General features: G+C 48.2%; 2 protein-coding genes across 2 annotated transcripts; one reads left to right on the forward strand and one right to left on the reverse strand.

The window, feature by feature from the left end:
• Window positions 1-12,756: 12,756 nt before the first annotated feature.
• Window positions 12,757-49,825, forward strand: DTX4 (deltex E3 ubiquitin ligase 4). Its single transcript, XM_047691722.1, has 9 exons — window positions 12,757-12,999; window positions 21,097-21,820; window positions 28,704-28,765; window positions 29,307-29,468; window positions 31,464-31,525; window positions 32,306-32,458; window positions 36,003-36,164; window positions 42,075-42,164; window positions 46,314-49,825. The coding sequence occupies exons 1-9, from the start codon at window positions 12,789-12,791 to the stop codon at window positions 46,545-46,547; spliced, it is 1,860 nt and encodes a 619-aa protein (XP_047547678.1). The 5' UTR covers window positions 12,757-12,788; the 3' UTR covers window positions 46,548-49,825.
• A 1,486-nt stretch (window positions 49,826-51,311) lies between these two features.
• On the reverse strand, window positions 51,312-55,038 carry MPEG1 (macrophage expressed 1). The gene has a single exon (XM_047691721.1). It carries the CDS (start codon window positions 54,666-54,668, stop codon window positions 52,515-52,517), a length of 2,154 nt encoding a protein of 717 aa, XP_047547677.1. The 5' UTR covers window positions 54,669-55,038; the 3' UTR covers window positions 51,312-52,514.
• Window positions 55,039-71,007: the final 15,969 nt, after the last annotated feature.

Consider the following 71,007-nt stretch of genomic DNA (forward strand, 5'->3'; position numbering starts at 1 on the left):
CTTCCGGGCCCCAGCCCAGTGCAGAATCTTTTGGATTCACCTCTCCCTCACGTCTCACTCAGCAGGACCCACTTTGTCACGCATTTGCCGAGCCCCTAGTTCTCTCCAGTTCCTTCCTGGCCTCCATTCCACCCGTGGACTCTGCCCACGGTGCTCCCTGCAACTAGCTTTGGGACAACTAAAACATTAAATGTTCACTTGGTCAACCCCAAACCACCAGCAGCTGCTCAAAACCAAAAATAAAAGCAGGTAGTGACTTTCCACTCCCTCCTCACCCCTGTTACCCTCCTTCCTCTCTACCAAAACCTCAGCTGCTTTTGGAGAAAGACAACTAGAGATGAAGCTAAGATCACCCTGTCCCCAAGGGGGACCAAAGGCCATATACATTTGTGTCAATACAGGAGGGAGGACCCAAACTTATGGCCAAATCACCAAACTACCTTGTCCCAGAAGAGGAAAAGCTTCAGGAGAACAGGAGTGTTGGAAAGGACTGAGGGATGGAGCGGAGGCAGCTTGTGCAGGGGCGGAAAGGGGTCCCTGGGCCTTGGTGCTCACCATACACCCAGTGGTACACAGAGGGGAACTAGCTCTGGGGCTTCGGTGAGGACCCTGGAGCGAGAGGACAAAGAAGGGAAAGAGACTGACAACTGTGTTCTCTCCTCCCCTGCCCACCCTTCCCGCCCTCCATAACCTGACCCCACTACCCAGAAAGTCCCTTGACTTGCATTGCCCTTGAATGGGAAGAAAGCAGTCTGAATCAAGTAGTGGGGTTTAGGCAAGATTGAGGTGGGGGAGGAAATCCGAAGTGATCCTGTGGCTGGTTGCTTTGGGGGATTCAATGATCCCTGCTGTGTTTTAGCCCAGTACTCCCCTAATGCCACGGGATTCTCCTGTTAAGGAACCGCTTCATGTTGGACATGTAGCTTGTCCGCAAACCATTTCCCTGCCCCCCCGCCCCCGCGACGATTCCAGTAAAAATAATACAGAATTTCCAAAGAAGAAAGAGGAAATCCCAGTTTGGGCTGTGGAAGGCCAGTGGAGCGCCGAGAGAGGCCATTTCTTGGTACAACGTCGCCACCTGCTGGATACAGCCAGTAGCGCACCTTCTAAACAAAGGCAGCCGTTGACCTGTTGGTAAGCCTTCTTGAAATTGACCTCCGGACCTCAGGAGGTCTCTTCCACCAGACTCGGACTCTCATTCACTGACAAAGGAAGGATCCAAAGGGGTTGGCAGTCAAATACAAACGTACACCCAGGCACCCAAGAGATAAATTCTTGAATCTTGTGTACCTTCCTATGAAGAGGGAGGTACACTGCCTCTTTGGTTTCTGAAGGCAGCAAATTCCATACCTGCCTATACCTCTTTAGCCTGTTTACAAGGGTGACAGATAGGCTACTGGCCTTAACGTGAAGCTCAGGTTAGAGAAAGGTTCTGTGGACCTTTGCTATGGTGAAAAAAACAAAACAGTGCTGTTTCTTGGATGGTGCAAACTCATCTAACATACGATATCACAAGTGTCAGATGAGGACAAAGATACCATGTGGAGTTGATGATAAACCCAAGTGGGAGAATCACAATACAGACTCCTGGGGTTTTGCAGCAAGATCACATCATTTGCAGTGGAGAATTGTATGCCTTTTGCTTAGCAACTCCTGGTGTGCTACTGGGCCCTGTTAAAAGTGGAACATGTCTCAAGACATCAAGTGACCACGCATCCAGAACTGTCCATTATGTTGTGAGTTCCTTTAGATTTCCCAAGCCATAATGTCAGGTGTGGCCAAAAACGTTCTCTTGTAAGATCAAAGTGGTACACCCAGGATGTATGAGCAGGACAAAAGATCACAAGTCAGTTGCATGGGCAATGTGGAAAGCATCCCTACAAAGAGATCTACATCCCAATACCTGGACCCTGTAAATATGTTAAATTACATGGTAAAGGGCAAATGTGGGGCATCTCTAATTGGCCATGTTAGCTTCTGAGCTCCCTGTTGGCCAAACCTGTCACAGGGCACAAGTTCGGGAAGTCACCAAGACCACCTTTAGGTTCAGTAATTTTGTAAAAGATCCATAGAAGTCAGAAAACTGTTATGTTCATGGTTATGGTTTATTACAGTAAAAAATACCAATTAAAACCAGCAGAGGATATAAGAACATATTATGAGCAACTATATTTCAGCAAATTTGACAGTCTGGAAGAAATATATGCATTCCTAGAGACATATAAACTACCACAGCTGAACCAGGATGAAATAGAAAACCTGAACAGACCCATAACCAGTAAGGAGATTGAAACAGTCATCAAAAATCTCCAAACGGGTGCCTGGGTGGCTCAGTGGGTTAAGCCGCTGCCTTTGGCTCAGGTCATGATCCCAGGTCCTGGGTTCGAGCCCCACATCGGGCTTTCTGCTCGGCAGGGAGCCTGCTTCCTCCTCTCTCTCTGCCTGCCTCTCTGCCTACTTGTGATTTCTCTCTGTCAAATAAATAAATAAAATCTTTAAAAAAAAAAAATCTCCAAACAAACAAGAGCTCAGGGCCAGATGGCTTCCCAGGGGAATTCTACCAAACATTTAAAGGATAATTAATTCCTATTCTCCTAAAACTGTTCCAAAAAATATAAATGGAAGGAAAACTTCCAAACTCATTTTATGAGGCCAGCATTACCTTGATCCCAAAACCAGACAAGGATCCCATCAAAAATAAGAATTATAGATCAATTTCCTTGATGAACACAGATGCAAAAATTCTCACCAAAATACTCACCAATAGGATCCAACAATACATTAAAAGGATTACTCACCACGACCAAGTGGGATTTATTCCTGGCCTACAAGGTTGGTTCGACATCCGCAAATCAATCAGTGTGATACAATACATTAAAAAAAGAAAGAAAAAGAACCATATGATACTCTCAATAGATGCTGAAAAAGCATTTGACAAAATATAGCATCCTTTCCTAATCAAAACTCTTCAAAGTGTAGGAATAGAAGGTACATACCTCAATATCATCAAAGCCATTGATGAAAAACCCACTGCGAATATCATTCTCAATGGATTAAAAACTGAGAGCTTTTCTGCTAAGGTCAGGAACACAACAGGGATGTCCATTATCACCGATGCTATGCAACATAGTACTAAAAGTCCTAGCCTTAGCAATCAGACAACAAAAAGAAAATAAAGGCATCCAAATCGGCAAAGAAGAAGTCAAACTATCACTCTTTGCAGATGATATGATACTATATGTGGAAAACTCAAAAGACTCCACTCCAAAACTGCTAGAACTTGTACAGGAATTCTGAAAAGTGTCAGGATATAAAATCAATGAACAGAAATCAGTTGCATTTCTATACACCAACAACAAGACAGAAGAAAGAGAAATTAAGGAGTCCATCCCATTTACAATTGCACCCAAAACCATAAGATACCTGCGAATAAACCTAACCAAAAAGGGAAAGAATCTATACTCAGAAAACTATAAAGTACTCATGAAAGAAATTGAGGAAGACACAAAGAAATGGAAAAATGTTCCATGCTCCTGGATTGGAAGAACAAATATTGTAAAAGTGTCTACGCTACCTAAAGCAATCTACACATTTAATGCAATCCCTATCAAAATCCCATCCATTTTTTTCAAAGAAATGGAACAAATAATCCTAAAATGTATATGGAACCAGAAAAGACCTCGTATAGCCAGAGGAATGTTGAAAAAGAAAGCCAAAGTTGGTGGCATCACAATTCCAGACTTCAAGCTCTACTGCAAAGCTGTCATCATCAAGACAGTATGGTACTGGCACAAAAACAGACACGTAGATCAATAAAACAGAATAGAGAGCCCAGAAATACACCCTCAACTCTATGGTTAACTAATCTTCAACAAAGCAGGAAAGAATGTCCAATGGAAAAAAGACAGCCTCTTCAACAAATGGTGTTGGGAAAATTGGACAGCCACATGCAGAAAAATGAAAGTGGACCATTTCCTTACACCACACGCAAAAATAGACTCAAAACGGATGAAGGATCTCAGTGTGAGAAAGGAATCCATCAAAATCCTTGAGGAGAACACAGGCAGCAACCTCTTCGACCTCAGCTGCACCAACTTCTTCCTAGGAACATCACCAAAGGCAAGGGAAGCAAGGGCAAAAATGAACTATTGGGACTTCAGCAAGATCAAAAGCTTTTGCACAGCAAAGGAAACAGTTAACAAAACCAAAAGACAACTGACAGAATGGGAGAAGATACTCACAAACAACATTTCAGATAACGGGCTAGTATCCAAAATCTATGAAGAACTTATCAAACTCAACACCCAAAGAATAAATAATCCAATCAAGAAATGGGCAGAGGACATGAACAGACATTTCTGCAAAGAAGACATCCAGATGGCCAACAGACACATGAAAAAGTGCTCCACATCACTCGGCATCAGGGAAATACAAATCAAAACTACAATGAGATACCCCCTCACACCAGTTAGAATAGCTAAAATTAACAAGTCAGGAAATGACAGATGCTGATGAAGATGTGGAGAAAGGGGAACCCTCCTACACTGTTGACGGGAATGCAAGCTGGTGCAACCACTCTGGAAAACAGCATGGAGGTTCCTCAAAAAGGTGAAAATAGAGCTACCCTACAACCCAGCAATCACACTGCTGGGTATTTACCCTAAAGATACAAATTTAGTGATCCGAAGGGGCACGTGCACCTGAATGTTTAGCAGCAATGTCCACAATAGCCAAACTATGGAAAGAACCTAGATGTCCATCAGCAGATGGATGGATAAAGAAGATGTGGTATGTATATACAATGGAATACTATGCAGCCATCAAAAGAAATGAAATCTTGCCATTTGCAATGACGTGGATGGAACTAGAGGGTATTATGCTGAGCAAAATAAGTCAATCAAAGAAAGACAACTATCATATGATCTCCCTGATATGAGGAAGCTGAAGGCAACGTGGGGTGTTGGGGGTAGGAAAAGAATAAATGAAACAAGATGGGATCAGGAGGGACACAAACCATAAGAGACTCTTAATGTCACAAAACAAACAGGGTTGCCGGGGGGAGGGGTGTAGGGAGAGGGTGGTGGGGATATGGACATGGGGGAGTGCTGTGAAGTGTGTAAACCTGGCAATTCACAGACCTGGACCTCTGGGGCTAATAATACATTATATGTTAATAAAAAATAAAAAATTAATTAAAAAAAAAAAACAGCAGAGGAGTGAGATTTATTCCAGGCATGCAAGGCTGGCTCAACCTTAAAAAATGAACTGATGTAGCTTATTGATATAATGACATCATCAGGGTAAAGAAGAAAAATATAATCCTATCAATACATTCAGAAAAAGCATTTGACGAATTACAATAGTAATAGTGGGGAACCTCCTCAGGTTGATAAAGAACATCTTCAAAAACCTACAGCTAACATACTTCGTGGTGAGAAACTTGATGCTTCACTGCTAAGATCGGAAACAAGGCAAGGAAGGATATCTGCTCTCACCTCTTCAGCATCATACCAGAAGTCCTACCTAATGCATTTTGACAAGAAAAAGATGCAAAAGTGATACTAATTGGAAAGAAAGAAATAAAATTATCTTTATTCACAGATGACATGATTATCTATGTACTAAGTATAAAATCCCAAAGAATCAACAAAAACAAAATTTCTGGAGCTAATAAGCAATGATAACAAGGTTGCAAGACACACAGTTACTATACGGAAGTCAGTTGCTTTCTTACCCATCAGCAATGATTTGAATTTGAAATTAAATTTGAAATTAAAACATAATGCATATTAGTGTACTAATAAAACAGAGAATTCTACCAAACTTTTAAAGAAGAATTAACACCAATATACATAAATTTTCCAGAAAGTAGAAGAGGGTGGAATGCTTCATTTTATAAAGCTGATATTACATCCGTATCAAAGCCATACAAAGACAGTAGAGAGAAGGAGTGAACTACAAACAAGTATCTTTCATAGTACCTCCAAAGCCTCAAAATATTAACAGTTAGAATCCAGCAATATATTAAAAGCATTACTCACCAAGACGAAGTGGAGTTCATTTCAAGGATATAAATCTGGGTTAACATTTGAAAACCAATCAATGCAATCTCCCATATTAACAGACCAAGGAAGAAAAATCACATGAACATATCAATCAATGCAGAAAAAAGATCTGATAAAACTCAATAAATGTTCGTGACCAAAAAAAATGCTTAGAAAAATAGGAATAGAGGAGAATTTCTTCAATTTGATAGAGAATATTTGAAATAAACATCTAGTGGGGTGTCTGGGTGGCTCAGTTTGTGATCTTATGGTTGTAAGATCGAGACCCGCATCAGACTTGACACTGGGAGTGGAGTCTGTTTAAGACTTTCTCTCTCCCTCTGCCCCCCTCCACTTAAAAAAAAAAAAAGAAAAGAAAAGAAAAGAAAAAAGAAAAAAAAAGAACTACAGCTGATATCATATTTAACAATGGAAGACTAAATGCTATGATCAGAAACAAGGCGCAAGAGTGCCCATTCTCACCACTGTATTCAACACAGCACTGGAAATTAGAATTATAATATGGTAAGAAAGGGAGGGGGTATGGAGAGGGTGGTTGGGTTGACATTGGGGAGGGTATGTGCTATGGTGAGTGCTGTGAAGTGTGTAAGCCTGATGATTCACAGACCTGTACCTGTTGGGCAAATAATACATTATATAGTACTAAAAGAATTAAAATTTTAAAAAAAGAAAGGAGGAAATAAAATAGTCCCATTTCCAGAAATGTGGAAAATTCCAAGGAATCCGCAAAAGAACTCCTAGACCTACAGCTGGACTCATAAGGTCACAAGAAACCAGGTAAATGTACAAAAATCCATTGTATTTCTACATAGCAACATACACATGGACAACAAAATGAAAACTATAATGCCACTTACATGCACACCCCCAAAAACAAAATACTTGGGCATAAGTTTAACAAAACAGGTACTGCACATGTGTGATAAGAGCTACAACACACTAATAAAACAAATCAAAGATCTAACTAAAGAAGCATATTGCGTTCCTGGGTTTGACAACTCAGCATAGCAAAATGATGTCAGTTCTCCCCAGATTGATGTACAGCTTCAGTGCAATTCCTTGAAAAATCCCAGCACATATATTTGCATATAGACAAGATTATTTTTTTATACAGAAATTAAAAGAACTAGAATAAGTAAAACAATTCTGGAAGAGAAGAATGTAGTGGGAGGAACCAGTCTTTATATATTGAGTATATAAAATATACCCAATTGATAACAAGACATCACACAGTTTATTCACCAGCACTCTGTGGCACTGGTGTAAAGAGAGACACACAGATCTGTGGAACAGAACAGAGAAAGCAGAAACAGAGCCACATAATAGGTCCATAAACATGTCCAAACAGATATTTGAGAAAGATAGGGAAGCAATTGAGAGAAGGGAGGATAGCTTTTTCAACAAATGGTACTGAAATAGTTCAACATCCATAGGCAGAAAAAAGAAAGAAAAAAAGAAAGGAAGAGAGGGAGGGAGGGAGAGAAGGAGGAGGGGAGGGAAGGAAGGAGGGAGGGAACAAGGGAGGGAGGGAGAGAAGGAGGAGGGGAGGGAAGGAAGGAGGGAGGGAGCAAGGAAGGAGGGAGAAAAGGGAGGAAGGAGGAAAGGAAGGAAGGGAGTAAGGAAGGGATGAGAAAGAAGGAAGGGAGGAAGGAAGGAGGAAAGCGGAAAGAAAGAAGAAAGGAAGGAAGGAACTATAAATTCAAGCTAATCATCATTCTCATACAAATATTAACTCAAAATGAATCATAGATTTTAAGCATAAATTATAAAACCACAAAAGCTTCCAGAATATACTCAAATCCTAGGACCAGCCAAAGAATTCCTAGGATTGACACAGAAAACAGAAACCATAGAAGGAAAATTTGATAAGTTGGACTTCATCAAAATTAAAAATGTTTGCTTTGTGAAAGACCCTGCAGAAAGGGTGAAAAGACAAGCTTCAGACCAAGAGAAAATATTTACAAACCACATATCCACCAGAGGGTTATTAACTAGATATACAAAGAACTTTCAGGCTTCAACAACAACAAAAAAATTAACGGCAAAAGGCATGAACAAACATTTCATTAAAAAGGACATATAGATGCCAAAAAAAACCCTAAACTTATGACTTTGCAATTGTATTCCTGAGCATTTATCACAAAGAAATAGAAACTTTATGTTCATGCAAAAACTGGTAAATGAACATTCATAGTAGCTTTATTCATAATAGCCCAAACTATTATGTCTTGCAGTGGGTGAGCAATATAGTGCATTTATTCTATGGAAAACTATTTGGCAATAAAAAGGAACAAACCCTTGATATACACAATGATCTGGATGAATCTTTAGAGAATTATGCTGAATAGGAAAAACTAGTCCCCAAAGGTTACATAGTCTGTGATTCCATTTACATAATGTTCCTGAAATGACAAAATTACAGATTTGGGAATACATTAGTGATTGCTAGAGGTTAAGGACAGCATGATAGGGGGAGGACTGGTTGTAGCAATAAAAGGGCCAAATAGTGGATCACTGTGCTAATAGAAATGTGTATTGGGGCACCTGGGTGGCTCAGCGGGTTAAAGCCTCTGCCTTTGGCTCAGGTTATGATCCCAGGACCTGGGATCCAGCCCCACATCAGGCTCTCTGCTCAGCAGGGAGCCTGCTTCCCTTCCTCTCTCTGCCTGCCTCTCTGCCTGCCTGTGATCTCTGTCTGTCAAATAAATAAATAAAATCTTTAAAAAAATGTGTATTGTGTACACTTATATACAAAGTATATATTTTCTATATGTTGTATAATATGATACAGTGATATTGTATCAATAAAGGAGCAGAATTATGACTATTTTGTATCATGACAGAGTCGATATCAGTAGTGATATGGTGTAATACTTTTTAAAGAGATGTTATTATTTTTTAGTAATCTCTATACCCAACATGGGGCTTGAACTTAAAACCCCGAGACCAAGTCAAATGTTCTACAGACTGAGTCAGCCAGGCACCCCATGTAGGATACTTTTCTAAGTATAGGTTTGTAAGATGTTACCGTTGGATAATATAGGGGGAAAGCATGGGATTGTCTGAATTCTTACAATGACATGTGAATCTACAATTATTTAAAAACAAAAAAAAACTTAAAGAAAAGGCAATGCAACTTCTGCCTGGTTCTTTCTGTTGGGTCCTACTCATTTGGAACCTAACCTCCATGCTGTGTAGAAGCCAACTGGCAACATAGGCCATGAGTAGGTGGTTGCGTGGATAGGTGTAGCTGAAGTCCCAGATGACAGCCAGAATCAAGCGCTGGATGTGAATGAACAAGCCTGCACGTGATTCCAGCCCTCAGCCTCCATCCAGCTGTCCTGAGCTCCGCGCAGAGCAGAGACTAGCTGTCCTCATTCAGCCCTCACCAAATTACAGATTCACGTGCAAAATAAATGCTTGTTGCTGCTTTCAGTCCTTCATTTTAGGATGTCTGATAAGAGCAATAGGTAACTGGAAAAAATGAACATTCCACAGAAAAAAAGAATGCCTTGTTCATTGAAACTTAGTATTAAGGGATGACGGTACTTTTTGCGGTATCATCGGATTATACCTTTGAACTATTCAGACTGGTTTCTTTCCAGTTCCGTCTCAGTGAGTGAGGTTTTGTTATAGCGGCCATATTCCAAACTACAAACTCGGGGCCTCACTTGGTTAAAGATTAGTATGCCGCTTGGGAACAGGAGGGATTTGGGGAGACATATTTTGGATACTAAAATAGAATGTCTGAGGTTTTCGAGGGTTTATGGTACAGATTATTTGAAATTAGACTGTGTTGGGGGATCTGAGAAATGTATAAATGAATACATTACTTTTATTGTTGACACATAATTATAAATTATGATTGCCAAGTGGGTTGTTATAAATTATAAATCATCACACCTTATCAAAAATACACATTTTACAACTGTAATTGAAGGCTAATGTCAACTTTATATTCACTTGCTCTTACAAACGAATCAGGCTATATACAAACCCTCTTTTGTCTCATCAGGCAGTTTTGTTCTGTTGCAATACACTGGCAGATACAAGACCAGACACAGAACCATGCTGGACATAAGTAAAAGCCAGCTTCCTCCTACCTCCTAGTCATCTTTCAAATGGCTGGTCTAACGTGTTCACAGACCTCTCACCTGGTTTAGGTGTTTTCTGCTTGAGAATTTCTGGTTGAGCTGGTCAGGCGTCCTTTCTTCCTGGGACTTCCAGCATTCCCTTAAAACAGTACTTACAGTTCTGGATCTATACTTACCCAGACCACCAGAAAGTTTCCCAAGTCTTCATACTCCTGGTCTTATGATTGGAAATAAAAATAGCTCAATAAAGCTTCAGATGACCTTTTCTTTACTCTGACATTTGTTCTTCCAGAATCCCCCATCCTCATGATCTGCCTTCCCTTCTTTCACATGGAGGCTCCTTCACATTGTGAAGGTAACATACCTTGTTTTTTACCACACTACCTCCTTGTCATAGATGGAATAGGCATTTTGGGGGGGGGAATGGGGGGGGAGTCCAGATAAGTTTTGAATACCAATTTCCCGTCTGGCTAAATATGTAACCTAGAACAAATTGCTTTAATTCCCTAAGTCTCATAATTAGTAAAATAGAAATAATAATAGTAGAAATAATAATGGTAGGATAAATGATCTCCTTTACTCCTTTCCCCTTTGACCTTCAAACCCTGAAATGTGCTGTTTTAATGAAGGTGTTGATTGAATCGGATTGGGAGGGTGGCCTTTGGGAGAGACTAACTGGAATCTCTAGAAGTCATGCTAGGGATCCTTTTGGGTAAAGGCACCATTAGGAACATGGCTCCCAGGTAGCCTCCATCCTAGCGCTTTTTGGAGGCTGGAAAGAGATTTCTTTCTTTCTTTCTTTTCTTCTGTTTCTTTCTCTCTCTCTTTCTTTCTTTCTTTCTTTCTTTCCTTCTTTTCTAAAGACTTTATTTATTTGACAGACAGCGAGAGAGGAAACTCAAGCAGGGAGAATGGGAGAGGGAGAAGCAGGCTTCCCGCTGAGCAGGGACCCTGATGTGGGGCTCCATCCCAGGTCCCCGAGATCATGGCCCAAGCCAAGGGCAGAGGTCCAACGACTGAGCCACCCAGGAGCTGCAAGAAGCACATTTCTGATATTTTTCTTTTGTTTTGTATTTAGAACCCTGTGAGGGGCGAGGCGAGGGCAGAGGGATGAAGATACGGGTAATACTAATGATAGAAGAAAGGATGGCTGTGGGAAAGCAGATCTTCCACAACAAAAAAGTTTATGATACTATGAGAGGAAACGAGTATTTCAAAGAGATTCATAATCCCAGTCCCGAACACATACACTGTTTTTATTTTTCTCTATCTTATCCTGGATCATCTTCATCATGTAAATTCATGTGAAGTCTGCGTTCTCTGGCAAAATTAACACGAAATCCTGATGCTCATCTGCCCTTCTAGATTATTTTCCATGTTAACTAGTGACAGCGAAAATAGCCAAGCCTGGCTTGTCCCTGTCCTAGTGTCTCATTATTTCCTTCAAAGAAACCCTGCGGAATAAATCGATGTAGCCTGTACTTTCTGGATTATAGTAGCATCGAAGCAGGCCGGAAAAATACACATTTGCGCCCCACATGGACGACATAAACCCATCATCCATCAAATTGCTGCATCCCTTTGCACTGGGTCTGGCGAGCAGAGGTGAGTCCAGCCATAGTGTGTGGCCTTTGGGCCGCACGCGTCGCCTTGGGCCAGCAGGGGGCGTGTGAGCTCCGGGGCAGCGGCCTGGCAGTCAGGGGCGTGGCTCCGCATCCTTGACGGACAGCTAAGGATGCGGGCGAGGATGAGGTAATAGGAGCCCAGCAAGGAGGGCGTGGGGGTGCGGGCGCGTGTGTGCGAGTGTGTGAGTGTGAGTGCGTGCGCTAGCCGGAGACACCGTGTCTCGGAGCTGGTGCTGCGGACACCGATCACGATGAATTAAAAAAAGAAAGAAAGAAAATTCCATTTCTGGGAGGGAGGCTGCAAAGCGGTGGCGGGCGACAGCTGCGGTCCCGGGGCCGCGTCATGGCCTGTCGCTTTGGGGCGCCTGGGGACGGGGGAAACCCCCGCAGGCGCGGGTTTGCCTTAGCGCCCCGCTCGGGAGGGGCGCTTCATTCTGGAGGCGACTGAGCAGAGCCGCAGGGAGGGGGAGCTCTCGGCGAGTCGGCTACAGCGTCCGCGCGGCCAGAGGGTGGGCAGGGAGGGGCGGGCGGGGAGGGGAGCCCGGCGTGCCTTTCCGAGCGCGAGCGCGCGGCGAGATCCCACCCCGGCGTCTGCAGAGCCCGAGGCGCAACTGGTGCGAGGGCTCGGGGCTCGCCTCCCCGGCAGCCCAGCTCCGGCCGCGCGCCCGCCCGGGCTTTGCAAGGCGGGGGTCCGTCTGCGGAAAGCCGGGCATTTGCATGAAGCCGCTGGACCCCACGGAGCAGCGGCGGCAGCGGCGGACCCCGGCGGCGGCGGCGGCGCGCGGTCGGAGCCGGGCGGCCCGGGTGTCCGGGCCCCGGTGGATGCGCGGCTGGGGAGCGGCCCATGGGCCGGAGCTGAGGCTGCCCGGGGCGGCGGGGCGCGGCGCTGGGGGCGCGGCCGAGGCCCGCGGGCGGCGGCGCAGGAGGAAGCGGAGGAGGACCTGCGCGCGGGGCCCGGGAGACAGGCAGAGCAGCGCCGCCGCCGCCGCACCCCGGGGCTCGCCATGCTCCTGGCCTCGGCCGTGGTGGTCTGGGAATGGCTGAACGAGCACGGCCGCTGGCGTCCCTACAGCCCGGCCGTGAGCCACCACATCGAGGCGGTGGTCCGCGCCGGGCCCCGCGCGGGGGGCAGCGTGGTGCTGGGCCAGGTGGACAGCCGTCTCGCGCCCTACATCATCGACCTGCAGTCCATGAACCAGTTCCGCCAGGACACGGGTGAGCCGGCGCCCCTGCCCCACCCGCGCCCACCTCCCCTCCCTGCCCTGGGATCTTCCGCCTCAAGAGCCCCCGGGACCCACCCAGTCCTCAACTCCGCGCAGTGTGTCGCCGGGAGGTGGTTTTGGAGGGGGCGCTTTACTCCCCACCATCCTCTTACAATCCCCCTGCAATAAATGTCCCTGCACGTACTATCAGGGTTCTCGTTATGCAGAGGGAGCCTCAAGCGAGCCCCTAAGTGACACCTTTCCGCGCCCCCTTTTAAGCGCTCGCTGGCCCCAAGTTCTCCCATGTAGAAATTCGAGGGCCGGCCCAGCCCGCAAGCCATCCCAGCCGCTGGGAAAGGCTTCCTGCTCTCATCCTCACACCTTGGCTGACCCTGCTTTGCCTTAGACACCCTTGGGACTGACACACGTCCCCCTCGTCACCCACCTTACTGCCTCTGCCCCTTCTGTGTGGGATGCCTTCCCACAGCTGGGTCCCGGGGGTGGGACCCGCGGGAGGGAAGAAGGGGTTCCCCGGAGGCATTGGCGGTGCCCTAGCATGGGAAGGGTGGTCGCCCTGGGAGGGTCGCCGGGAGCTGGGGGATTCCGGGGCATGGAAGGCCCTGGATGCGGTGGCATTGGCCGTTGCCGCCTCTGCACTGCAAGTGCTGAAGCAACAGGCCTGAGCAGATGGGGAGAGAAGGGGGAGGGACGCGGCTCCGGAATGCCTGGCTGGGAAGCCGCTCCCTTTGTCCGTGTAGGAGGAGGAGGAGGAGGTGGATTCCTAAGGAGAAAGGGTCCCCAAGCTTCGTCCTGAAACTGCCCCCTCTGAGGGACACTCTGGTCTCCCAGAGCACTAACCCCCTATCTTTTCATGTGAATCCAGTTGCCACTGTGGCCGCCACAATCCCACTTGCTTGCTGACTAGCCTTTCCAGGTCAGAGCAAAGCGGAAAGCCTGCAGGGAGGAGGTCAGGGGGATGGCTCCGTGGCAGGACCGAGCAGCTGGTCTTCACTCAGCTCAGGGTGTCCAGGCTTCAGAGGACCTGGGACAAGTCTGCCTTTCTAGGATTCTCTTTACAAGGGTGGGAGACTTTCTGGAATTCTGGCTGGGCTTTCCCAAGAGTGTGACCCCAGAGCCTGCAGAAGCAGGTGTGCTGGGGAGGGGCTAAGCAGGATGACCCGGGGAGTCCCAGAGGATCAGAGAACAGCTGCCTGAGCCGGGCATCCCAGCCGCCTTGGAAAGCCCCCACATCCTGTGTGCTAATTAGGATTGTCATGGGAAAGGGGCGTCTTTCCACCCACATGTCCCCATCTTTAGTCATAACTCCAATAGCCTTTTTGCCAGGGACTTTGCAGATACTGGCCAGCTGAGTAAAGCTTTCTGGGGGGAAAGGATTCCAGAAGTCTTAGCATCTGGAGGGGCTTAAACCCTGGTGAGAAAGGGAGGGAGGTGGGGCTGAGAGCGCCTGGGGGGAGGAGGGAATGGGGAGGAATGTAGGGAGAGTCAGAAAGAGGATTAAGTGTGGCGGAGGGGGAGGGGGAGGACGTAATTGGGCAATTGGGGTAAAGGTTGTGGAGGTGAGGTTGGAGGCAGAGGATTGGGGGTGAGGGGTGGTGATGGTTTGTTGAGCCCCGGAGGAGGGACCAGGGAGGACTAGCAGTTAAGACACCTGACGGGGCATTCCGGTCCTGCTCGGAATAAACAGGCAGGAAGGTGTTAGCTTTTCTGTTTCAGGCTGAATCTCTGCAGCATAGGGAGAAACACCCTGGTGACAAAAAGGTCCCAGTCCCTGTCCCACATTTGGGAGGGAGTGAAGTTTAATCATTGTTTTGGGGTGTCTAAGATGGGGAAGAAGGACGACCTTTTGACAGAGGTGAAGGCACAGAGAGCGTGGGGTTGAAGCAATATTCCCCCCCCCTTACCCCCAGATCTGACCACCCTTCCCTGGGGACAGGCTGACCACGGCCTCGTGTCCCCTCAGACTGGAGGCTGGAGGCAGAGAGCTAGCCCTGCATCATTTTAAAGACTGCCAGCGGGGCCTGTTTTATATTCGAGTCCGTCTTAGAGGTGCACGACTCAGACTGCTTTGGATTCCATCCGCTCATTCTAGTGGTCGGTGGGTGAGCGGGTACTGAGCGCCTCGCTCCTAGTGCCAGGCCCTGCGCTGGGTGCCGGAGGCGCTGGGCTGAATTCCCAGGAATGCCGGGCTGTCAAGGAGCTTGTCAAAGCAGAATAGAATCTCTGGGTTTCTGGGCTCGGAGCCCCCTCCTCTCCCTTCTCTGCCAGCAGACGCAGAGCTCCTCTCAATATAGCTCATTGATGAGGCCATGACAGGGTAGGAACTTTATCCTGCCGGCGCCCAGGCAACCTCAGCCAAGCCCTAGCAATGTTTAATTAAATTACCCGCCATCCCCAAGCCACAGTTTGAAGCTGGGAACCAGAAACATCCCCACAAACAAAGGAGAACTGGAAGTCCCCTGCCTAGAGGCGAGTCCTCTCTCTTTTTTTTGCCTCCTCTATGTGGGGACATTTCCTGACACGGGGCTCCCGTTTCTTCAGAAGTTGCCTGCCCTGCTGGGAGGGAGGCCTCAGACTCTGGGCTCCCCGGGCTCCAGCCGTGCCCACCCTGTCTCCAGGGAGATGACTGGGCGGTCACAGACACCCTCTGCCGCCTTTGTTTGCCCTGGGCCCTTACTCCCCTCACCGTGTCTGGGTTTGAGGTTATTTGCACTTGGTGCTGGTCTCCGCGAGTGTTTTGGGCTAAGGAATCTGGAGAAGGGAGGAGATGGACGGTGGAGGGGATGATCTTGGCTGCTCCTAGAGCCTTGGTTGGGTCCTGTCCATCTGTGGTCATTTATCTTGACTAGACTCGCCTTTTCTGTCACAGGACAGTGACCGGAGTGCTGTCCTTCAGAATCCGTGCCCCCTGTATTGTCAGTACCTCTGACGTTCACCACCTTCAGGGCTCCAGCCCCAGGACATGGGGAGCCCCAGGCTGGGGGTGGGGAGACGGGACTCAGGCTCTCATGGCAGACTCATTGGCTTCCTGTGTGACCTTGGACAAGTCCCTTAGTTGCTCAGGCCTCGTTTTTCTCTGTGGAATTAAGCGCAGCCTTAAGAATCCTCTGGGTCCTGTCCTGTCATCATGCCAGGGGACTGCGTTTGGCCTCTGCACCAGTCAGGACGCTGCTTAGAAGTGACCTGGTCCAAGGCAGGGTCCTTTCCAGCTCCAAGTTTTCTCTGCAACTTTTGCCTCTTCTGGGTCTTTAATATGGTGAGAAAGGTCAGATGGAGAGAGATGAACAGTTTTGACAGAAGCTAATGTTTGGGTCCCCACAAGACCCTCTGCCCTGTGTGAGCACTGGAGAGGAGGACGCGAGTGTCACGAGGGCCATGTGGCTGTGACAGTGTGGGGGAGGCTGCAGGCCCATTGCACGCATTGTCATTTAGTCCTCACAGCGATCTTAGGCCGGACCTACTGTCCCCATTTTACAGGCAGGGAAACAACTTGGAAGAGATTATGTCATTCCCCCTTGTACAGCTAGTCAAAGGCAGAGCTGAGATGCCAAATCAAGTGTCCCACGCTCTCCTCTGTCATCGGTAAACAGTTCTGGAGCACCTACTTCGTGCAGGCATGTGGGATAGCCCAGTAGCCGGACATCTGGGGCTTTGCCCTCGTGGGACATTCCAGCGGGGCTGAGGGGCGCTTTGGAGGGGCCCAGAATTTCTCTGGCACAGGGATGCACAGATGTAAAGTGCCCTTGAGACAGGGTCATATCTGGAAGGTGTTTCCCCCAATTCCCAGGAGCCAAAACAACTCAGGTGCTTTGGAATGCAGGTGTCTGAGTTGTCACGAAAAACGGAGTTTCTTTCTCTTTCTCCCCACCTAGTTTATGACCATTCATTATTTCTATCCCATTAGAGGCTTTTTCTTTGGGTCACTGCACCCAAAGACTAAGTGGATTCCTCAGATCTTCTAGTTCATGGTCCTGCGTTTAGAGGAGGCCAGGACTAGCCCATTCCAGATTACGGAGGCCTCTGACAATAGAGAACGGAAACCCCACAGTGGCATTCTTTTGTCCCACAACTTTGGTTCTGAGGTCTGCCTTCTGTCTCTGACCCTCTGGGGCTGAATGAACTCAGCACCTTTCCCTCCAAAATCCAGCTCTTCCCCTTGACTCTTGACACCCCTCTGCCTGCAGATGGTGCCACCGTTTTATCACCTGCCCATTGTCAAGAACTCAGGATTCTTTAACTCTTGTTCAGAGCCTTGTTTAGGTGCCCAGTGTGTCGAAGCACATGGACCTTGTGGCCCAGCTGCTGAAATTCTTGTGCGTGATGAAAATCCAGGGTGGCTGTTCCCATGCAGATTCCCAGGCCCCAGAGGGGCCAATGATTCCTCATAGTGGCCGGTGGGAACTCTAGAAGGTGTTGCTAATCAGCTCCCCAGGAGATTCGGAAGCAGGTGATCCTGGAATCTGTCTCCGAAAGCATTCAGCTACTCAAGGTCAAGTCCTACCCGCTTCTTCTCCCTAGGGTCCCTCCAGTCTGTCACTTCCTTTTCATGTTCACTGCTAGGACCCTCATTACTTCTCACGTGGAACTCATGAACAGAGCAGCTCTGGTCCCATCACTTCTGTGTCACAGATATCACTGGCCCCTCAGTGCCTACAGATAAAACCCAGCATCCCAGCCTGGCCTTCCAGACCGTCTCTGCTTTGGCTGTAACACATCTTTCCAGGTTTCTCTTCTTCTCTGCCTTCTATTCCCCCCTGACTCCTGACAAACAGATGTCTTTTTATCTTCATGTATTCCCTTAGGGTTCTCTGACACCCCCTCCCCCAAGTAGTCACAAAGCCCCTTCTACTGAGATGCCATTTTCGCCTGTTGAAATTCTCCTTCTCGTGCAAGCCTTGCGGTCCTTGTCATCCATTTCTTTGAAATGTTCTCCCACCCGTCATTCTTTCTTTATTCAGTCAGTATTTATGGAGCTCCTCGGACATGTCAGGCACCAGGGAGACAGCCATGAGCAGACACCTGATACTCACCCTGCAGGACTGGGGGTCCAGTGGAGAGAGACTGACATTCACCAAATTAATCCCACCAAGAAATGTGTGACTGCACATCAGAATAAATGCTGTAAAGAAAAAAAAATAAATAAGAGTGGGAATCTGATCTGGTGAGGGCAGCCCGGAGAAGTTTCCTTGAGGAAATGAGCAAACTATGAAGGATGAGCACAAAAAGGATGCCAGAGGGTTTGGGGAAGGAACCAGCCTTGTGGAAAGGCCCCAGAGGAGAAGCATGGGGGTAGGGAGAGTGGAGAAGAGGCCACTGTTGCACCAACATAGGCACAGGTCTTGGGGCATGAGGTGGCCCGCAGACACGGGGCTGGGAGGGTCATGTCCTGTGACTAAGGGGAGGTCGCGGAAAGGGGTTTTAGCACGAAAGGGATGTGGGTGAATTCTCTCAGCCCCCATGCCTTTTGTGGGCACCCTTCTTCTGGCACATTCTGCTTCATAAATAGTGATGCGCACACTTGTCTAGTTTTAGATTGTAAGCTATTTGAGTAGTGCCCGAAATCCGCAGAGCAGTCGGTGGGTTGAGTAGCAGCGTGGGATAAATGATTAAATGCCCAAGTAGCCAGAAGTCTTCCGTCAATCATAGCACGTTTACTGAGTCCTTCTGAGAGCCAGGCAGCGCCCTAGGCGCTAGAGCTTAGGTCTGGATGGTGGTGTCTCTGCCTTCGCTTAAGGTCCCCCTTATGAAGAATGCCGAGGCCGGCACAGGCACACATAGGGCAGGGGCAGGCATCCACAGATAAGTACCCCAGACCTCCTGGGGGGCAGGGGGCCTGGACTGGGAGAACATTTCAGGAAACTGTTGGCAAATGGCATAGGACCCGAATGAGGGCAACTTCATTAGGTAAAAATGGCAAAGGAGGGCATCTCGAGGGCGGGGGGCCAGGAAATAGTAGGCAAGGGAATGCAGGAGGATAAGAGGAGTAGAGGAAAAGTCAAGCATGGGGGAGCTAAAGCTGGGGGAGCCACAGCTAGCTTCCAGAAGTTCTGTGGCAGCTCTCCAGCATCTCTGAGGTTGGTCCCACTGTTTAAAAATGCCTCTTAAGTACACTGGGGAGCACTGGACAAGTGCATTGCCCCTGCCGCCCTGGAAAGAATATAAAACAGGGTCATTTAAGCTCTCTAAACTTAATCTCCTCATTTCTAAAAGGTGTTTCTTAGGATTGCCATGAAGATCATATGGGATGAGTTAGGAGCCTTCTAAATAATAAAGATTGTATAAGGAGTTACCTATAATCTCTCTCTTTCACACACACAAACACACACCCCACATCCTCTGAACTCAACTTTCCCTATGCTGTCTCCATCTGCATAGACATATAATAGAAAATAAATTACAATGATAATCAACCAACTGTTATTGAGCTCTTGCCCTGTGGCAGGTGTTATTTTAGTGCCTTATATTCAGTCCTTCCTTTAATCTGCAAATCCACCCTTTGAAGTAGCTACCCTGGCCCAAGCGAAGGAGGAAACTGAGGCTTAATCACACAGCTGGAAGGGACAGAGCCTCCGCTGTTGGACCCAAAGCTTGTGCTCTTTGTTCCCCAGTGAGCTGGCTACTTAGGAAGGAAATGGAGGCAGACCAGGGAACTCTTGCCCACCCCCCTTCTTCCTCCTCTCTTCCTCCCATCCCGTACCCGCCCCCCCCACCACCACCACAGTTCCCCCAGCAGAAGTCCTAGTGCTGAATAGGGAATTGTTTTGCTTCTCCCTCTGGCCTCTGAATGTTGATGTTTTGGGTCATTAAGGGGCTCAGAGTTGGGGTGGGGGGCGGGTTATGACCCTGGCAAAGGCCTGAATAGCCATTGTTCCTTTTCTTCCCCCCTTGAATGGAATTCTGTCCCCAGTCTTGGTGTCTCCCTCTGGGATGGAGGAGGGGGTGGGTCAGAGGCCAGCAAGGGGAGCCTTTTCCCACCACTTTGATGGCTAGAGCCTAAGCTGACAGATGCAAGATTCAAGCACCCTTGGGGTCCTCCCAGGCCGCCTCACCCTGCCTTGACCCAGGCATCTTCAGCCTTGATGTTGATACCCATGAAATGAGCCCTGACTGGGTGTAAGTCTGAATCCAAGTGTGGGGTGGGTGAGGGAGAAGGAGGCAAGACTTACAGGCTAAGTTTCCCTCCAGTCCTGCAGGCTCATTTCTGCTGTACTCCTTCTCTGCACCAGTGCTGGCCCTCCTTCCCTGCCCCCTCCCCCAGTGAGACTGAAAATGAAAATAATCCTATCTTTAGGAGGGTTTGGGCTTTTTGAAAGAAAGATGTTAGAGAAATAGAAAATTATTACGATCATCACTACTGATTTGGTATACGAGTTAAATCTCCTAAGTGTAAGAGAGTTCTCTCAACCTGATTTTCTTTTTTTGTTTTTACTACACCCTTAAAGGGATAGGGAGCATGCTCTAGCTCCACGGGCTGCTTGGCAGCCTTCCTGGAGGCAGAGGCTTCTTCCTCTGGCCTGTAGGCTTCTGTGACCCTTTTGTTCTTTCCCTTCATAGCCCTCGAGGCAGGGACATTTAGAGGCTAGGGGAGAAGTGGTTCCATATTTATGAGCCCCTACTATGTTGTCAAGGGCTTTAGGTGCCGCAGTGCAGGTGCAGGAGAGATCTAGAACCTGGCAAATACATATTCGTTGAATGAATTAAGTGGGTCACATTTAATTTTCACAAAAATTCTGCAAAGGACTTATTGTTTCTCAGGGGAGGAAAGGAGGTTGGGGAGTTCTACACATACACTCATACGCTCAGAAGTGAATCAGTCTGGCTGTAGACCCAAGGTCTCGGAACTGCAAATGGGCAGGGGCTCTTTCAGGTATCCCCCTGGGCCCCACACCCTTCACGTTGTCACCAAGATGCTCCCACCCCTGCAAGTACACACTCCTCGTGCAGGAAGGTGTCTCACCCAAAGCTGCTAAGCCAGTTGGCAGCCTAGGGCCTGGCCCCACAACAGGACCGATTCCTCTTTGCCTCTGAAGGTAACACAATCCGGTTTCAGTCCTGGCTGACCCTGACCCTGTCCTCCATCCCACTCTGGCAGGGACGCTCCGCCCGGTTCGCCGCAACTACTACGATCCGTCCTCTGCCCCCGGCAAGGGCGTGGTGTGGGAGTGGGAGAATGACAACGGTTCTTGGACGCCCTATGACATGGAAGTGGGCATCACCATCCAGCACGCCTATGAGAAGCAGCACCCCTGGATCGACCTCACTTCCATCGGCTTTAGCTACGTCATTGACTTCAGCACCATGGGCCAGATCAACCGGCAGACCCAGCGCCAACGCCGCGTCCGTCGGCGCCTGGATCTCATCTACCCGATGGTCACCGGCACCTTGCCGAAGGCCCAGTCCTGGCCCGCCAGCCCCGTGTCGGCCGCCTCGCCCGCGGCCCCGCCCTGCTCCTGCCCGCAGTGCGTCCTGGTGATGAGCGTCAAGGCCGCCGTGGCCAATGGGAGCACCGGTCCGCTGCAGCCCCCAGCCGCCCGCAAGAACATGCTCCCATCTGGAGCCGTCAAGCTGCCCCCACCACCGGGCCCTGGGGCCAAGCCACTGGACAGCACGGGCACCGTCCGAGGCCCGATGAAGACTGTCCCATCGCAGGCGATCCGGCGACAGGCCTCCAGCACGCCCGCAGGGGTGACCGTGGGTTCTCCCGCCAGTCCCCCCGGAGCCAACGCCAAGACCGGAAGGGTGGCCCTGGCGACCTTAAATCGGACCAACCTGCAGCGACTGGCCATTGCCCAGTCCCGGGTGCTGATCGCCTCTGGGTAGGTACTCCCAGGGCTGTCTCCCAGCATTTACTCATAACGGGCATCGACCCGACTGACCCAGGCCAGAGGTGAGAGAAGGTCTGCCAAGACTTAAGCTCTCTGTGATCTTGTCCTGACCCTCTGGTTGCCTTTGCGGGTGGAAGGCGAGGCCCTGTGGTGGCTGAAGGTGGGATCCGTCTGGGGTCTCTCTGTGTTCCTCTGGGGCCATCATATCTGGCTTCTAATTGAGACTTGGCACAGCTATGGGATTCAGGACAGATCCTTAACATCCCAGAGTCCTGCAAAGGCTGGTGCTAATCTCTGCATTAGGCTGGCTGCTGAGAGCGCAAGGGTAGGCACACCATGCCCTGACCGGCAATACTAAATGAGCTCCCACCAGAATCTGGTCTGGGGGCTTTATCACCTCATTTAATCCTTACAGTGAATCTTTGAAGTAGGCATTTTTTTTTTTTAGATTTTTATTTATTTATTTGACAGAGATTACAAGTAGGCAGAGAGGCAGGCAGAGAGAGAGAGGAGGAAGCAGGCTCCCCGCTGAGCAGAGAGTCCGATGTGGGGCTCGATCCCAGGACTCTGAGACCACGACCCGAGCCGAAGGCAGAGGCCTTAACCCACTGAGCCACCCAGGCGCCCCTGAAGTAGGCATTTTGATCCATTTCACCCATGAAGAAACCAGAGGTTCCCTTGCTCAAAGGCACAGAGCGTTCATTAGCTGAGACCAGGATTTAAGCTTCGGGGAGTCTGACAGTCAGAGACCTCCTGTTCTTTTTTTTTTTTTCCCCAAAGATCTTATTTATTTATTTGAAAGAGATCACAAGTAGGCAGAGAGGCAGGCAGAGAGAGAGAGGAGGAAGCAGGCTCCCTGCTGAGCAGAGAGCCCAATGGGGGGCTCTATCCCAAGACCCTGGGATCATGCCCTGAGCCAAAGGCAGAGGCTTAACCCACTGAGCCACCCAGGCGCCCGGAGCCCTCCTGCTGCTTCTCTGTCAAGCTCACCCCACAGTGCCCAGCCTACAGTAGGCACCAAATGCAGTTAGCCCCTTTCCTCAGAAACTGGAGGGCTCACTCCAGATTGGAAATAATAGTACATCTTTGGCAAGTACTTCCTATGTGTGCCAGGCACTTTCCGTGCGTTGCCTTAGTACTTCCTGGGGGAGGCTTAGTACTTCCTGGGGCAGGCTTAGTACTTCCTGGGGCAGGTTGGTGTTGTGTGGGCTCTGTGATCCTCTTGGTCTTCTGATCTTCAAATGGGAGACACCCAGGTCCATGTGGTGCTCACGGCCTTTGCCTGCCAGCCCCTGGTTTCTGGTGAGATGGGCCTCTCACACCGGCCCGCTCTTCCCTTTTTCAAGAAGGACTGCGCCCTGCGTGTGACCCCTGAGCCCCAGACGGGCATGGGGGTTTGCAGTGAGGTTGAACACCAGAGTGCAAACCTCAGGCTGCGCAGAGGAGGCTGTCTGCACACAGAGGTTCAGCAGCGGGAGGAAAGAGGAGGAGGGGGGCTGCAGAAGGAGATGCCCAGCCCTCACTCTGGCCCCTGAACGAAGCCACAGTCTCTGCAAGCTCCAGTTTCCTCGTGCATGGGATGGGGATGGTCGGGCTCGCCTTGCCTGCCTCATGGAGACACTGTGGAAGCCTCCACGAAGGGAGATCATCCCGTGAGAGTTTATCAGGTGTGCTTGCCAGTGTTATCTCAAACCCTGGCCCCGAGCGCCAAGAGTCAGGCCTGGGGCCCCAGCTCAGAATTAACTTTCCAAGGAGGGCCATACGGCTCAGGTGACCTAGAGTGGGGGTTGGAGCCCCGGGTTTTAGTCCCCTCGTCCTCTGTCCTTTTGGCCAAAGCTCAGCTCCTCGTTGTATGTGAAGGCCTTTCGTGAATGGTCAGGTGCTGGTCAGGCGCACAGGATTTTCCTACGGCTACTTCTGAGCTGACAGTATTTGGGAGAGGGCCCCTAAATCACACCATGGCTCGCTTTCTTCCCCAGGTCAGCCAGCAGCATCCTGAGGGCCCCTGACAGAACTCCGGGGTAACTATTTGAGTGGCAGAGGGAGGCTCTTGTAGTGGACGAGAAACACAGCCTCCTCCAGAGCCTGACCGCCGGGGGCGGGAACCCAAGTTCCTTGGTCTGTAACTTGGTGCAAGTTACCCTCCCTCGGTCTTCAGTTTATTCATCTGCGATATGGGAGAGTAATAGTACCTCCCTTCTCCAAGCTGTCACAAGACTTCAATGAAATACTCAATGTCTAGGTGGGGCACAGTGCGTGGCCCATAGGAAGCGTCTGGTCCGGATTCGCTGCCCTTGTTCACACGTATCTATCGAAGGTCGTTGTTGAAGTCAGAGCTGAGCAGAGCCAAATGTCCCACCTCATTTCTGGAGCCCATGGCAAATACCAAGTAACCCCACACCGTAACCGAGCCAAAGGACCCCCAGATCACTTTAAATCTCACCCAGGGAACTGGCCGCTCTTTATCTCTCTGCTTTATTCCCCTTGCCTGCCAGTGGAATTGGAGCGAGAGAATGGAGAGGAGGTCCGGGCAGAGCCTTTTCAAAAGGGCTATAGAAACCAGCTTTTCTCTCCGCTCTGTTTTCCTGAGAGGGGAGGCCCCGCCCTACCCCTCTATCTCCCAGCCCTTTCCTTTTTCCACCTCTTACCACCACCCTCACCCCCCACCACCATCTTGTCCTCCAGTCTTTCTTGGCCATTTAATTAGCGTGCTTACTCCCTTTGTGCAGCACTGCCGTCGACCTTCTGTCATGGAATGGCCCCTTCCCCTCCTCTCCCTGTCCGTGAGCTCTTCAAGCAACTTTCCCACGGAAAAGAGGAAGACCAGGGAGGGCGGGAGAGGTGGGCTGAAGAGAAGGGTTTGCGGGGAACAAAAGACCCTGTGAATTATTCAGAGACACAAGCAGGGGGTTTCTAAAGAGAAGAGGGGGGGCTGCGGCGTGGGGGGCAGGAGTCGCCCTTCTGGCCCTCTCCTCCAGAATTGAGGCTTCTCTATCTCTGGCGAGACTTTGGTTGCTGGAGAGACAAGACCACTGTCCGGCCTGAGGATTCCTGGGTCGGCTCACAACTCACACACCCCCCCTCAAAACACTACTTCTCACCATGGTATCTGCAGAGCTTTTCTCCTGCCATCAGCCCCCTCCTTCTGCCACCTTGCCAGCTCTTCTCTTTTCTTAGTTTTGTGCTTGAGAGACAGAAATGGAAATTGAGAACAGCCCAGCGGAATGGGGGAGGGTGTCTTCAGATGGTTAGGCCAGACAGCACTGGCTGAGCGGAGTTGCCTGAAGGGTGTGAGATGCATGCCTGTTGCTGGGTCTCTGATTTCTGGAAGGAGGGCTCAGGCATAGACAGCTGGGGCCCCAGCAGGGTGTGACCGGTGGGGATGACATGGACCACCTCCATGGTTTCCATTTTAACCAGTCACCACCGTGGGGGAGGTCTTATCAGCTGCGGTCAACTCAAGGATTCGAAGCATTGCCTGCCTCTCAACTTCACACTGTACCCTCCATGTCCTCCAGAATCTCAGAAGACTGGAGGATTTCAGCAGGAAAAGGCTTTATGGAGCCCAACTTCCTCTTATAGTTGGGAAACCAATATGTAAATAACCACCCAATTTGCACAGGGTTTGCCTGTTTACAGAGTATTTGACCTAGATCCTCACAGGGACCCCATGGACGGAGAGGTAGGGTGCCCTGTTTTTGGGTGTGGTGACTCGGACGTGGTCAGGAAAGTGCAAGGAGGCTGTGTGACTCTCCCAAGGGCCAAAGCCACTGTGCCAAGCTGGACGAGAACGCAGGTTTCCTAACCTCGACTCAGGGCCCCTCCACGGTTCCCTTCTGCATTCCGTAAGCAGATACACCCCTCCTCCAGTTGGCTTCCACCATCCAGAGCCACCTGACACATCGTCCCTTTCCTGGAATGGCAGGGGCACCGCCTCTCCCACAGTACTGCCCGGAGTCCGGGGTCCTCAGGTGGACCCTCCCTCTCTTCAGGCCTGGCCCCCTCCCCGGGTCCTTGGGCTGCCCAGGGTGTGTGCTCTGGGGATTGGACTCCTTCCTGGCTAACCAGATTGGGTGTGGAAACCTGCCAGTCCAGTTTGTGGGAACAAAGGTGGCTTTTGTCACCCAGATCACAGCTACTTATCAGCTGGAGAGGGGGGCCTTGGAGCTGGAAGGGGGAAGGCAGGTGTGGGGCTGGACTGGGAGCGCTGCCCCCTGGTGGGGAGCTGGGGAATGGGCACAGGCCGCGGGCCCTTCCCTCCAGGTCTCCAGGCCCGCCCAGGGGATGCCAGTCTGCCCAGGTGGGGGAACCAGGGCTTAGGCAGCGGCCTTGCTCTTAAGCACTGAGGCAGGGAATCCTCAAGTCCCCCCCACCCCCACCCCGCCCCCAACATCTGCTAACTCCAGACGCTCACAGGGTCATGGGTAAGGTGATCGAGGCTCAGAAAAAAACCGAGGGAGGTCATGAGGAGCTACTGGCAGGGTTGCGACTCAAACCTGGTTTTCCTGCGTCTTGTCCACCCTACCTTGCCTGGCTCTGTGGGGCAGGTCATGGAGTCCAAAAGCAAGGCTGGGCCTCTTTTCCTGGCTGACTTTCCTTTGTGTTGAATTCAGCCTTCCCCTCCCCCTACATGGGTTTGTTTTATCCTGGGGGAAGAGTAGCCTGTTGAGACACAAACACTCCCACTCTGTTCTTTCACATCCTTCTCACAGCCCCAGCACACATGTCACGGTCCCAGGAAGGGACAGGGGCCACTGGAAGACTCAGCCGGGGAAGCACCCATCTCTGCAGGCTTGTGGGGGACAGACAGACCCTCTGCTCAGCCCCGTGCCGACTCCTCTGTCTTAGTCGTGGGTTTATTCCCTATGCTCTCTGCGCTCCCATGTTCTCTGTCTGCGCTGTGGGGTGATAGAAGGTTCGCACAGACCCAAGACACAGCAGGGTGATTGGCTCCAACAGGGGGCTCTGGAGCCAGACTTCCTGGGTGTGAACACACATCTGTGTGGCGTCCACCAAGCTTGATTAAGCTCTCTGTGCCTCAGCCTCCTTGCCTAATAAAATGAGGCCGATAATCATAGCACCTCTTGCGTAGGTTGTCGGAAGTCTTGGATGGATTTATACACAGTGAGCCGTTACGACTGTGACAGGTACCAGGTGGGCTCTGTGCCTGCCTGCCATGACCACCCAAGGGTGAAGGGCCACAGGCTGCCTTGCTCATGGCTGCACCCCCAGGCTCCAGCAGAACGTCCCACATGAAGTAGGGCTCATTATGAATGGGCAAACAAGCAAATAATAAACAATATAAAGACACAAGGGAACATGGCCTTCCCCTTCCTGTTTTCCCAGCACAACCCTGCCCCCACAGCAGAACTGCTGGCTCCTGGGCTCCTCTGTGACCCAGGCCATGTGTCTCCCAGCCCACTTTCCTCTCCGAGCCCAGCTGTAGAAGCCTGGGTGGCGATGGGGGGGGGAAGGGGTGGGATGACGCAATACCCGGCCCCCCGTGTCCCATATTTCTCTACTTGGCATCGTGGGAGGCCTCGCCTTTCCCAGGCAGCTGTGCGGAATCCTCTCAGCCTGGCTCTGGTTTCTGGGGAGAAGGACAGAAAGAGGAGGAGGCTTTGCTTGATATTTAGATTTCTCAGGGAAAAGGAGGGGTGACAGCTGTTGGAGCAGTGGCTTCCCAGAGTTGGGCTGCATCCTGTTAGCCAAAGCTAGTGAGAATGCAGGTTCCTGGGCCCCGCCGGTGGGAGTTCTGATTCAGGCCTGGGGCTCTGTCTTTTTAACAGCTTCTTAGGTGACTCTAATGTGTGCCCGGGTTTAAACTTGCTGCTTTATTTATCATTCAGTCAACCAATACTCACTGATTGCCTGCTAGTGTTAGGCTCTGAATGAAACAAAGATATTTGCTCTCACAGAGCTTTGATTCTGGAAGGGGAGGTAGTAAGACAACAACTTATTTTTAAAAAAAATCCCAAGTTCCACGAAAAAAGAAAACAGAGCAAGATAAGAGGGATTGAGGTGGGATGGGAGGAGTGAGTCACAGTATTAAATGAGATGGTCTTAGATATAAAAAAAAATTTTTTTTTAAAGATTTTATTTATTTATTTGAGAGAGAGTGAGAGAGAGCATGAGCGAGGAGAAGGTCAGAGAGAGAAGCAGACTCCCTGTGGAGCTGGGAGCCCGATGCGGGACTCGATCCTGGGACTCCAGGATCATGACCTGAGCCGAAGGCAGTCGTCCAACCAACTGAGCCACCCAGGCGTCCCTTTAAAAATTTTTTTTAAAGATTTCATTTATTTACTTGACAGGTAGAGATCACAAGTAGGCAGAGAGGCAGGCAGAGAGAGAGGAGGAAGCAGGCTCCCTGCCGAGCAGAGAGCCCGATGTGGGGCTCGATCCCAGGACCCTGGGATCATGACTAGAGCCGAAGGCAGAGGCTTTAAACCACTGAGCCACCCAGGAGCCCTGAGATGGTCTTAGATTTTAAAAAGGTAACACTTCTGGTGATGCCTGGCTCAGTCAGATGAGCATCTGATTCTTGATTTTGGCTCAGGTCATGATCTCAGGGTCCTGGAATCGAGTCCCACGTCGGACTCCACACTTTAGCGGGGAGTCTGCTTGAGATTCTCCGTCTCCCTCTCCCTCTGTCCCTCCCCCCCCACAAATAAATCAATAGAATCTTTAACAAATAAATAAATAAAGGTAACCCTTTTGTTTGTGGTGCTAAGAACGGACTCTGCCTTGAATAGGGATACGTAGTTTCAGTATAAAAGGGGAACCCCCCTCAGTGGGTGAATTTGGGGGGTTTGAACACTGACCCATTTTTTCCGGCTTGTCAAGACCATAATGTACCCGCTCTTGTCTCCCACAGGGTCCCCACCGTCCCGGTGAAAAACCTAAATGGGACCAGTCCTGTGAACCCTGCCTTGGCAGGTAAGAGAGACCCTGGGCTGCCCTTGTTCAGGGCAGAAAAAGGAAGCAGGAACGTCGGTAGAGGGCATTTATAAAAGAGAAAGAATTAAAGTGAATAAGGGTTTTAGGAGTGAGGCCGGCAGGGCAGGAAGAGTGTGGGGAGAACCGATTGTTAAAAGCAACGCATGGGGGCGCCTGGGTGGCTCAGTGGGTTAAGCCTCTGCCTTCGGCTCAGGTCATGATCTCAGGGTCCTGGGATCGAGCCCCGCATCGGGCTCTCTGCTCGGCGGGGAGCCTGCTTCCTCCTCTCTCTGCCTGCCTCTCTGCCTACTTGTGATCGCTCTCTGCCAAATAACTAAATAAAATCTTTAAAAAAAAAAAAAAAAAAAAAGCAACGCATGCTGTTGAAGGTGAGTGAGTGCATATATTTCCAGGGAAAACTTGGAGGAAGGGGAGGTGGAAAAAAAGTGAGTTCTGAGAACTTTGCTGGGAAGCAGAGTGTAGGCTTGTGGGGATGCTGGGAGCTAACTCTGCCGTCCTTCCTCACGCGCTGCCCTTCCAGGAATCACTGGGATTCTCATGAGCGCTGCGGGGCTGCCTGTGTGTCTCACCAGGCCCCCGAAGCTGGTCCTCCACCCACCCCCGGTGAGCAAGAGTGAAATCAAATCCATCCCAGGGGTTTCCAACACGAGCCGCAAGACGACCAAAAAGCAAGCCAAGAAAGGTATTGGCCTCCTTATCGTGTGGGGTGTGGGAGCCAAAGGTTTGGGCCCCAGCCGTGGCTCGGCCACCGTCACTGAAGGTCACACCCATGGCTTTACCCTCTGTGCCTTCGTTTCTGCCTCTGCTAAGTGGGCCCAACTGGTACCCGTCCCAACGACTGTACCCAAAGTGGGCTGTGTACGAATCAGATGGAGACGCTTTAATAGGATAAAAATGCAGCACAGAAAGAGAGAAACATAAAACCACAAGATGTGACACAGGAAAATCGCCCTGGCCCTGGCACCCAAACAGACTGGGTTCAAACCCCGACTTTGCCACTTTGAGTCGTGTGGCCACAGAGAGCCTGTTTTCATACCTTTATGATGGGGTGACAGTGCTCAGAACCAGTTTGGGGGAAGGTGTGGGACAGATTGCATCCATGCCAGCCAGGGACGAACCACCGTCCTGTGTCCCTTTAGAGCCCCTAGATCTGTGCAAACCGTCCTTCAGGGCCTCCCTCCTGCTGGTGTGCAATCCCACCAATAGCGGGACCTGTACTTACACTCGCACCAAAGGACCCCGTCCCAGCTCCGTGGCTGGTCTTTTCGACTGCGGTACTGGCTGTTACAAGTTTTGACCATCACCCCAAGCCCCCAGCTGGCAACCTTGTTTCGAAGTTTCAGTGGGATTTCACCTACATTGTAACTTGGCCCAGGGCCCAGCAGGTAATGAGCTCTTGGTTAATAGAAGCTTAATTCTATAGAAGCAGGATGGTGGGAAGGAAGGGCCTGCATCCCGGCTTTTGACAGTCGCACGATCCTCTTCCTCAAACCCTTGTCCTACTTCCCTGCTCCATCAAAAGTTCTCTACTTAAATGGACTCGATTGCCTTGTTCATCGTCTGATAGGAAATGACAGGAGTTCACAGTGCCATGGTCCTCCTGTGATTTTTTTTTTAAAGATTTTTTTTTTTTAATTTATTGGACAGAGAGAGACACAGCTAGAGAGGGATCACAAGCAGGGGGGATGGGAGAGGGAGAAGCAGGCTCCCCGCCGAGCAGGGAGCCCGATGCGGGGCCCGATCCCAGGACCCCGGGGATCATGACCTAAGCCGAATGTAGACACTTAACAACTGAGCCACGCAGGCGCCCCTCCTCCTGTGATTATTAATAGTGCACGTTGGACCCTTTGCTGGAAAGGTGCTAAAGGACTCTGGGTCCATTCGCTCACCGGATTGTCAAAGCAACCCTCTGAGCTGGTGCTGTTGTTTTTTCCTGTTTTAGAGGGGAGAAAACAGAAGCTCAGAGCGGCTCCGACAGGTAGGTGCCCAGGGAGGCAAGGACCCTTTTGAAGGCGTGTCATCCTGCCTCCTAGTCCCGTCCCCAGAGAAACCTCCAGAATCACGGGAAGCTGGCAGGATGCTTGCCCACTGCCGGGCTCTCTCTGCTGGCAGCCGCAGCACTGCCAGCGGCCAGGGAACAGCATCCCGAAGCTGCGGGCTTCCCTTCCTGCTTTCCCATGAAAATAACGTGACTCTGACACCACATTATAGATCGAGACGGTACTTAGCACGTTGTGAAAGGAGAAAGTGATAAGCCTACTGCATGTTTTTTTTTTTTTTTTTTTTAACATGTAACAGTTTACACAGTGCCTTCGGCTGTCTTCTCACCACATCGCTGGGGGCCTGCCCAGGCTCTGATTATATGGAAGAGAAACCCACTCAAATAACCGATCTCAGGCAAAACCCGGGTTTGTTGAAAATAGGCCCCTGGGGATGTCAGGGAAAAGACTGCAGGAGGTAAGGACAGGCAGGAACACCTCCCACCACCTCAGACATCCCCGGTCTCTCTCTCCTCCATCTGCTGATTCCCTTTCAGGGTCTTACACCAGATTATTGCAGAATGAGCTCCTGCTTGGCTCCTGGCTGACAGCCCCTGTCTGGCAAACCCCTCTTGACAGGGCTGTTTGATTCCTTATCTCTGTCTTGGTGGCCCACCAACCATCCTGTCTCCCCACAGGTAAAACCCCGGAAGAAGTGTTGAAGAAGTACTTGCAGAAAGTCCGGTATCCCCCCGATGAGGTGAGTGCAGGGGGAGCAGGGCGGGGCTCACCCGCCAGCATTTCCCCTGCCAGAGTTTTCCTCAGGATGCGGTGGGAGCAGCTGACTGGCTGCGTGACCGGCTGTGTCCTGACGGGCACAGAGCCGCTCAGAGCTGACCCAGGGCTCCCAGGTTGGTGGTCCGGGGCTGCAGTCGTCCACTGACCCTCCCCCACCCCCTGACCCCGCTCAGTAAAGAGCTGATTGATTGAGTCTAAGCTACCTTTCCATTAATAGCCTGAATATAAGACGAACGGTATGATAAGCTATGGGAGCCGACTTTTCAGTGGGTTTGATGTAGATTGGTGGTTCTCATCCAGAGGGGATTTTTCTTGTCTGGGGGGAGGGGGAATGCTTGTGGGCACAGACCAAGGATACTGAACACCCAGCGGTGTCCAGGACAGTCCGTTCAAGGAAGAATGCTCCAACCCCAAATGCCAATAACACCAAAGTTGAGAAATCCTCTTGTGGATTTATTTAAATACAATTCCTCTGCAAACATTCAGCTTTAAAGCGGTCTATGGGCAAGAGTCTGTTTCCTCCTATAGTTTTGGGGGTGAGCCCTGGACCGACGCCAGCAATTATTGGAAGAATTGTTCTGTCGTGTAAAGTGAGATAAGGCTGTATTTAGATTCCCAAAAGCACGTTCGTCTATACCTAGAAGAGCAGCGGGGACAGCTGCTGGACCTCATGGTGAGGTGCTCCGGCTTCCAGGCCGGTGAGAGCTGATGGTCTCTCTGCCCTGTCCCCTCCCACCCTCAGGACTGCACCATCTGCATGGAGCGCCTCACAGCCCCCTCAGGCTACAAGGGCCTACAGCCAACGGTCAAGCCTGAGCTGGTGGGCAAGCTGTCCAGATGCGGCCATATCTACCACATCTACTGCCTGGTCGCCATGTACAACAATGGCAACAAGGTTAGCACCGGCCCGTGGGGCACCTGCCACCTCCCCTGCTGGGCCCCTTTGGGGTTGCGCCCAGGTGGTCAGCGGAGGCAGGGGTGTCTCGGCTGTTCTCAGCAGCATTAGGCCTCCACGAAATGATAACCTGTCTTAGGCAACTGCCCCCAGTCTCTACACTGGGTGTGATGGTCTGAGAGGTGTAGACTTCCAGTCCCTGAAGGTTCTTGGGGTTGGGGAGAGGGAAATGGGAGGGGTGGTGGAGGAGGGGAGGTGTCCATGGTACACTACCAGTGTAGACGGATTTCCCGAAATTACCCGTCCTTCTCCAGGGCTAGTGATTTTCAGTTACAATTCATTTTCTATGGACAATTTCAAAACACCCTCAATTGCCCCTTCAGAGGCATTAGGGACTGTTGCCAAAGAGTTCCTGCTAGGCCCTTCCAACCCCCCTGTTGGAGAAGGGGAAGGACATTTGTTTGTTTATTTATTTTTTTAAGGATTTTATTTATTTATTTGACAGACAGAGATCACAAGTAGGCAGAGAGGCAGGCAGAGAGAGAGGAGGAAGCAGGCTCCCCACTGAGCAGAGAGCCCGATGTGGGGCTCGATCCCAGGACCCTGGGATCATGACCTGAGCCGAAGGCAGAGGCTTTAACCCACTGAGCCACCCAGGCGCCCCTGTTTGTTTATTTTTAAGATTTTATTTCTTCACGAGAGAGAGAGAGAGAGAGAGAAAGAGAGAGAGCGCACTAGGAGGGGGACAGAGGGAGAAGCAGACTTCCCCGCTGAGTCAGAAGCCTGACCTGGGGCTTGATCTCGGGACCCTGGGATCATGATCTGAGCTGAAGGCAGACGCCTGACCATCTGAGCCACCCAAGTACCCCATGGGAAGGCCATTTGTGATGCTCGTCTTGTCCATTGTTGATGATAGAGTGCTATTCCTTTATGAAGCTGGTTGCTAGGAATCTGGGAGTCTCCTTAGATGATAATTCTCTCTTACACTGTCTGAGCTTTCACGAAGCCACTGACTTTTGTCCTGTTCTTTGCTGTGCCACAATAACCATCCTTCCCCCATCTCCATGAATTCAAGTCCTACTTGCTTCTCCAGATCGGCTCAGACAGCATCAGAGTCTGAGATTTCCCTGATATCTCCAACTTCTTACTCATCTCCCGCCCCCGAAAAAACTCTGGCTTTGGGAGGCTGCTCTGGACTTCTCTTGCTGTGGGAAAAAAATAGAGACAAGAGAGGTATCAGACCCAAGCTGGACCTGGTTTAGCAACTGGATGACCTTGGGCAAGATTTTCAATCTCTCTGAGATTTCATTTTCCACCTGGAAATGGAGATAAAACAATACTTAGTTTACAGGGTATTACTACCATTATTATTCAAATTGATATCTCCTTGATATGATAGCTGTAATTTTCTCCTTCATCTTTATATAGCCTGGGATTTAAGTTCCCATAGTGCTGACCTTGGGATCTTTGTCTGACTCAGAGGGCTCACGCTCAGTCATTGATGGGTGATGCCTGTCCAGTCTGGTGCTCAACTTCCTGACCCTAGGTTAGGAAGTTTCATTGGGACTTTGCATTTTAAGGGGTTATTCTGGATTTAAAGGGATTTTCTAGCACATTGATTCCCTTTTTGGTGTCCGTTTTCAAGAATAATCTAGCACCTTTTTGTATCTATTTCCATAGTGCTTCAGAAATACGCCTCAAGACACTATCCTTCATTCTTTTAGCACTAACACTTTGAAGCATGCATTTAAAATTTTCTTTGCACAGAAGATGGAACAAAAAGACCCAGAGAGAAATGAAGCAATTCTGCCAGAGCAGAGAGCGGGACCCTGGGCTCTTGACCCCAAGCCTTGGGTTCCCATCCATCCATAGCACGAAGGAAACTTCTCCATCATCCTCAATACAAATTTTTCTTTTAAATTCTTGGAGCTTCCTTTGAAAAGTCCCCAGATAGCTTCGCAGAGGATCTCAGTCCTCCTAAGATGCTGCAGATGTCCTGGAGAGCTCCTTTCCCAGCTGCGCAAAAGCCCTTTCTGCACACATTGCTCCCTGCTCACGTCTTCCTTCTCACCCACTCTCTTCTGGAAAGCCTGGGAACAAGGCTCCTCCCCCATGCAGGCCAAGCCTCGCTGGGCCCCCCTGTGAAGCCAAGGCCCCTTATATCTCTGCATCCAGAGCCTGGCCCTATCCCCCACCACAGCCACCGAGGTGCTATGCAGAGCTGGGGGGTTTATACACACCAGCTGGGGCCCTCACCTTCAACTGTGCTGTGCCTCAGTTTTCCTCTCTGTTAAAGGGACTCATTTCCTAAGGCTAATAATAATAATAAGGCTAATATTCCTTTTCAGCCGCTTTCAGGTGAGGGCTAAATGAAACAAGATATAAACTCTGTCGTAAGGTATAAAATGCTATAATTAATGACTCATTCCCTCCTTCACTGTGTGGGCAGACCTTATCCTCCCTCCTTTAAAGCCAATTCACAGCTGTTCTTCAGGGACCATTTCCTTAAAAGTTAGCTTCATCTCCTCCAGCACATGGCGCCCACTTCCTCTTCTCAGAGCAGTGCTCCTGGAGGAACATTAGACTCAGCACAGAGATCATAAAAGCACAAAAAAAAAAAAAAAAAGAAAGCACAAATAACATTTAGATACACCTCTTCATGGTGTATAGCCCTTCCTGTGGGTTATCTACTCTTTTTTTTTTTTAAATTTTATTTATTTATTTGACAGATAGAAATCACAAGTAGGCAGAGAGGCAGGCAGAGAGAGGAGGAAGCAGACTCCCCGCAGAGCAGAGAACCTGATGCGGGGCTCGATCCCAGGACCCTGAGATCATGACCTGAGCTGAAGGCAGAGGCTTTAACCCGCTGAGCCACCCAGGCGCCCCCCCTGTGGGTTATCGAATTTAACCCTTCCAACAACCCGGTGAGATAGATACTATTATCTTCTTGTTTTGTACACAAAACAAAACAAAAAAGCAAAAAAACAAAAATCAAGACCCAGAGAGGTTAATTAACTTGCCCAAGGTCACACAGCAGGTGGATGGCTGAGCTGAGAATCAAATCCAGGCAGTTTGACTTCAGAGTTCTTACTCTTCTTCTTCTTCTTTTTTTATTTATTTTATTTATTTATTTTATTTTTTTACTCTTAACCACTGTGTTCTGGGGCCAATCCCCCACCCCTGACCAATCCAACTCGGTGTCCTGGGGTGGGGTCCAGACATCTTTATTTCTAGCAAGCTCTTCAGAGGGTGGTGATGCTTGGCTGTTTGGCAGTGGCTGCCCCCTAGTGCTTCATTGTCTGTCCCACTTGCTTGGTACTTAGTGGTTAAATAATGACTTAACCTGCCCTCCGGAGCTGGTCTCCCTTGCAAGGGTGGGGTCTCTCTTACACATCCCTTAGCAGGGAGCTGAGCTGTAGAATTTACTTATTCAGGTGCATTTTGTTCCCCTGGCCCTTTATCTTTGTTTCCTTCCAGCGTTAGGTGGGGGAGGTTGTTACCCAAACTGATTCCCAATCTGGCTGTTCCTGCCTTGTCCCCTCAGGATGGGAGTCTGCAGTGCCCAACCTGTAAGACCATCTATGGAGTGAAGACAGGCACTCAGCCCCCGGGGAAGATGGAGTACCACCTCATCCCTCACTCCCTGCCCGGCCACCCCGACTGCAAGACCATCCGGATCATCTACAGCATTCCTCCCGGCATTCAGGTGCGCTCACTCTCGGCCGCTGGTGGGTTTGGTTTGGTTTGGTTTGGTTTAGGTTTGCATGTTGGCAGATGATATGTGTGTCTTAATCTGTTCAGGCCACTGTAACAAAACACCACAGACTGGGTGGCTTTGAAACAACAGGAAGTCATTTCTCAAAGTTCTGGAGGCTGGGAAGTCTAAGGTCAAGGTGCCGGCAGATTCACTGTCTGGGGACGCCTGGGTGGCTCAGTTGGTTAGGGGACTGCCTTGGGCTTAGGTCTTGATCCCAGAGTCCCGAGAGTGAGTCCCGCATCAGGGTCCCAGCTCAGCAAGGGAGCCTGCTTCTCCCTCTGACCCTCTCCGCTCTCCTGTTCTCTCAAATAAATATAATATTTAAAAAAAAATAATGATTCACTGTCTGGTAAGGGCCTGCCTCCTAGTTCATAGATGTCTTTTTGCTGTGTCCTTATGGGAGGGTCAGGGGGCTCTCTGGGGTCTCTTTCAGAAGGGCGCTGATGCCATTCGGGAGGATTCATCTTATCCTCCCCCCCACCAAGGTCCTTCCTCCAAAAAATATCATCACCTTCGGGGTTAGATTTCAACCCATTAATTTCGGGGGGACACAGTCTTTCAGTCTATAGCACTCCACCGCTCTCTGTCCTTGCGTGCAAAAGGCGTTCTAGTTCAGTGAGTTAAGACTCACTCTAGCATTAGCTTGAAAGTCTAAATCCAAGGTCTGGCCTCCAGACCATGTAGACCAGAGGTGGGAGAGACCCCACGTACAAGTTCCTCTCCAGCTGGGAACCCGTGAAACCGAACAGGTTATGTCGTGGTGCCCCCAGGACCTGGATTGGTGTCCTTGTGAAAAAAGGCCCAGGGACCCCTCCCCACCCCTTGCCACATGGAGGCCACAGGGAGAAGACAGACACCTGTGAACCAAGAAGGGGGCACTCAGTAGATATTGGGTCTGTTGGTCCTTGGACTTCCCAGCCTCCAAAACTGTGAGAAATACACTTCTGTTGTTTAAGCCACCCTGTCTGTGGTATTTGGTTAGGGCAGCCCAAGAGGTCTAAGGTAATTTTATACTATGAAAAGTTTCCTTTCTCCCATCGACACGGTCTCACCCCCTGCCCCCAACCTTCCACCATTGTGCTTACTTTCTTATGTGTCTCCCGGCTTTCTCTCTGCCTGCACAGCAAAGATCGGTTCCATCCCATACATCCGTACACAAAAGATGACATATGAGACACCCTGTTCTGCACTCTGCATTTTTCAATTAAAATATAGTTTGTAGATCTTCCCTTGTCAGTATATCTTCTTCGTTCCTTCTTCGCTCTGGGTGATAATCCATCATATAAATGTACCATAATTTCTATTCAACAGTCTCCATTTGATGGGCATACGGATTGTTTCCAATCTTTCACTACAACAAATGATGCCATAGGGAATAACCTTGTATGCCTGTGAGTATGTCTGTAGAATAATTTTCCAGAAGCAGAATTTTTTTTGTCAAATAATATTTGCATTTAATATTTGATAGAGGTTCCCTGCCTTTGATTTTTGGGGACTCTTCTCTCCTCTTTCAATTCTTTGAAAGATAGTCCTAAGGAGCAAATTGAACAATATTCTTACCAGTAAATACAAATGCGTTCCTTCCTTCGCACATTAAAGGTTTTCCTAAATGATCTAGGGGACTTATTGGATTCATTTATTGGGCAAATATTTATTAGTTCGCTCTTCCTTTCTCCCTCCTCCTTGCCTTCTTCCATTTTGTCTCTCTCTCTCTCTCTCTTTTTTTAAGATTTTATTTATTTATTTGAGTGAGAGAAAGAGAGAGAGCATGAGCAGGGGGAAGGGCAGAAGGAGAGGGAAAAGCAGACTTCCCGCTGAGCAGGGAGTCCCAGTGCGGGGCTTGATTCTGGGACCCCGAGATCAGGACGTGAGCCGAAGGCAGACGCTTAACCGATTGAGCCACCCAGGCGCCTCTGTCTCTTATTTAACAAATACTGGAAGATGAATGATGGGCCAGGAGCTTTCTAGGTGCTGGAGAAACAATAGTGAACAAAACGGACAGTCCTGGGACGCCTGGGTGGCTCAGTTGGTTAAGCAGCTGCCTTCGGCTCAGGTCATGATCCCGGCGTCCTGGGATCGAGTCCCACATCGGGCTCCTTGCTCAGCAGGGAGCCTGCTTCTCCCTCTGCCTCTGCCTGCCATTCTGTCTGCCTGTGCTCGCTCTCTCTCCCTCTCTCTCTGACAAATAAATAAATAAAATCTTTAAAAAAAAAAAACAAAAACGGACAGTCCTTGCTCCCCTGATGTCCCAACTCTAGGGGGGATGAGGAAGACAACACAGATGCACATTCAAGTTTCTTCCAACTGATGATAAGTCACGTGGAAGAAATAAAACTGGGGGTGGGGTGATGACAGTCTGTGAAAGAATTGAATAAAAACCTTACCAGCCAGTCTGGGAAAATAGATACACACCAAGAAACCGTAGAGCCAAACACGGTGTGCACTGATAAATGCTATGGGAGACCACACAGGGTCTCCAAAGTCTGGCAGACCTGGGTTCTGACCAATGGCTGGCTCCTTATTGGCTGGGACTTTGGACGACCACTTGACCTTTCTGAGCTCAGCTGTACAGCTGGGAACCCCCTGTGCACGTTGTGGTTTTGGGCCCAGGGCTCCTGTGCTGAGTGCCTAGTCACCACCGGTGTTAGCTGAAGATGCTGCTTGTCATAAGGAAGAGGGCTTATGTCTGTCTGTCTGTCTGTCTGTCTGGGAGGTCTGGGAAGAGAACTTCCAGTGCAGGGGACATGGTAGTAGGGCCTTAAGAGCCATGAAGAAATGGAAAGCATTGGTAGTGGGAGGACACAGCGGGGTTGTAGCGGAGAAGTGTTGGAGGCCCACGAGGAAGAGCTTAATTTGGGGCTTATGGCTTGCATAGGTGGGATGGGAGGGGGGCGCATGAAGGATGGAGAAGACGACACCCTGAAGGGGGACCGCGGCCAGGCCGAGGAAGGACGCCAGCCTGTGTACTTGCCAGGCTGTGGGGAGCCCTGGGAGGCTGCTGGGCACGACTAGCATGATGGGAAGTTGTGCAGTTGGGAATGCAGTTCAGGAAGGCCAGCCCGGTAGGAGAAGTTAGTGGCTGCTCCGGTCCTGGGGCCCAAACATGGGAGGTGCTGGGGCCCGGCCGGCCATGGTGGCAAGTAGAACAACGTGCTGAAGGGGGGCGGGGGGGGGCAACTATCTCACAGGAGGCTCTTTTCCCGGCCTCCGGGATTAAAGAACAGAAAGGTGGCACCAAGGGGTAGAGGAGCTCCAAACCTGTGTCAAGGGAAATGCATCTCTCTGGGGTCAGGGCAGCTGCTCCGTAGACACACCCCTGAGAGTCTGCAGCAGGACGCCCAGGGCCACGTCTGCCCCCATCCCCAGAGACTCCCAGAGACCCCACAGGCTTGCGCTTCCAAGAAGAGTGGAGAACTTGAAGCTCTGCCTTCAGAGAACGATTCCCTGGGGGAGAGACTGTGATGGGGGGGTGGGAGGCAGAGTCGTGACTGTTCCGCTTAGCGACAGGCTGGGAGCACGCAGCCTTGCTGGGTTGGAGCCAGGCAGGTGTCTGTGTTGGCTGCACTCCGGGAATGTCCCAGGCCGGCGAGGCTTGGGCAGAGCCGTGGTGGGAATTGGCCCTTCCGTTTGGCAGCCTGGCCGACAAACAGCGGTGGCCGTGAGCGTGTTGTAAATGTGGAATGATGTCACGTGAATACGAACCTCAGGGCTGTCAGGTCCTGCATCTCCAAGAAGACGGTGTTGCAGGGCGCCTGGGTGGCTCAGTCCATAAGCCTCTGCCTTCTGCTCAGGTCATGATCCTGGGGTCCTGGGATGGAGCCCCGCACGGGCTCCCTGCTCAGTGGGGAGCCCGTTTCTCCCTCTCCCACTCCCCCTGCTTGTGTTCCCTCTCTCTCTGTAAAATAAATAAAATCTTTAAAATAAAAGAAGATGGTGTTGCCTCTCTCAGATGCCCTCAGAAAGGAAAGGACCTTCCCTTCTCTGATAGTGTACTTATATCATTCAGTTTGTGAAACTATAGATGATCTTGTTCTACCCCATTAAAATTTTATTTAATTAATTATTTATTTAATTAATTTTAGAAAAGATTTTATTATTTATTTGACAGAGAGAGAGAGAAAGAGACAGCGAGAGCGGGAACACAAGCAGGGGAAGTGGGAGAGGGAGAAACAGCTTCCCGCTGAGCAGGGAGCCCGATACGGGCCTGGGATCATGACCTGAGCCGAAGGCAGATGCTTATGGACTGAGCCACCCAGGGGCTCCTTAAAATTCTTTTTTAAATCACAGGATGTTAACATCAATTTGGAATCACATCCATTATTAAAAAAAAAAAAAACAACAAAACTGAAAGTCTGTTTTTTCTTTCAGTTTTGTCATTCACTCATTCATTCACTCATTCACTTACTTTTTTTTTTTTTAAGATTTTATTTATTTATTTGATAGACTGAGATTACAAGTAGTCAGAGAGGCAGGCAGGGAGAGAGGAGGAAGCAGGCTCCCCCCCGCTGAGCAGAGAGCCCAATGCAGGGCTCTATCCCCGAACCCTGAGACCATGACCTGAGCCGAAGGCAGAGGCTTTAACCCACTGAGCCACCCAGGCGCCCCATCGTTCACTCATTTTTTTCAGCCAGAACTCATTTACCATTTGTAGGATACCTTGTGCCAGGAGCTGCGTGGAATTATCATTATTATATTGGCTTCATCTAAAAGGGATTTTTCAAGGGCTCCCACAGACCCTCAGGGGGTCAGAGATGCTCAGAAATTATAAGCAGACATTTGTGTGTGGACGGGGATGGGTTGGGGGAAGTATGTGCCGTGGTCCTGGCAGAAAATCCCGCTGTTTTCGTGAGTTGCTCAGGGGGCCTGTGGACGCATTCTGGACCCTGATTAGGAAGCCTGGGTTCTGGGTGAATTCTGCGTCAGTTCCCTTCCCACCCAGCCCCAGGAGACTGCTTGCCTAATTGGGGTATTGGTGAACCCCCACGGTCACTGCAGCGTTATTCACAATAGCCAAGGCAGAGAAGAAACCTAAGATAAGGGTCCATCAGTGGATGAACAGATAAAGAAGAGGATAGCACGGCCCCTGGCTTGGAGGCACTTTCGTGATTCTGAGTAGTCTGGAGGTAAACAGTTCAGCGTGCCCTAGGAAACCTGGACTTAAGTTTGGGCAAAGCTGTTGGAGGAGCCCTGTAACCTCTCTAGGCTGCAGGTTTTCTTCATTTGTAAAAGCAAACAGCCAGCATAGCTGATGGGTGATGACGATGAACATTTACCGAGTCTTACTATGCCCGGGGGCCAAGCACACTTAACATTCGTATTCTCCCTGTTTAGCAGACAGGGAACCAACACCCCAAGAGAGGGCTCCAGCCAGCACCTCTGGGAGGTGGCAGCTCTGGGTCCAGACCCGGGTCTAAAGACTTCACTGTGCATGCATCACACTGCTCCTGTCACAGCTTTGCGATCTGTTTCTGCCTAGACATTACGACCCTTATTATTGTCATCATTATTTGCATTTGTCACAGTCTGTGTCCCTTCATTAAAAGTATTTTGAAAACTTGGCCATCTGGGTGGCTCAGTCGTTAAGTGTCTGCCTTTGGCTCAGGTCATGATCCCAGGGTCATGGGATCGAGCCCCACATCTGACTCCCTGCTCAGCGGGGAGTCTGCTTCTCCCTCTCCCACTCTCCCTGCTTGTGTTCCTTCTCTCTCTGTTCTCCCTCTGTCAAATAAATAAAATATTTTTAAAAAGTTTTTTGAAAACTTGTCTACGGCCATACCCCCTCTCCTCCCGCCCCCCCCTGCCGAAGGGGCCCAATTTCGTCTGAAAACTGCTCTTGGCTGTATTTCTTTCTGCTTTCAGGGGCCAGAACACCCAAATCCCGGGAAGAGTTTCAGCGCCCGTGGCTTCCCACGACACTGCTACCTTCCAGACAGCGAGAAAGGGAGAAAAGTAAGAGTGGGCGTCTGGGTGGGGTGGGGGAGGATTTCCTTCTATGTCAGGACCCCAGGTTTTGCTTCCTGCCGTGCACAGGCTAAAAAGTGCGGGGTCTCTTTTTACTCTAAATGCACATGGTAGCTAAGGCCATATTTGAGTTAGCCATAGGTAAGGGTGGGTATGATTAGAATTTTTTCTCTTGCAGGGGTGTGGGGGCAGGGTTTTTTTCTCTCCTGGATAATACCAGCAATAATTAATCTATTTTAGGATCCCTTTCTCTCACGCTTTGCTGCTTATTAGCTGCTGGTCCTGGGATCAGCACCAGGGCCACACCTAGAAGCCTGGGAGAAATGCAGAACCTTGGAACCTGCTTCGTTTTAACAAGATCCCAGGTGATCTGACAGCACATTAAAGCTTCAAAGGCACTGCTCTGGGGCAGGGATCTTAATTTGGGGGAGATTACTTTTTTTATAATGTGCTTTTGTATTCTATGATGGCCCCAAAAAGGCAAAGGGAAAAATCACTGGGTTTCTGGGTTCCCAGTGATTCGTGGTCCGGCTTCAGTGGTTCTATAAATTATAAAGTTAGAATAAAGTTTTTATGTTCATTTTTCTGTGGCAAAGGCCAGAAAATCATTGAATTTTCTAAAACTTGCCTAATCTCAAAAAGGATAAGAACCGTTGATCTAGGGGGGTGTTGTTCCCCTTTTTGTGGGGTGCTGGGGGGCAGTGTTGGACAAGAAGTGGATTTTATTTTATAAGATTTTATTTTATTTATTTGTGAGAGAGAGCATGAGCAGGGGGAGGGGGAGTGGAGGGAGTAGGAGAGGGTCAGAGGGAGAGGGAGAAGCAGGCTCCCTGCTGAGCTGGGAGCCCAATGTGGGGCTCGATCCTAGGACCCTGAGATCATGACCTGAGCCGAAGGCAGACGCTTAACTGACTGAGCCACCCAGGCGCCCCCCAAGGGGTGGATTTCAACTAGCTTTCTCCAGGTCACGCTGTGTAACAAACAACCTCAGTCTCAGAGGTGACTTCAACAAATGTTTATTTCTCATGCACTTAACATGCCAGTGGCTGTGGCTTGTTTGCTGCTGTGAGTCCGCTCAGTCTGCCCATGTGGCTCCATGTCCTGGAATCCGGGGTGAAGAAGCAGCCTTTCTGTGATCTATGCCCATCCCACAGAACGGGGCCAAGGACCAAGAGAGAATCCAAGTGACACTGTACAACCCTACAATTCCCTAGAATTGTGCCTGAAAGCTTCTTGCTTCTAGTCACGTGTCACCGAGCCCAACAAGTCATGGGCACTACACAGGCAATGAGGTCATGAACTTTCCAGAAGTGGCCCCTTGGGTCCCATGGCAAAGGGTATGGCTGTGTTTTCCTCTTACAGAGGAGAAAGCAGATCGTTTGGAACAGTGAGAAAATCAACCATAACGTGAAGATGTGCCCAGTGCGGGATCCTTAGATTAGGAGTCAGGGTTAGGCCTGATACCTGTTTGCTCTGAACAGACACATGTCGGTACCTGAGCAGCCCCAGATCGACCGTCCCAGCTGCTGGCTAAACATGTCCATTGTAAACTCCTACTGCTAAAACTTAAACCTTCTTGCCAAGAGCTGTTCCTCTTCCAAGCCTTGTTCCCATGTTAATGACATACCCAGGATCCCTGGGACCCAGACTGGACAAGTTAGTGATCTCTTGTTCTGAATGACCACCCTGTTCAGAGCATTTATCCATAAACTGCCCACTAAACCACTTGACTCCTTTTCTTTTCTTTCTTTCTTTTTTTTTTTTTTGTTTTTTAAGATTTTATTTATTTATTTGACAGAGATCACAAGTAGGCAGAGAGGCAGGCAGAGAGAGAGGAGGAAGTAGGCTCCCCGCTGAGCAGATAGCCCGATGTGGGTCTCGATCCCAAGACCCTGAGACCCTGACCTGAGCCAAAGGCAGAGGCTTTAACCCACTGAGCCACCCAGGCACCCCACTTGAGTCCTTTTCTAATCCTGCCGCTGCCAACCTAGTAAATACTTCAGTCTTTCACCTGTCACCGGGTTAAGTATCCTTTTTTGAAAGTAGGCTCCATGTCCAGCATAGAGCCCAGTGTGGGGCTAGAACTCACAGCCCTGAGATCAAGACCTGAGCTGAGACCAAGAGTTGGAGGTTTAACAGACCGAGTCACCTTGTAGCCTCCCAGGTTAGGTAACCAAAAGCACAATTTCTAGCATCAAGCTGTCTGTTGATAAGAAATAAACTGGAAAAAAAAAACCAAAAAATTGTTCTGATATCCTTCGCTTCCTTCTTTATAATGTGCTGTCTTCTTAGCTTGGCACACAGACCTACTACAGTGTGGGTCTAAGCCTTCCCCTCACACTAATTCCTCACCTCTATCCTTCATTTGTCTGCTGGTCGGGGGCTCTAACCTTGGACTCTTGCACAGCAAGGTAATAAGACCATGGGTTTGGGAGCCGGACTGGCCTCGGACAGAGTCCTAGTTCTGCATTTACCAGATGTGGGGACTGGCAAAAAAGATTAACATTCTGAAGTCTTAGTTTCCGGATCTATAAAACAGTGGTGACAATTTCTATCTGCATGGACAGGATGTTGTAAAAATTAAATGAAAGTAGCATTTCTAAATGCCCAGGGTGTTGACAGCTGTTGTTGTAATCACATGTGCTTTGGCTCATATTTATTTGTTGTGTCTTCATGTCCTTATCTACTGATACACAGGTGACTCTTTAATAACTCAGGGGTCGGGGTGCTGGCCCGCATCCTCCTGAAGTTGATATCCAAATATAACTTTGTTAAGAAAAGATTTATTTGAGAGAGCAGGGGGCGGAGTGAGAAAGAGCGAGAGAAAGAGAGAGAGTAGGAGGAGGAGTGGAGAGAAAGAATCCTCAAGCAGATGCCCCAGATGAGAGCAGAACCCTATGCAGGGCTCCATCCCAGGACCCTGAGATCATGACCTGAGCTGAAATCAAGAGTCACATGCTCAACCGACGGAGTTACCCAAGTGCCCCATGGTAGTCCTTTTTGGAATCCCGGGCATTTTTATCAGGTGCTTTCTTCATGCTGGACAGGGTGGTAGGCAGTTGTCTTACTTAACAAAATTTTTTTTTGAAGATTTTATTTATTTATTTGACAGACAGAGATCACAAGTAGGCAGAGAGGCAGGCAGAGAGAGAGGAGGAAGCAGGCTCCCTGCTGAGCAGAGAGCCCGTTGTGGGGCTCCATCCCAGGACCCTGGGATCATGACCTGAGCCAAAGTCAGAGGCTTTAACCCACTGAGCCACCCAGGCGCCCACTCAATGACAATTTTTAAAAATTTAGCTGAATTAGAACATTCTGCAAGCCCTAACACCTCGCCGGGTCTCACCTATTAAATAGAGACGATAATAACACCTGCCAGATCTGCCTGCAGGTGGACTTGTGAGGACCAGGTTAGCAAACAAATATGAAATAGCCTGGTAGAGGCATGCCTGGGTGGCTTAGTCGTTAAGCGTCTGCCATCAGCTCAGGTCGTGATCCCGGGGTCCTGGGACCGAACCCTGCATCAGGCTCCCTGCTCAGTGAGGAGCCTGCTTTTCCCCTTCCCTCTGTCTGCCAATCCCCCTGCTTGTGTGCACGCTGTCTGTCAAAAAATAAAATCTTAAAAAAAAAAAAAGCCTGATGTCACAGCATTTCCAACCCCGTCACTGGAGAGCCATGGCACGTCTTTAGCTGCGTGTGCTCTAATACTACATTTGGGGGGTGGGAGGAGAGGGCACAGCTTCAGAAGCTCTAGGATCATAAGTTCCTTGAAGTCCTAGGTCCTATCTTTTAACCGTGTTGCTGGCAGCTAATGTTTGTGGAGTAGCGTGAGTCAATCTCTGCTGTGAAAGTGCTGGTAACCTTTAGCAGATCATAGCATCACCATTTTGTAAGTGAGGAAATTAAGGCTCAGAAAGGTGATGTCATTTGTCCAAGTTCACCAGTGACAGTGACAGTGACAGAACCAACACTTAACTCATGCCTCCCTAACTCTACACCCAAACTCTTTCTTTTCACTGTGCTGCTTGGGGCATCATGATGCAAATAGAGGTGGACCCTTGGGAAGGCTCTACTGTCCAAGGCATAGTCTTTGACCAGCATTAAATGTCTGCCTTTGGTCTCTTGCCTTGACTGGCTTAGGTGCTGAAGCTGCTGCTTGTGGCCTGGGATCGCCGCCTCATCTTTGCCATTGGTACCTCCAGCACCACGGGCGAGTCAGACACCGTGATCTGGAATGAGGTCCACCACAAGACAGAGTTTGGCTCTAATCTCACAGGTCACGGCTACCCGGATGCCAATTACCTGGATAACGTGTTGGCTGAACTGGCTGCCCAGGGCATTTCTGAGGACAGCACTGCTCAGGAGAAGGACTGAGCTGGGGTAGGGTTGGGGGGTCTATGGGCTAGGAGGGGCCATGGGGACCACAGGGCAGGAAGTGGGAGAGTCAAGGTGGAAGTTGATGCCATGCCCTCCCGACTCCTTCATCTCCCCTTCTGTCCTGTCCCCATCCCCCATCCCTCCCGGCCACAGTGGGGGAGGGAGATTGAGTAAGGTGACGTCATTCATAACCCTCATCCACCACAAAGGAAACAGGGGATGAGGGCTGTCCTCGGTCTGTCCCCATGGAGTTTTCGGTGCTGGGTAGGCAAGAACCCCCCACCCCCCTAAGCAGGGGGCATGGTCAGCACACTTAGGGTATGGACAGTGCAAGGGCACTCCATACCCTGGCCTTGTGAAGCCTGAGGTTCAGTACCTTAGTTGGCTTCTTGCTGCTTCCACTCTCCTTTGAGAGCGGAGTTTCTGCTTTTCTCTCCTCCTCTGGAGGCGAGGAGCTCTCACTGTGCAAGATTGGGGGGAAAGGGGTGAACCGCTAAACTGCTGTGACATCAGAAATCAATGCCTCATTGTATAGCAAGGAAGCACTTCCCGCCATGAGGGTCAGGGAAGCAAAGGTTTCTGGGAGCACATTCAGCTCTCATCATAGTCCCTGGCTTCTCTGAGCCCTCCCTCCTCACGTTTTTGACCTGTCCAAAGAGGCATCTGGTTCTCTTGTGTGGATGGATGGACTCTGGGATTCCTCTCTGGGGTGGCATCCCGTGATGTTTCCAGCCCCTCTCTGATCAGACCAGAGTCTGCATCCCACTTAGCATCTGAACCGTCCTCAGGGAGAGGAGCCCATAGCCTTCTTCCCAACTCATCCCAGACCAGCTCAAAGATTCCATGAGTTTCATCAAGTCACTGTGAGTAGAGCCCATGTTGGGCTCTGTGCCATCTGTGTATGTGCATATCTGTGTGTGTGCGTGTGTGCACCACTGGGCCAGGTTGGTGGACAGTACCATCCTGTTCTCCCATCCTTTTTGCAAACTGTCAAACTCCAGTTCTGATGGGGTCAAACAATCAGGCTGTGGTTCCTTAACCTTCCTCAACTTTGGCAACCCATCCCATAGTAAACTTGGACCCAGATGGTAACGATCATGCATCTTACCAGATGCCCCAGGGAACTGTGCTTGGGGAGACGTGTAAGGTGAGGGCTGGACTGACCCCTTTTTATATCTCTTTCAAGATTGGATCTAACCAATTCACCCAGTCTTGTGTCTATGAGGGCTTTGATCTGTCTCCATGCACATTTGCTAATCAGAGCCCCGAGGTGGTGCTGGACCCCCTCATCTATCACAGATTGAGCTGGAGCATGGAGGGAGACTTTTCAGCTCATTCCTAACAGGGCTGGGACCATATCGTGGTCCAGTCCAAACTGCGTTTGGGTTGTGTCCCAAGACTCTTGTCTATACCCTCTCCAGCATTCCTCTTGCTTTCCACTTCCCTTAAGGAATGAATTGGGGGTCAGGGAGGAGAGAAGGGGGATCAAGAAGGGAAACCCAAATCTCCCTTAGAAAGTGGGTTCTTTGAACTATGTGTTAGGGGGAAGTTCCTCTGGATACTAATTTGAATTTATATACCTCATGTTTTGGGGGTTTGACGTATATATATCCATATATATTTCATAATATTTGGAAGGTTTTTGATGCTAGAAAAATGAAACAAAAGAACCTTCAGAAATGGTACTTAAGTTAGAACCCGAAGCCAGGCTTTCCTGCGAACTGGCTCCGTAGCTGCTTGCTGTTCGCCTGCAGCCGTTTTCACATTGATGGGACCAGTGGATTCACCTGAGAGTCACCCAGTTCCTTGGGACTTACTGGCGCTGAGCCTTTCTTCATTCTCCAGATGGCTATCAGGATGCTAACTGGCTCCAGCAGAGGGAGCTCTGACAGGAGGAACTGTTCCCGACACCCTCGGTCCGGTTTCTCCCGTCGGCCGCCTGCCGTCTTATCTTACCAGTGGACCAGGACATAGGGCCTGAGTTCACGGCTCCACAGGGCACAGTTTCCTACCACAGTCAGGAGGAAACATCTGAACTCAGCGGAAGGGACCTTGCGGCGGTGTTTAATATCACATCCACCCCCTGCCCTTTGCCAGGCTACGGTGTACCAGAGATGGTGGAAGAGCCTCACTGGAGACCTAGTCCCATCCCTGCCTTCAGCGGGAGACCCGGGTCAGGGGTCTGCCCTGCCGAGCTTCTCACCCACGGGGCTGAGGAAAGGGGTTGAGGGTCAGTGGGTAGAAATACACAGCTGTGGAGTAGGTGGGGAGAGGAAGAAAATACACCCTGACCACTGGCAAAGGGCAGCCGGGACAGGCTGGTTTCCCTGCAGTAGGCAGAAGAAGGGACGGGTGGGGAAGGGGACAGCTGAATGAAGAAGGGAGAGGACTCTGAGAATGAGAGGACTCTCAGGCAGGTAGGGTGCCAGGGGCAATTCCTCTTTCAAGATAAGTCTTTGTACCTTCAAGACTTGCCCCTTAGGATGCTGACGATGTCTGCGCCCTGGTTCTCTTCCTCCCTGGGGTGCTCTGTGGGCATGATCTCACCCTCATGCCGCTCCTCTTGGGGGCTTTCTAGGCAGAAGGGGTCTTGACTCTCCTTTCTAACACTGTGCCAGGCAAGGTGTGGACAGGGTGTCCCTTTGCCCTTTCTCTGTGCCGGCCCGGAAAGGCATAGTCTCGGGCTCAGTGAGAACCCTGCCAGCAGGGGTCCTGAGCACCCACCCCTCCGACACAGGATGTTTTCCCACCATGGCTGTTCCTGCTGTGTCTCCTGGCCCATGAGGGGAATCCCATGCCTTTCCTTTCATGCACCAGCAGCCTACTTTGTCCCCTCCTGAGTCTGCAGGGATGACAAATGGGATTGCAGACAAACTCTGTCAGATGCCCATCCCTTAAAGGTTACTTGTGTATATGTGGTTGTGTGTGCCTTTGTGTTTCATACCCTTTCCCCCACCTTTTTTGTAAAACTTGGACTTCTCTGTGGTTTTACACTTGGTCAAAAGTACTCGTCCTGGTATTGCACTGTTGTGTGCATGAGAGGGTAGGGGGCAGGCCCCGTGTGGTATAAGAAAGGGCCCTGTCCCCTTTTCTTGTCTGTGGTCACTGGCAATTGAGTGGGGGGTTTTCTGGGAGAGGGAAGGTGAATGTCCTAACCTAAATCTTCGTAACTGGTGTTTTGAAGTCCTTGGTGTTGCTCTGTGAGAGGACATCGCCACCTGGTGCTCATGAGGTGTATGTGCAGAACAATAAATGGCAAGTGAACAAACCACAAATGGCTGTTAACCTTCTGCTTTGTGCAGATCAGGGCACCTAAATACGGGGCATGTGGGGCACCTTCCCCAATCTGTAAGCAACCACAAGACCAGAATCGGGGGGGGGGGGGAGTCCTTCTCTTTTTTTTCTCCCAAATCTTTTGCAACCACACATTTGACCAGGGGACCTGGTTTGACTTCTAGTTCCTCTCAAGAACTAGACCGCACGGCAGGGGAAATTTAAGTGAGTCTATGCGGAAAAGACCGCCTTAAAACACGAGGATGTTTGCTTCTTACAATTCTCTCCACCTGACTACAATGTAGCGGATGTTTCAATAGTTTGCAAGGTGTTGTTTCTCAAGTAAATGTTTAGTATTAATCATCCTGATACTAACACCAACACGAAATGCAAATACAAACCTGCCCTTTTCACCCAAATGTGTCGATTTCTGAGAATCTAGAGAGTGTTTTCGCGGAAGGTTGGGTTCATCTTTCCACATAGCCCAGCCTGAGCTCCCCGGTCAGGACACCTGAGCTCCCCGGTCAGAACAGCAGAGCCCGTGAACTTCCTGCCCTGGGTTCAGACTTTGCAAAATGATGTGATGGCTGAAAACTGCAAACCCCCATGTTCTCATTTCCTGTAGGTGAGCAGTTGGACAGCGTGATCCTTCAGTACACATTTTAATGCATATTTATGCGTAATTTTGTTAGAAATACAAGTTTGGGAAGTTAGTGCATTACAAGTCTGAGAGCCGTTAGCTGCACTTTGTCTCTCCGACTCAGTCGTCTTCAAGGAATTCTTGGGGAATTTGCAGAAAAGTGGTTAGTTCAGCTGAAACTCACCCACAAAACACCCAGAGGTTTAGGAGAATATTTTAATGTTTAAGTGGCAGGATTCAGAGCAGAGGTTGCAGAAATCAGTGTTGGTGGCTGGGCAGCCGGGAGAGGAGGGCTCACACTCCCAGGGAGACAAATGAGTAGTCTCCTTCCCATCTTCCCATAGGCTGGGATGCGGCAGGCTCCTCAGAAGGATTTATGTAAGCCGAAACTCGTGATTGTGAGTGTTAACAAGGCGAGGGCAGATTATCCTTCACAAAAATTAACTCATTTGTGGCATCTGATTCAGTGAAGGGATATTTAACTAATTAAAAATGTTGTAGAGAAGGGGTACCTGGCTAGCTCAGACCATAGAGCATGTGGCACTTGATCTCAGGGTTTGTGAGTTCAAGCCCCATATTGGGAGTAGAGATTAGTCGATAAAAAAAATTTTTTTTAATGTCATGGAGAAATATTAATAAACTCACCCTAATCGTTACAATTTGATGAGCCTGGTATTAAAATCAGGCAAATCTTCCCTCCCTCCAAAAATAGAAAAAATAAATAAATAAAATTGGACAAAGCCCCAAATGCCAGGAAACAGTCATACATCCTGCTGGATGCCTGAAGGAGGTCTGCCGGAACTGAAATAAATGTGTCACGAATGGTGTTGGATGCCTTTTTTGTTTCATTTAATTTAAAAACATGGATTTGATCATGACAACCCCTTTTCTGCTGGGGTGGGGGAAGAAAACAAAGGTAAGATATATAATTGGTAGTTTCTATTCTGTTTTGGTTTTAGGGAGGAAATAATACTTTGGTGTGGGCTTACTTTGATTTCTTGCATTTTCCCTTGTCTCCCGCCCCTAGAAAAATGCAGACTTCTTGCTGGAATGTGCTGGGTGGGGGGAAGGAGTGTGTGTGCGCACACATGTGTTTGGGGTGTGCGTGTATGTTTGGGGGTGCACACGTGTGTTTGGGGGTGTGTACAGTGATGTGAGGACGGGAAGGGGAGGGGTCCTTCATGAACGAAGAAGGGGTAGTACTCTGGAAACAGAGACCAGGAAATTGTAATGCTTGTTCTACCCCAATCTGCCGCTCCATAAGCCAGGCAGGTGGTTAAGGGTAAGGATTTCAGTTACCCCTGAGTGCCAGGATCTTGTCCAGTTCTCATCCTTTCTTTCCTCATGCCTTGTCTCGAAACCGTCCCTTCTCCCTTAACCTCCTAATAGAAGATTGTGAAATTAAAATATTTTTGAGGACCTTATGGCACTAGTCTCGAGTCCAAGAGTGGCCTGATCTGAGTGAGTCTGAATCATGGTTGGAAAGCTAGAAGACAGACTTAGTAGAGGCAACATCTTGCTGTTCAGATAAGCTTTGGAGGACCCCATGCATCGGTACAGAACCCTCAAGGCTGAAAATCAGTGCCCGTGCGGGACTTCCCCTATCTTATGGGGGAAATTTCAGCCCCCCAGGACCATGAAATCCAGAGAGATATTTAAAAAACAAAACAGAAATTCTTACAGCTCGTGAATTGGAAACCGATCTCAGATTAAATGCAGGGTCCCCAAACCCAAAGGTCTGCATGCTCCGCGCTCTCTTTTCTCAGGGTTGTAGTCAGGTGAAGATAAACAGTGATGCACACAGAGAAAAGACACCCCCTTCACGTTTTAGCCCCCAGGATGACCTTGGCTTAAAAGGCACGTTGTCTGTCCTACCCTCCCCAACCCTGTCCACGCAGCTCTGTTCATTTTGTGGCCGGGAGCCCTAAGGAAGTCACAAAGTTATACCTACTTTTTCCTGCACCTGTCACGCCAGTCCTCAGGAAGGCAGAAGTGGAGACAGATGAAAGGCAAGCATGCAGAGACAGGAGAGACGTTTCCGGGGGAGAGATTCAGGCTGGACTCCGCTCCTGTTCTTGGTCAGGGGCACCTCCAGTGTCTGCAGTGCCCGCAGCCAAACTCTGCCTCTCATCCTCCAACAGCTGGTAGCCCCTCTTCTTGTACTTCCGGGTGCCATAGACTGCCAGGGCGATGGCGGCTGCCAGGACAGTGGTGACCCCCACTGTGACCCCAGCTGCTGCCCCTCCCGACAGACCACTGCCATCCCCACGGATGACCCTCATGGCCCTGCGCAGCTCTAACGGCTCCCCCAGCCTCCACTGGTGGGTCTGGGAGTCTTTAATCCAGGAGCTGGCCGTCTCACTATTAGTCACTAGGACGGTGTTGGTGGCAGCTTGACTCATGAGGGGTGGCTGGGTGTAAGGGGGGAGCCTGGCAGGGGGAAGAGCCCCTCCTGTGAAGAGCCCGGACTTGATGCAGTAGGACACTTGGCATCCATCACTGATGATGGCCAGGTGTTGGCTGAAGCCCCCGGGACACTTTTTTAGCGAAGGTGTCCCCAAATCTTCGAATGTGGCAGAATTTACCAAAGGGTTCCCGACTGCACAGCTAAAGAAGCCACCAAAGGGGACTGAAAACCTGTATCCCATCTCATAGTCCAGGGAGGCACATACCTTGAGGCTTTCAAAGAGCCGCAGTGGAAGATAGCCAGCCGGGCAGGACTGTGCATTTGTCAAAGGATTTATGCTCTTACCACTGAAGAGGCCCCCAAAAAGCAGTCCTGAGTTTTCTGGTATTTGGCCGCTCGCCACGCACCAAAAAGCTCTGAATTCAGCCCTTGCCACCCGGAACACGTCTTCGCACACCGTCTTGCAGAAGACGAGGAGGGTGCATTTCCGCTGACATTCTAGGTGGTTGTAGCCGTCCTCGTGGATCTGGGAGAGCAGCTGGACTGGGGAGTAGCCAGAGGGGCAGGAGAAATCACCAGTGAGGGGATTCTTCTGCTCCAGGTTTTGGCAGAGTTGGACAACCTCCTTCCCGGAGAGCTGGGTGCATTCCTGATAAACTCCTCCGAAGGAGAAATTGGTCATTTTCCCATCACAGGAGCCGTCATCCGTGTTGGCCTGGAAGTTGAAGTTGGGCGAATTGGCATCGGTGCATCCAGGGTAGGTGTTGAACGTGTAATAGCGCCTCATGGCGGCCTCCACCGTCCTGGACAGCTTCTTGACCAAGGGCCCCGGCAACTCGGGCAGCATGTCAGGGTTGATGAAGAAATGCAGAGGCAGGCCAGCGCGGTCTATGGCCACGAGGTGGTTGGAGATGCCCTGTTGCCAGGCCTGGAGGGTGATGCCCGGGTAAAAGGGAACCCCTCCAATGCTTTGCACCCTGGAGTTGGTGCGGTTCGAGAGGTAGCTCTTGGTGAGGGCGCTCTGCGAGGTGTAATTCTCCTCAAATTTATAGTTCACGACGTTCATGAAGGCAATCCCAGCAGAGGCAGTCACGGCGGTGTGGCTGCTCTCGCTGTCCTGTAGGAATGAGGCTCGGATATGGTCCTCCTGGATGAGAGCAGCACCGGCATCCACGCTGGTGATGACATGCGTGCCGTAGTTGAGGACCAGCAGTTCTGCGAGGTAGGTCGCCATCCGCGTCTGGTTGTTCTCCAGGCGCTCAGAGATGTCCATCAGCTCCTTCTTAAACCTCCAGCTTAGCTCTGAAGCTGAGTTGATCTTGACTGTATAGATCAGGTTTCTCACCTGAACCCGGGTAGTCACAGCTTGGTCTTTTACTTGAAGGGTCTTCATCTTCTGGAAACCAGAGGAGAATTTGCCATTGACCTTGGAATAGAGGGAGAGCTCTGAGTTGATGGAGAAGGAGGTGCTGCTCTGGTAATTCACCCAGGACTCCAGGATTTCAGAGTTCATCTCTAAGTTGCTTTGTTTCTGGGCGATGCTGATGATTTCATCGGGGATGATGTACTGTCCATCTTCCGTGGTCCTGCAACTCCTGTAAGTCAGGTCCATTACCCGTCCCATGTCCACATTCCGCAGGTTATCCCAGCCCCCTCCGGGTAAGGCTTCTAGAACAGGTAGTTTCAAGGCGTTCTTGCATTTTTGAAATCCAGCCTCATTCGTCTCTCCTAAACGCTCGTTCGTTTCAGCCCAGGCTACCACTGCCCAGAAGAGGACAGCACCCGTGAGGCCGTTCATGGCTCAGACAGTCCCACCACACACCAGCCCTAGGCAGCAGCCAGCGAGCTTGGTACAAACTGAGCAGATGGGAAAGAAGGCAGCTGTGGAAATGAACATATACAACAGTTCTCCCAAAGCCACCAGTTCCTCTTCAGGCTAGTCTAATTACAAAATAGGGAAACGAGAGTTGGTTGGAATACAAAGGCCCATCAGGACTTTAAAAAAATCATGTTGTGCTAGGTATGCAAAGGCAGCCCTGTAACCTTAACAGTTAACTGCCCTAACGGCCCCTCTCTGCCCCCCAGCCCCAGGCTGGTGACTCTGCCCCAGTAATGGGCTCTCAGAAAAAGTGCCACTACACGTTTCATGGCTGCCTTCACGGCAGATTTCCGGCTTTGAAAGAAAGTTTTGGTTTCATTTTTGCTCTGATGTTTCAAATTTTCCTTGACGGCTCTCTCCTAGGACTCCAGCACCGGTTTCCTTTTACTGTAAATAGTGAACGTCGACATCGCCGTGGCTGAGACTCCGGGCCTCCACCTTCCCTGGGCTCACTGTAGGTCAAAGCCAAGGCCTGGGGCTCCCATTCAGCTGAGGGTGAAGGCAGTTAACACACAAGAAAGGAATGACAATCTTGGACACAAGTCCTGTGGACTTTCCCTGTTATGAGCCTCACAGTGCAGGCTTTGGAGGTGCCGTTATGTGAGGCAGAGCTGCGGGGGCTGAAGTAGACTCGGTTCTGCTGTGCTCTGGAAACTTCGGTGTGTACTGTGTTTCAGTGCTCGGTGTGTACTGTGTTTCAGAAACTTCGGTGTGTACTGTGTTTCAGTGCTCAGACTGAAAGCATTGGCCCCACATTGTGTTGTTTCCTTTCAGGCAGAAATGTTTAAGCAAAGAGAAAAATCCACACTCTGATTTAGATTTTGATCAAAAGCAGGAGCACCTGGATGGCTCAGTGTGTTAAAGCCTCTGTCTTCAGCTCAGGTGGCTCAGGTCATGATTCCAGGGTCCTGGGATCGAGCCCTGCATCGAGCCCTGCATCGGGCTCTCTGCTCAGCAGGGAGCCTGCTTCCCCCTCTCTCTCTGCCTGCCTCTCTGCCTGCTTGTGATCTCTGTCTGTCAAATAAATAAATAAAATCCTAAAAAAAAAAAAAAAAGCAGACAGTAGCCAAGGAATATTTGTGTAAGAATGTACACACACATCCTCTGGTGTGTGTGTGTGTGTGTGTGTGTGTACAGTTGCTAAGTTGGTACCTGTTGTTACAGCTTTAATTTTTTGTTCTGCTGCTAAGTATGTACTCAGTCTAGGTGCATAAAAAAAAGTGTCTTTTTATTACTCACTGGTTTTGAAGCAACAACTCATTTGTTCTATCATTAGGAGAACATAATTTCATGAATTTCCTTCCATGTGCCTATGCTGTGTGTATTATGATGTATATATGTATATACATGTATGTAACGTGTCTATTAGACCCTGTAGTTTGGAAACGTGTTTCCAGACCCACTGATCTAGTGCGAGGATTAACCCAAGCCCAGCTCCATCACTTCTTTCAGACCATTAAGGTGCATCTTAGTCCATTCAGTGGTAAACAAAGAATCCAAAAGAGTTAATGAAGCTCCCAGTGGTACCCGCATGGCCCCCCAGATCTTACCACAAACCAGAGGCAGAGCTGAGGCTGAGAACGTCGTGTTTCAGTTTACAGGTACCGCGACACTATCACCTGTGTGCAACCTGGGGCAAAGGTCTCGGGGACTTGAATGGTGGCATGTTGCCCCTGATGCAGTTGTCCAGGTTCACAGGTTGAACTCCACTAGTTATTATTCAAACCTTGGTGATGTTCTGGGCCTATTCATGCCCAGGTTATCATGCTTGGAGGAATTTCCTTATATCTGGGGAGGAGGGGATTAATATATGAGCCAGTGTCTGCTGTTCATATTTGGTCAGAGAAGCAAGCCTGTGCAGGGGATGTCCTGGGTAATTAGCAAATGAGTTACTTATAAATTTGTAGCTCAGTAGAGTGATTCCAACACTAGAAACATTAGAGGTGAATGCCCTCGAGAACTTCCAGTAAGTCTATTAAAATGCCCACACCCCTTGTCAGACGGCCACAAGGTGAGTTTGTCATCATGAGAAAACCGGCACACTTACCCCGTTTTGGAGACGTGCTGACAATTTATTACTTTTCGTTGACCTGTTAATAGATCCTGGTGCATTCTTGCTCTTCCGCAATGAGAGTCCCAGCAAGGCGGATATAAATAATTCTCTATGCTGGTGCTGCTCTATCTCTGAATGCACGGAGTTGTCCTGTTTTTTGGACAGGCTTCTTCATTTCTACCACAGCAAAAAGTGGAAAATAGCTAACAGATCCAACAGGAGTGAAATGATATTGCATCTATTGATGAAATATTTTATAGCCATCCTAACTATATTTTCAAAAAACTTTAGTGACATAAGACATTCTTGTACTGTAAGGTTAAGTGATGAAAGCATGATAGGCATCCAGTGTGACCCCCGCTACGTGCATATAAGCTACTGGAGAGACATACACCGACTCACTGACAGCAATGATATACGCTGGTAGGTTTTATAGATGACGTACATTTTTCCCTCTTACTTTCCTATATTTTTTGAGGGTTCAACAAGGAGCATATCTTTACTCATCTGACACATTTTTGGTGAGACTCTACTAAGTAGCAAACACAGGGATGGGTATGGAATAGTCATCACTTTTGTACTCAGGAAAATAAGGCATGAAAATGCATTTTAAACACAAAAGAAAAAAATTATTTTTGGAATTTCCATGTACCTGAAATGATCTAAAGCCTGTGATCGCCGTGTTCAAGGAAGTTCTATTTTCTATTCATGGAGAAACAATGAAAAGAGAAGTGTAAAAAGATGGGAATTCCAGCACAACTTCAATTTGCGTGCCACCAGCAGAAATCACGGCTCATGGTGGTCGGGGTGAGGAAGTGGGGTCACTCATTTCTTTCTTGCTTTACTCTGCTCAGCGGCAACTTCCTCTGCTTTTTCTTGTGCTGAAAGGTATATGCAATCGCAGAAACTCTCCAGATGGCTACTCTAAAGGGCCTGAAAACTGAACTTGGGTCTCTGAAAGAAAAAGGCCACTTTTCTGCAAACGTTTGCCTCAGTGCTGCAGAAGTGTGATTTCACTTCCTCCAGAAAGAGGCCAGAGGGAAGTCCCGCGTCTGCTTTCTTTCTCAGTTTGAGCACGTGCAACCTTCTGAGCCAAACCACAATTCATGCCTGAGGTTCGGTTCTGTGTGGGCTTGGAGCAGGTCCAGCTGTTTCCAACTTCTGCCTTTCACCTGTGATCTGACATGGGTAGGAAACCCTGGCTGTGTTTGCAGGGAACGAATCCTGTTCTTATATTTAGCAGGGATCCAGGAAACCAGTCAAATGATCACAAAATGGGTCGAGGAACAAAGTCTTTTAAAGACTCTGGAATAAACTTGGTTCTGGAAAATGCAGGACGTATCAGTTAACAAAATGACAACATTTTCTTCTCTGAAGAGTCGATTGCTAACCCGATGTTTTGAGAGCTGCTTTGTTAAGCCCTTCCCTCTGAGACTGCTTTTCCCATCAGGTCTGTTTGCATTCTTTTTTTTTTTTTTTCAAGATTTGTTTGTTTGTTTGTTTGTTTAAGACAGAGAGAGAGAGACAGTGAGAGAGGGAACACAAGCAGGGGGAGTGAGAGAGGGAGAACCAGGCTTCCCACTGAGCAGAGATGACCTGAACTGAAGGCAGATGGTTAACGAGTGAGCCACCCAGGCGCCCCAACTGTGCATTCTGACCCCCAAAATAAGAACACTGTGGTTCCTTGAGTCCCTTTAATCTTGAAAAACAGAATGCCCAGGTGAAATGCCTCTGAAATTCCCGATGAAAGCTAGGTCAGGATTTGGCAGGCTACGCCATTTTTCTTCTTTTCTTGGTTAATACTTTTCCCTCCCTTCTTCCTCCCAATTTTGCTAATGCTTTTTCTCCTCATCAACTATTCCTTTTCTGCTCTTTGTTTCTCTTTGCCATTTCCATATGTAGGTTTGAGGGACACAAGTCTGTGATGTAGGATGACATTTCCACTGCACTAAAGAAGAAATAAACACCTACTCCATCTTCAGGCTGTGCTTCCTTATTCCATGTCACGGCAGACATCACCCATCAGTCATACCATTCATTCCCATTGAGCTCTGAGGCTGCCTCCATACCCTTCTCAGCACAGTTCTCTGGGACATTCTAATGGAAGCCTGTCTCATCTACTTATTAATAACTACTTACTTTTAAAATTTAAATTCACTTAGCCAACATACAGCACATCATTAATTTCAGAAGTAGAGTTCAGTAATTCATCAGTTGTGTATATTACTCAGTGCTCATCATGTCACGTGCCCTCCTGAATGCCCATCACCCAGTTACCCCATCCCCCCAACCTCCCTAAATAAATACTTACTGAGCATCTATTATTTGTTGGGCACCCATTGTAGGTGCCATATTTGGAGTAGCCAATACCAAATTTAATGTTCTTTTAAGAGTCTGGGTGACTGAGTGAGCCCTCAGAGCTCCCTTCCCTTTCCATCTCCTCTCCAATCTAAGCTTTTCAGAGACAGAGCAATTAGGGCCAAACCACTCCCCCTCCCCATCTGCCTTCAGGATTCCTAATGGAATCAGTCTAATATGAAGTCTAATATTCTTGTATCATCCTTTAGCTAAAAGCAGCTTCACATGAAGAGATTTATACACAACAGGACTGGAAATACAGTGGGATTCCTCTATGCCCTTGATTCCCAGTCCCCACATCTTTTCTGTCATGTAACTTCCTCTTTGAGAAATAGCTGAACAAAAGAAATAACTGAGTAGCCTTTGACCTCCCTGGGTCAACTGCTGGCAGATTTCATATTTCTCTATTTGTTTCATTATTGGGTAAAAAAACCAGTCTAACATTCAATCTTTTCCTCTTTAACCACAGGATCTCCAGATGGGACTTTGAGCAGAGACACTTTTCTTTCTACATTCTAGTGATCATGAATAGGTTAAGGTAAAACAAGCAAATTAGGTAAGGTGGTTCTTCCAGAATTATGTGGAGTTGGGAGCTTTGGGTCCTCCACTGAAATATTCCTATTGTCTTAGGAGTGTCCGGGTGGTTCAGGGGGTTGAGCTTTCAGCTTTTGCTTTTGGCTGGGGTCATGATCTCAGGTTTGTTGGATTGAGACCAGCATCGGGCTCCTTGTACAGTGGGAAGTCTACTTGAGATTCTCCCTCTCCCTCTCCTTCTGCCCCTCTCCAAATTTGTGCACTCTCTTGCTCACTCGTTCTTTCTCTCTCTCAAATAAATAAATCTTTTAAAAAAAGAGATATTCCTATTGTCTCTATTATTTTGGTGATCTAAATGTGACATTAAGAGCATGGGCTGGCTGGGGAGCCTGGGTGGTTCAGTGGGTTAAAGCCTCTGCCTTCAGCTCAGGTCATGATCCCAGGGTCCTGGGATGGAGCCCCGCATAGGGCTCTCTGCTCAGCAGGGAGCCTGCTTCCTCTCTCTCTCTCTGCCTGCCTCTCTGCCTACTTGTGATCTCTGTCTGTCAAATAAATAAATAAAATCTAAAAAAAAAAAGAGCATGGGCTGGGTTGTGGGTCTATTCAGTCTCTAGATTTTGTTCTGCTTAGTATAGTTACTCAAAATATCTCAAGTCTGGACTAATAAACATGAATGTGAAATAGAGTTCTCAGAATTGAAATGTAGGCAACATCTGGGCTCCATATGGGACTTTGGGCAAGTTCTGGAGCCTCCCTAAACCTCTGTCACCTCAACTGGGAAACAGAAGCAGTAGCATCTACCTGTATGTAACAGGTGAAGTTGTAAATCATCCATGTAAAAAGCTCCATATGACCCGGGTAGGAACTCAGTGTGTATCTGCCTTCAGCTTTGCTGAGCTTGCTGGCGTGTTCAGGTTGACCCTGTACTTCAGTCCCCTCACAATGGAAATGGGAGAAAAGTCATGTTATAGCACCCCAGAGCTCGACTTTCCTCTGGTTGTCCATTTGACAGCATGAGAAGCCGTATTGACTCTGAGGGATCATCTGAATATTTTTTTTTACTAATGTCCTAAACAAAGACAGGCATCTCTTTAAGGAAAACAATCTAGTAGCCATGCCATCTGGTTAATGACAGAGGTAAATTAGAAGTAATTGGTTGCTTTATCAAAGAATTCATCCTAGGAGTCTTTTAGAATGGGGCTGACAAGTTTTTGCTGTAGATGGCTGGTGAGTAAAAAAATTCAGGCTTTGCAACCAGATGATCTCTGTGGTAACTACTCAGTTCTGCCCTTGTAATTTAAAAGTAGATGATACATAAATGAATGGGTATGCTGTGTTCCAATAAATCTTTATTTACCAAAATGGGGTGGGGTGGGCTGGATTTTGGCTGTGGTCTGTAATTCACTGATGACCAATTTAGAATCATAGAATTATAGAATCCCATAATTGGAGCAGATGTGCTCTCCCAGCCAAGGCTTGAGCCACCTCCAATACAGTCTCAACAATTCAATATAATCCAACCTCGGCTTGGATGCCTCCAGGACATCTACCTATTGTCTGCAGATAATTCTGATTCTTAGAAAGCATTTTCTTCAACTGAACTCAAATTGTCATTTTGAACTTTCTGGGGGCTGAGATCAGACTTTGGGGCTATGGCCACCTTGACAACGATGTTCTATATCACATCCAAGAAAGAGAAGGTGGTTGGCTTACATGCCCACCATCCTGGAAGTCCTGTGGGAGTATGATTAAGTCTATCTTGTTTAATGACTAATCAGAATGGGTGAGGACCATAGTTTGAGGGTCCTAGAGGTCTCTTGTTGACCCAATTATTCCTTTATTGGTGGGTCATGAAGAATTTCAGGGTTTCTAAGGCAGAGATCAGAGCAGATAGGGTACTTGGTAGGCTGGGAAAAGTACCTGTTAACCTACAAGAAGAATATATTTCAATATTTTCACAACCTAGCCACATGAATATAAGTCTTCTGTAAAAAAGCATCTGACACGTAGTAGGTAGTCAATAAATATTTGTTGGAAAAAATAGCTGACTAAAAGGACAAATGTAGTAAGAACCTTGCAATCTTAGAATTCTATTAATGAGATACCAGAAAAGTCAACGGCAGAGACCTCCAGGGCCCGAGGTTATGGCACAAACAGGGCAAGACATTCCATTTAGGAGGAGAATCCAATTTATGTTTGAGGTTGAAGACAAGAATCCACATTTTTTTTTAAAGATTTTATTTATTTATTTGACAGAGAGATCACAAGCAGGCAGAGAGGCAGGCAGAGAGAGAGGAGGAAGCAGGCTCCCTGCTGAGCAGAGAGCCCGATGCGGGACTCGATCCCAGGACCCCGAGATCATGACCTGAGCCGAAGGCAGCGGCTTAACCCACTGAGCCACCCAGGCGCCCCAAGAATCCACATTTATGCCAGCATTCCGACATTTGTCAAAATTGGGAGTAGACAGACCAAAAAAAGGACTGATTCCACTTATATGAGCTTCCTAGAATAAGCAAATTCATAGAGACTGAAAGTAGAATGGCATTTACCAGGGATTAGAGCAGGGAGAAATGAAGAATGTGAACATGTAAGTAGATTTTGACCACGTATTTATTAGTGGGTATTATGGAGGCAAACCCAAACTGAATAGTGGTCTTTTTGACATCTTATGTTGTATCTGGAGACCATAAACACTACTGGACCCAAAGAGACTTTGGCTCCTTCCTCATATTGAACTCAGCTATAGCACTGGGCCATATGGGATATGGCTTCTCTGGTAGTTGGCCAGAGGAACTAGATAATGCAGTCTTGAAGTACAGAGAACCTAATTCCATGTGCCAGTAAACATTATTGAATTAGAGACAAGAGATAGGTGGGATCTGGCAAATAATTTGGTCTTTCTTCCAATGGACCACTTGGAGGACTGGTTGCTTCATGTGATTTGTCCAAAGATACTACACCACTGTATCTTTCCTTAAGCTGTGATCAGCTCAGTAATATACCCACTTAGTTTGCTTTGTCTCTGTCCCTGCCTTAGCTCCCTTATGCCTTTACCTTTGCTGTCCTGGGGTTGTATTTCCCAATGAAACATTAATTAATGTGGAACATTAGTTAATATTATAATGTCCCTCTTACGTGCTCTATAACATCTCTTGCATTTGTCACAGTATATTTTAATGACCTTTTTGTTTGACAAATGTAGTCATTTGTCTTCTCTTCATTGTCATTGTCTTCTCTTCCAGTAAATTGTGAGCTCCTTATGGGAAGAGACTGTGTCCTTTCACTTCATTTTTGTATTACAGGGTCTAGTGCAGTATCTGGTACCTAGCATCACTTGTTACTATTGAACAAGTAAATAAATTAATAGAGCAGACAAAGCTGACAATGATTCTCAAACACATCTCTGGAAAGTCAGGCCATGAATGGTTGGAAATGAATATTCAATTCGAAGCAACATTATAGGATTTTTATTTCAATCTACACCAATATTTCTGAGCACTTACTCTGAGACTTACTCTACACCAATATTTCTTTTTCTTTTTTTTTTAAATAGTTAAACGTATGAGGTGAGCTTTTTTAAAAATTTTTTTTAATTTTTTTTATTTTTCAACGTAACAGCATTCATTGTTTTTGCACCACATCCAGTGCTCCATGCAATCCGTGCCCTCTCCAATACCCACCACCTGGTTCCCCCAACCTCCCACCCCCCGCCCCTTCAAAACCCTCAGATTGTTTTTCAGAGTCCATAGTCTCTCATGGTTCACCTCCCCTTCCAATATACACCAATATTTCTGAGCACTTACTCTGACACTGTGTCTTTGTTATTTCTTATTATAAAATAATTTAATTTTCTGATCTATAATTGTATACTGGGTGAATCAGGGATTGTGTAAGCCTAGTGTTTTAAGTAACAAATGACTTATAAAAGCCCAGAAGGAGTACTCCTACATGCCAAGAGTTTTTGCCTTATTTATGTCTGAACCAGTGTTGAAAGCTCTGGCCCTGAAGGACTGAATCCATATCCACTTCCATACTCACCTTCATTCCCATCCCTGCCCAGTACCTGCAGCTAATGAGGCTGGCTTAAAGGTACCAGATCTCACCCCTCCCCAACTCCCTCTTCCCTCTCCGTGATCCTCTTGCACAGTGGCAAGCAGGGCCTGTCTAGATGGGGTAGAAGTTGAGTAGGAAGAAGAAACTACCAGAACTGACCTGCCCTAATTCTGATGACAATTCCTTCATGCTGACAGTCAGGACAGGGACTAAGGAAGGTAGAGGAAGAGCAGGAAAGAGAAACAGGTCAGCATAATGCAAAAGAAAATAGGAGGGGTTTTATTTAAACTTTCTAGTGTTACAGAACCAAATCTGAGCTTGGCTACCGAGACCGAGGGCCTTGGTTCTGGACTTAGAGTCTTAGGAAAGTCTCAAGAATGTCTTTCTGTCTCTGTTTCCTCCTGGTCCTCTCTTGAAGCTAGGTTTTTCATATCTGACTGGGAAATTAGGACATCATGGGGCAGTAAAAGTAGCACAGGGTTAGAATTCTGGATATTTGGATTCCGTTCTTCATCTGCCAACTAGCCTGCTGGTGACCTTAGATAAGTCACTTCCCCTCTCTAAATCTCTGTTTCTGCATCTATAAAATAACAGTTTGTTGAGCTCCTTTGCAGCACCGGCATGATGCATGGTCCATGGGTCCACAATCCAGTTAACTTGCTTCAGCTGAAAGCTTTGCCTTTTACTAGGTGATCTTTTGTGATCTTTTACTAATAAATGTTGAGGATAATCTGTCCCTTATGGGTCATGGCATGTACATTTTCCCACTTGTTGTTCCCAATGCTACTTCCTCTTTCTGGCCTGTTTCCTTGTGTGGTTTGTAACTTCTGACTCTTGAGCTCCTTTTCCACAGGGGTTTGCTATGGCAGGCCAGTTTGCTCTGGTTTGTGCAGTTGTCCCTCCAAAGTGGTTTTAAATTTGTCTCTGCTGAGGCCTGACACTCCTGCTGGACCACTATTCCTGTTAATTTCTTTGTTTGGCCTCAGTGTGAAGTAAGACCTCACATCTGCATGAACACAGGCCTGGGGTTCTGACATTTCTTAGAAGATGGCAAACAGCTCGACCATTTCCCACAGGCAAGAAGGTGGAGTGTTTCTCATCTGCAGGTGGTGGCTGAGACAGACAGCCTCTCTTGACGTCTAGTCCCCTGTGAATATTGTACATGGGTCCAGTGACCTGGATCACCTCCCACAGCCCCTAATACCCCAGGAGCCCACTGTGACTCAGAATGCTCCTTAGCCATAGAACTTCAGCTCCCACTGGCTGCCCTGATTTCAAGTTCTCTCTTTCTGGCACCTAAATATTTCTCTTCCTTGGTTTTTGAGCTTGAACCTTTGTGTTGGAAGACATGTGTCCCTGTGTGTGTGCCTAAGGGGGAGGGGAATCTACTGGTTGAGTCAGCTCATCCAGCCACATTCTGCCTTGTTGTGGTGACTTTGTATGGTGATTTCTCACAGATAGACTTTGGGGGTCACACATGTACTGTGGTATCCGGGCTTCGGGAGGCAAACTTTCCTGCTATCACACCCTTCCTCCCAGTAAGAAGACTCCTTCACTGAAGTCTGAAGTCCTTTTTCTATAGGCAACAACTCTGTTCCCGCTGGGAGAGCTCAGGCTTCCCATGTGACCTGCTTTTCCCTCTTGCTGCACCCCTGGGACAAGATGGAGACTAGCTATTCTCACAAAGTGACAAGAACAGAACTTTTCCTGACCAGGGAGAAGGGAGGAGAGCAGCTGGTCACTGCATAAGTAGGGTAGAGAGAGGGAAGGGTGAAAAGCCAAGCTCCTGGGGTGGAGAGAGGCCTGAGACCGGCTTTATTGGTATTGGGATGTGAACAAGAACCACCTCTTCCATCCTTCCCCTTCACCTCCGTGGTGAGTGCGTTTGTGTGTGTGTGTGTGTGTGTGTGTGTGTGCATGTATTTAAATGTTGTGTGATTGTGTATGAGTGTATTGTGTGTGTGAGAGAGTACTGTGAGTTTGTGTGGGTTTGTGTGTGAGAGAGAGAGTGTGTGTGTGTGTGTGTGTGTGTGTGTGTGTAAAGGGCACAGTCCAGGCAGTGGGAGTCTGGAGAAGTAAGCCTGAATCCCAGACTTGTCGTTCTCTTGCGAATTGTTTCTCTTCCTCTGCCTGTCGCTTCTTCATTCACAAAATTAGAGGACTGTATTAAATTTATGGATTATAACCATAATTTTAGCAGTGGAAACTTTATTTTCAAATGCAAGTTTACACAGAAACTAATATTTAAAGATGTAAAGAAAGGTTGGCGGGGGGACTGCCTTGATTGATTGAACAAGGGTCAGGGACCCAAAGCCCAGTGGCTTCCTCTCCTCCTCGCCTCTTGCAAAAGTCCTGTGGAGACCCTTGAGATCCCTGGAACATGGTGTGGAAACAGCATGAAACAACATATACTTTCTCCAGTTTCTTCCAGTGAGACATTACAATTATGATCAGAAGCAGGAAAGTTTTCCTAGCCATGAAATTCATGCAACAGAGCTGAGTGACATGATTTCCCCCAAAACAGGAAGTGAGAGTTGCCAAACCGTGAAGCAAAGATCCTTGGCCCACAGTGTGTTAGAGCCGTTTCACCTCATCTCAGAGAAGCTGTTGACAGGCCAACGTCAGCTGTTTTGGAGCGCTTGGAAGGCGGCTGCCTGGAAAGGGGGTGCTTTCACTAAACAGGAGCCATTAGCAAATTACTTCACCCACCCCAGAGCTTCAAGTCTTTATTAGTGCAAAGAGAGGAGTGGAACAGATTAGTCACTGGTAGGCCATTTACAGCTCTAAAAACTTTCTGAGATACAGTCATATGATTAATGTACTCACAAAAATTTATTGTGCACATAGTATGTGTCAGATACCATTTGCTTTGCTGTGGAAATTGTAGTCTAATGGGAAGACAGACATTGAACAATGATGAACTGTATGAAAGGGAAGTATGGAGGACAAAGAGAACATTCAGGAGGGCCTCAGCTTGGACCAGGGGGTCAGGATCGTCCTCCAAGACAGACAGACAGATACACAGAAGCTCAGAGAAAGAGACAGAGACTGAGAGGGAACTGGGAGAATTATGAGGAGGAAGTCTAGGATGACAACAGAGTAGGAACAAGGGTGGGATTGGAGCAAAGGTCAGAGACATCAGCTACCTACATGACTAATTCCCTTTCAAACGGACCAACCCATTTCTTGACTGGGATGGTCTAACAGCACAGGTAAAAATGCTCAACATCACCCAGCATCAGGGAAATACAAGTCAAAACCACAATGAGATACCCCCACACCAGTCAGAATGGTTAAAATAGCAAGTCAGGAAATGACAGGATACAGAGAAAGTCAGGAAATGTCAAGGAAACGGAGAAAGGGGAACCCTCTTACACTGTTGGTGGGAATGGAAGCTGGCGCAGCCACTTTGGAAAACAGTACGGAGGTTCCTCAAAAACTTAAAAATAGAGCTACCTTATGACCCAGTAATTGCACTACTGGTATTTATTCAAAGGTTACAAACATAGTGATTCAAAGCGGCACCTGCACCCCAAAGTTTATAGCAGCAACATCCACAATAGCCAAACTATGGAAAGAGCCCAGATGCCCATCAACAGATGAATGAATAAAGAAAATGGAAATGGAATATAACTCAGCCCTCAAAAAGAATGAAATCTTGCCACTTGGAAGGATGTGGATGAAAATAGAGGGTATAAGGCTGAACAAAATAAGTCAGTCAGAGAAAGACAAATACCATATGATTTCACTCATATGTGGAAAGAAACAAAACAGGTGAACATAGGGGAAGTGAAGGAAAAATAAGATAAAAACAGAGAGGGAGGGAAACCATAAGGGACTTTTTAATTTTTTTTTTTAACCATAAGAGACTTAACTGTAGCAAACAAACTGAGGAAAGGTTGCTAGAGGGGAGGCAAGTGGGGCTTGGGGTAATTGGGTGACAGGCATTAAGGAGGGCACTTGATGTAGTGAGCACTGGGTGTTATACGTAACTGATGAACCACTAAATTCTACCCCTGAAACTAATACTACTGTATATGTTACCTAAATTTAATTTAAATACAATTTTTTAAAAAATGCACCAACCTAGTGTGTAAAGCAAACTCTCAGACATTTTTATATTCTACTTTGTTCCCAAATATTTGAGCAGTTTGCAGAGATATATAAAATATACATGGTAATAGAATAAAGAATTGTGAGGGACACAAAGCAGGGATGCAGAAGAGAACCATGGATAAGAATAAGAGTGTATGGGGCACCTGGGTGGCTCAGTGGGTTAAAGCCTCTACCTTTGGCTTGGGTCATGATCCCAGGGTCCTGGGATCGAGCCCTGCATCGAGCTCTCTGCTCAGTGGGGAGCCTGCTTCCTCCTCTCCTCTGCTCAGTGGGGACACTGCTTCTCTGCCTACTTGTGATCTCTGTCAAATAAATAAAATCTTTAAAAAAAAAAGAATAAGAGTGTGTGCCAGATGATCCAAATTCTTGCTAAAGATGAGTCACAGATTCTGCTCAGATCTTTTTAGCTACTTGAGACCGTTCTCCTTCACCAGAGACTACAGCACAACTGGACATTTCTTTATCTAAATCTTTATCTAAATCTAGATGCAAATGCTCTAAGTTGGGATAGAACGTCGTCATTCCTGTTACCTTTGAAAACGTTATGGATTTGTTATCAATTCCATTCTGTTTTTGTTTTAACATTTTTGTTTCTCCCTTGTTTCAAGATCACTTGAGAATAAAGCCGTTTATAAAACTGTCCCATTGAGAAATCCATTTCTGGATAATGCTGTTTTAAATAAAGCTTGTCATTCCTGGTATGTAACATAAGTGATCTTATCAAAACTGGCCATAGCTATTTAACAAAAGTCAGTTCTCCTTTCTTTTTCTGCACGTAAATTATGCATGACTTGAGAAAATACTTTTTGACAGAATGTGCTTTAATGTTTTCTTCTTCATTTCTGGATAATGCCAAACATCCATGTGAGAATGCATATTTTCAATTAATGTTTTAGTGTCGTGTAGATATGCACTTAGGATCTCCCTCACTTGTTGGTGTGTGCCTTTGTGTTTATGTGACCTTTCCTGAGCCTTAAATATTTCATTTCTTAGATAAAAATGGTTAAGCCCCCTATTTTGTGTTTATATGTCGTTGTAAGAACTGAAAAAAGAGTGTAGATAGTCTTTATATGGTATGTAGTACATTGTATGTAAATAAAACAATCTTATCCAGCAAGATCATTTTAAGGGTTAAAAGAATACAAATAAAAAGGTTATCAAGTAGGAAAAAATTAAGTTTTGTTAATATCATCCTTCATCAAGGGTATGAGGAGACAGGTGCCCTAGAATGTTGTTGGCAGGAATATCCATTGGTAGCCACTTTAGAGAGAGTTTGGCAGTGTCTATTAAAGTTTAAAAATAGACAAATCCTATAAATAGCAATTCAACTTCTCTGTTTCTACCAGAAAAATTTGGCGTTAGCACAAAGAGGTACGTATCAGCACGTATATTACAACACTGTTCGTAATAAACTAACAAAAACTGGAAACTACCCAAATGTCCATCAAAGCAGAATAATTACATGAATTTTTGTGTGACAATTCCGTTAAATGATTTAAAAGACTGAAGTAGATTTAAATGTATTGCATGGAAAGAGTTCCAAAAAATAACGTTAAATGAAAAAAAAAAACAAAAAAACCCAACAGGGTATGCATGGAGCACTGATGTGGTACATAAACAATGAATCTTGGAACACCGAAAAAGTAAAATAAAATCAAATATTAAAAAAAGGAAAAAAACAGGGTGTGGAAGGATCATTCAGTATGATACCATTTATGTAAACACACACTGAACCACATAAAGCAATATTATATGTTGGTATGGATATGAATATGAAGAGAAACTATAAATTTACATGCTAACATAACAGTCATTGCCTCTTGGGGAGTGCAGGAAGGAACTGAAAATGAGAACTACGGACAAAGGAGACATTTTCTTACCTCTAGTGTTAAAAACCTTTTTTCCAGCAAGGAATCTGTGCAAATGTTATGGTTTGGGTCACCTGTGTGGCTCAGTCCATTCTTGATTTTGGCTCAGATCATGGTGTCAGGGTCCTGGGATGAGCCCCATGTCAGGCTCAGTACTCAGTAAAAGGATTTCTTTCTCCTTTTCCCTCTGCCCCTCCTCATTCTCTCTCTCTCCCTCTTTCTCTAAAATAAATAAATCAATAAAAAAAAAAAAGGACTTGAAACAGAATGTTTAAAAACTGCTGGGCACAATGCCCGACATATAATAAGCATCTATTAAGTGTTAACTCCCTTCTTTTGGCGTAAAATCTCAAAATTATCTGCCAAGTGAATTTGGATTTTATTCATATATTAGACAAATATGTATTAAGCACATAGTTTGCCTCAGTCACGTCTATGTTTTAATAGAGAGCAGTTTACACAGATGTTAACAACTCAGGGAGAAGACTACTCACGGACCAAGACAAAATAAGAAAGCGTCACAGCTGCTGGTAGAAATAGAGGATGTGATGGGAACACATTGCTGCAACTCTTTTTTTTTCCTTGTTCAAGACTAATTGAATAGCAATAGGAAATAAAGCCATCTGTAGGAACTTGTAGAGTAGTAAGTCTCTCTGCCAGATGAGCAACACACAAAAAACACCAAAGGAAGCCCTCGGCACACCACGCTCACAGGAGAGTAACAACAGCAACTTAAATGAACTGTCCAAGGACATCAGACCTCAGAGCATCTCTTGCTTACATGTCATTCAGATAAGCATTCTGATCACATCGCAATGTGAACAGAGTCCCTCATGATGGATCTGCACACAGTGGAGCTGACTGGGGGCAGGTCACGCAACAGGGAAGAAAGTTCACGTAGTGGAGGGGTCAGCAACATGGGTTTGGGGTCAAAGAGTTAAGGTTCACATCTGGGTTCTATCACTTACCAGCTGTGTGACATCAAGCATGTCACTGTTTCTTACTGTCCTAATGCATAAAAATGGGACAATACATGTTTCTGTTCTTCTCTCGAAAGCCAGCTAACAGCGTTGGTTTCCTGTTCTTCCTGTTTTATTGTTGTTGCTTCATAGTTTATCACTTATTTTTAAAAGCTTTATCGAGGCACAATTTACATGCATTAAAATTCACCCATTTTAAATGTAAGGTTTGATGAGTTTTTAGCAGATTTATATAATTGCAGAGTTACCTCCATGATCCAGTTTTAGAATACTTCCGTCACCCCCCAGGGTTTCCT

This window comes from Lutra lutra, chromosome 10 (genome assembly GCF_902655055.1).
Source record: "Lutra lutra chromosome 10, mLutLut1.2, whole genome shotgun sequence".
NCBI classification, from domain to species: Eukaryota; Metazoa; Chordata; class Mammalia; order Carnivora; family Mustelidae; genus Lutra; species Lutra lutra.

Coding starts and splice junctions, on each gene's coding strand:
- MPEG1 (XM_047691721.1), bottom strand. CDS start 54,668: ATGAACGGCCTCACGGGTGCTGTCCTCTTCTGGGCAGTGGTAGCCTGG.
- DTX4 (XM_047691722.1), top strand. CDS start 12,789: ATGCTCCTGGCCTCGGCCGTGGTGGTCTGGGAATGGCTGAACGAGCAC. Junction 13,000..21,096: donor CCAGTTCCGCCAGGACACGG/GTGAGCCGGCGC, acceptor CCACTCTGGCAG/GGACGCTCCGCCCGGTTCGC. Junction 32,459..36,002: donor TGTACAACAATGGCAACAAG/GTTAGCACCGGC, acceptor TTGTCCCCTCAG/GATGGGAGTCTGCAGTGCCC.